Source organism: Haliotis asinina, chromosome 2, assembly GCF_037392515.1.
Source record: "Haliotis asinina isolate JCU_RB_2024 chromosome 2, JCU_Hal_asi_v2, whole genome shotgun sequence".
Lineage (NCBI taxonomy): Eukaryota > Metazoa > Mollusca > Gastropoda > Lepetellida > Haliotidae > Haliotis > Haliotis asinina.
The window spans coordinates 64,215,634-64,269,053 of record NC_090281.1 but is presented as its reverse complement, the minus strand read 5'-3'; the positions used below and the strand labels follow the sequence as shown (position 1 = coordinate 64,269,053).

The 53,420-nt window shown below is 39.4% G+C and overlaps 3 protein-coding genes across 3 annotated transcripts in view; 2 read left to right on the top strand and 1 right to left on the bottom strand.

The window, feature by feature from the left end:
• The first annotated feature begins 22,533 nt into the window (after nucleotides 1–22,533).
• LOC137272786 (acid-sensing ion channel 1A-like) lies at nucleotides 22,534–30,211 on the top strand. The gene is made up of 8 exons (XM_067805178.1): nucleotides 22,534–22,691; nucleotides 25,165–25,714; nucleotides 25,819–25,917; nucleotides 26,125–26,305; nucleotides 27,239–27,298; nucleotides 28,009–28,171; nucleotides 28,599–28,690; nucleotides 29,299–30,211. The coding sequence occupies exons 1-8, from the start codon at nucleotides 22,534–22,536 to the stop codon at nucleotides 29,448–29,450; spliced, it is 1,455 nt and encodes a 484-aa protein (XP_067661279.1). The 3' UTR covers nucleotides 29,451–30,211.
• A 4,849-nt stretch (nucleotides 30,212–35,060) lies between these two features.
• Nucleotides 35,061–39,227, top strand: LOC137271952 (amiloride-sensitive sodium channel subunit beta-like). The gene is made up of 8 exons (XM_067804334.1): nucleotides 35,061–35,197; nucleotides 35,961–36,510; nucleotides 36,667–36,765; nucleotides 37,321–37,501; nucleotides 37,755–37,814; nucleotides 38,022–38,184; nucleotides 38,466–38,557; nucleotides 39,076–39,227. Exons 1-8 carry the CDS (start codon nucleotides 35,061–35,063, stop codon nucleotides 39,225–39,227), a joined length of 1,434 nt encoding a protein of 477 aa, XP_067660435.1.
• A 5,137-nt stretch (nucleotides 39,228–44,364) lies between these two features.
• Nucleotides 44,365–53,420, bottom strand: part of LOC137271951 (serine-rich adhesin for platelets-like) — an 11,686-nt gene continuing 2,630 nt past the window's right edge. The window contains exons 2-5 of the mRNA XM_067804333.1: nucleotides 52,526–52,568; nucleotides 50,835–52,061; nucleotides 50,093–50,212; nucleotides 44,365–45,233 (exon numbers count right to left, since the gene is read on the bottom strand). Of these exons, the coding sequence (XP_067660434.1) occupies nucleotides 44,365–45,233; nucleotides 50,093–50,212; nucleotides 50,835–52,061; nucleotides 52,526–52,568 (2,259 nt within the window). The remainder of the gene's footprint in view (nucleotides 45,234–50,092; nucleotides 50,213–50,834; nucleotides 52,062–52,525; nucleotides 52,569–53,420) is intronic.

Genomic DNA, 53,420 nt, shown 5'->3' with positions numbered 1-53,420 from the left:
ACTGCTTGTCGTAGAAGGCGACTATGCTTGTCGTACGATGTGACTAACGGGATCGGGTGGTCAGGCTCGCTGACTTGGTTGACACACGTCATCGGTTCTCAATTGCGCAGATCAGTGCTCATGTTGTTGATCATTGGATCGTCTGGTCCAGACTCGATTATTTACAGACCGCCGTCCTATGGCTGGAATATCGCTGAGTGCGGCGTAAAACTACGCTCACTCACTCACTCCCTATTGGCACTGAGTAATTATTCGTCCCATTGATGAATTCAATACCAGGCAACATCAGTAGAGTATGCAGGAACTGCTCCCATATTTCTCATATTTTATGTCCGCATCAATACGTTTGGAACCAAACTGAAAGTATGTGACTGTTTCCACAATCGTGAAAGTATGTCCATGCGTTTGATTGCTGGGTTCTCTGGACCAGAGTCGAATATTTACAGACTGACGTCATATATAGGTGGAATATTGCTGACTTCGCCGTTAATCAAAAGAAAAAAACAACCAAATAATTACATTTGGTCGTAAGAAATATAGTTTGTGTGTTAGTGTCGGATGTAGCAAGGCAAAGTGTTTTAAAGCCCGCTCGCCACGGAAAAGGTTGTGTTCTATGTCTTTGATAACCATCTAAGACTCGTTTTGGAAGCTGTGCGACCTGCTGTTGTCAATCCACTGTCTTCTTTGTTGTTACCACTGCGAGTGAGTGAGTATGCTTTTACGCCGCTTTATCACTACTCCTGCAATATCATGGCGAGAGATACTAGAAACGGGCGTCACACATTGTTCCCATGTGGAATCGAACCCAAGACTTCGGCGTGTCGAATCATTAAATCACTGGGCTAACCCTCTGCCCCACTGCAAAAACAGTAGTACTGCCATTGAAAATGTATGACTGTGTTAATTATTGTACTTCCACACTCTGTTATGTACAGCAGTCGTAATAACTGGGCAGCAGTTTGTTTTGAACACCTAGTTAATTCTGTATCAGAGAGGGTCTTTGAGCAACATTTCTCCTTTGTTTAATGGCGACATAAAACATATAACAGCTAATGCGTTTATTGTGCGCTACACAAATATGACACACTTAGTCAATGTGCTAGGTTTATCGTCTCTTGCAGTTATATTACAGGGGTATTTAGGCATGTTAGTATAATTATCTTATCCCATTTTCATGGGTGCACAGTTTCGTTAAATGCATAAAAGGACACAGAGCATGCAAACACGACAAAGGTGTGTTTACACCATCCGTTTCCAATTGTCTTTCCAATGATGTGTAATATTTATACACACCGCAATACAGTTAAGAGTTAAAGAAAGAATGAAATATACATTTACCTAAAGTGACTTGTCGGTTCGTATGCAGCACAAGTGGATACCACAGCGCAGTTATGTAATGGTTCATTGAGGGCATGATTTTTATCATGTTCAAGAGTCCGGACTTCGGTGCAAATCAGTTCCACTAAAAGTTGTATGCTATGTACTATAAGTAGGTGCAAATGTTTTCTGGGATATTATTACGACAAGCAGATTTATATTGATGCGAATGAAATGTGTGAATGAAAGCATTCTTTCCCTCCGGAAATATTGGCCACTTCAAAACCTTGACCAGTCATGCCAACCCCTGTACGTGGTATAAACAAGGGGTTCTACTGACCAGTAATATGACCATTGTGGACCTCATGAACTTATTTGGTTAGCGGTTCTCTACTTTCCTCACTCGATTACTTAGAGATCTCCGTTATAAAAATGTGCACCCTAACAACACAAACATTAAAGAAACGTTTATATTACAACGTAGTTTCAAGCATGTTCATATTACTTATCGAACAATATATAACGTTTTTAGTTGCACTGAAACGTCACATTCGTGACAATAAATATGTTGTAGACATAGAATAATCTCCCTTGGTCTGAATACAAGCACCTATCTACCAATTACAAAGGTTGTTCGCACAGATGCGTTCCATTTTGTTGTTCCTTCTCAAGTCTGTCATACCACTTTTGTAAGCTTTTTCAGGCCTTGAAAGTTCCAGCCAGATGTTGTTCAGCCAGAACCTTCGCGTCCGTATGGAGATAACAGTTGTGAGTGGCTGAGGAGTAGTCAAGTGGTCCGATCGTCACGCCTAAGTTCCAGGTTCCATGAAGTTCAAGCGTGTGAAGCCCATTTCTGGTGTCCTAAGCCGTAATATTGCTAAACTCAATTGCGAACCTTGCAAATCATTGGCCTTACAGCATTAAGTAACAATCACCTTCACCCACACGACAACGTCAAATATCGTAATTACCCAATTCAAAATTTATTTGGGTCTAGCGTCAGATATGAGGAGATTGGTATCGCATCTTTCAGGAATGACGATAAGTAAGTCAGACTGAAGGACACTGGAATCCGGCACTGGAATGGTTGCACAATAAATGTATGCTGCACTATGATAATACAGTGCTTTATTGAAGAACAAATTACACAAAAGCAAATAAAGCTACGACAACCTGAGGAATATTCATGAAAATATTAATCACCGTCATGAAGAAAGTGATGAACAGCATGGGGATAGATAAGCGTATAAACATGTTTAAGGAGAGGTTTGCAGCACAATATGGGACTAGGAGGTCAGTAACAACAGCACATAACGTTTATACATGGTAAAATGACTGAGTACTGTGCACAGCGCTTATAGCACTATTCCAGCAATATCAAGGCTGGGAAAAACCAGAAATGGGCTTCAAACATTTTCCAGGGGTCAAGACAGAATCCGAGACATCGGCGTGAGCGAACGCTTTAACCATTTGGCTATAATGGGAGAGAGTCTGTTTGGGAGGAAGTTTTAATACTGGGTTCTGATGCACTTTGAATCGGATTCTGAATTATCTGACCGTTTCACCTACTTAGGCCTGTACACAATCGCATGAGAAGTGGAAGACTGTAACCACTGGTTGTTGTTTCTAGCTGCTTAATGGTTTGCCAGTCGCTTTGATGGTCTTAATGATGATAAAACACGCCTATATTAAACTGTCTGTTTAAAGGGTCTCTGGTTTTTGTAGCAGACAGTTCCGTAGTTAGAGAGGTTGATGATAGAGGATGCAGATTGTTGAAGGGTGGATTTCTATGTTTTGATGTTAAAGTGCTGCATAGTTTGTGCACAAGCAGTTCGGGGTGGTTGTCATACTATGTGAAGAATAATGTTTAAGGTGCTGGATTTCGCTGGTAATGTGTTGTTTGGTTGATATTGCGCAGATATTGTACAGATGATTCCCTTCTTCATTTGGAGATGGTAGTGAAGGTACTGATCTGTGTGCTCTGGTTTGCGGTATACTCTCGGACCATCCATGTGTGTGCATATTTGAAAACCGTAATTAAAGCATGCCAATTTGAAATGCTCGAGATACGTAAACTAGAAAAGTTACCTGATTTCTTCTGATACTCAAATCATCATGTGATTACCTAAACAGAGATTGAGAAAGCCTAATGGCATTTATATTTTTTCCATACACACACATGTAAGTTTTTAAACAAGAACTACATTGTGACAAGACCGTTACCTGTTTTAAGGTGTGTTGCGATATTTGCCTTTCCATTCACTATTTTTGCTAAACTGTTTGCCTACCTCAAATTGACCAACATGCACCAATTTAGCTCCTTCAGAAGGCGTTTGTCGTGTCCCCATGACGACGATTGATTTATACTTGTAGTTTCATCATCCTGCGTTATTTTGATGGACTTAGGCATATACATGTCTCGAGTGGATACATGCTGGCTGTCCGGTCTGCATCATGGCAGATGGCGAGGTTCGGATGGGTGTGGGAACGGGGAGCAACCCATTTAGAATGATTGTCACTAAAATCACATCAAGAAGTCGAATATTCCAGATTATAATAGAGCTGTAACGTTTATTTATGAAATAGGTTCACAACAGCGACAACTATTGTCATTGACAATGCAGGGTATACACCTGCTACACGCCTTAATTGAGTCGAAGAATATTTTTCATTTGAAACATTGTGCAAAGGAAATTGGAAATATACCGATTTCTATGGCCTATTACGTGCCAGTGTAAAACAGTTGTCTGGAAAGAGACATGGCTGCGAATACAAAATATGTTTAATAATTGAGATAAAATGAGCATCCAACCAAGCTCTCCCACCAACAATAAATACTTGTCTCATCAGTAAAAGGAGAATGAGTTCATCCTAAGCCCTATGGTTAATTAATAATATGAAGGATCTATTCTGAACACTCTGAGGCAAAATCCATCCCTTCATACGTGTTTCTATGTTCAGTCCCATGTAGATAGAGAGATGGATGGATGATGGATGGATGGGTAGATAGATATAAGTATATTTGATAATGATGTATACTTCTAAATAGGTAAGTAAATATATACGAAGGTATATCAAATTATCTGTTTCTAAATCAAGCTTTTCTTTTCTCCTTTTGTATGTGGAAACTTGCTTTGTCAGTGTTTCAAACACAAAACTATCACTTGATCTAAAATCTGATGACTATTTCGAACGACCAACGCACTATCCCACTGTTACAATGTCGACACAATACGTAGTCAGTCAACTATGAATAAGCTGATAATGTATTTGATGACACTTCCATCGAATATGTTGAAACCATAGCTTATAACCTTAAAAAGCATATTGATACGAACTAATCCGCTCCTTTGTGTACATATTTGGTCAATTATCCAGTTTGAAATTCTCTACCGATAAGGATTATCTGGTAACCAATAGTAATGTTCTTGCACATTGTGTACGGATGACTGTTGAGACTGTGTGTCGGAAATAGGAAATATATCCTCAGCAATATATTGAAATTATGGCATAAAATGAGGAATGCATTGATAAAGATCCGACTGAGTCAGTTAAAAGTTTATAGTCACACCTGTAATATTTCAGTCATACCGTGACGAGAACAATTAATGTCATACATATTAATACACTTAAATGAACACTTAAATGAAATATATGCGTATTGTAACAAATTGTCAACGAAGGACAGTAAAACAACTAGAATATCACAATTTGAACTAAAACTAGCGTGAAAAGCTAAAAATATCACCATTTAGACAATACAACATAAAAACAGGCTATGGATCGTCAACAACTGAAGGTAGATCACCATACTAGGGACCATGGGGACTTACAGTACCTTCGCTACCTGCATGGACCCTAGCTGGATTTACACCATCCCTTCAGCCGCTTGCGAGTGTACAGAATGCTAGACAAAATTAAAACAACACAAATACTACGATTAAAGACCTGGAAGACTTAAATTTACTATGAAGGTTTTGGGACTTACGTACCCTCTCAGGAGGACAATAATTTTACAGTACTTCAACCCCCTTTGCGGGTACAGCCACTAACAATTCAAGTCACTAATCTAAACTACCAATCGTTAAAATACATCTATTTACAGAACATATTATTCATAATTCAAACAAGAGATCAATTTCCTTTAAAAAAAATAAATAATTAAATGAGCACTGATAAAAAGATCCTTACTTGTTTTAACTGTAAAATACTTATCCCTTATGATGGAGAATTCAACGCAGTCAAGCAGAATATGCAGGGATACAAACAGGGGGATCCTCATCTTTTAACAGGTATGCATGGGTATATCTTGTATGGCCAATACGACATCGTCATAAAATAACCTTTTCAAATCTGGACCGACAGCCCAAGTAGGTGTAACCAATATTTATTTCATGTAATGTATTTATACCTACTTGGGTGTCCCATTTCTTCTGCATCAGATCACGGATATAAGATCTAATGGTAGCTTTATAATTAGTGTATGGAATAAGAAGTGGTGTCACAGATTTGTTGAGTGCTGCCTTAGCAGCAAGATCGGCCATTGCATTACCAGAAATGCCCACGTGGCTGGGTAACCAACAGAAGACGATGTCGTATTGGCCAGTAGCAAGATCATTACATAATTCATTAATTTCAATTACAAGTAGATGTTTACAACACAAATATTTAATAGCCTGAAGGCAAGAAAGAGAGTCGAAAGATATTGTATACTGTTTATGTTTTGGGTGTCTTTGAATATATTTAAGACCTGGTAATATGGCGTTAGCCTCTGCTGTAAAGATAGAACTCTCGTCTGGTAATCTAGAAGATATTGTTCTGGATCCAATGACAGTGGCACAAGCCACTGCGCCACCGTCCTTGGACCCATCTGTAAATAAGGATTTATAATTGCTATATTTATGTTTCAGTTGATTGTATTCTTGCTTATATTGTCTTCATTCGTTCCTGATTTTTTAAATGTAGTTAATGTTAGGTCAACTTGTGGCCTAACCAAAGGCCAAGGAGGAGAAGAAAGAAGTCGGGAAGGAGCTATATTTTCCAAGTCAATTCCGGAAGCAGCAAGACATAGCTTAATTCTGAGCCCAAGGGGCGATACAAGAGAAGAGTTTTTGTTATACATATCCTCATACAGATGACAAAAGACACAATTAAATACTGAATTAGACTCACTACAAGCTAATTTTGTAATGTATTGTAAAGATAGTTTTATACGGCGTTGGTTGAGAGAAGGCTCATCAGGTTTGAAAGACTGTCGATAGGAGAGGTTCTAAAAGAACCAAGACAAAGTCTTAGGCCTTGGTGATGGACAGAATCAAATAGATTTAGGTTGCTTGACAGGCTCCACCATATACGATGGAACCATAATCAAGTTGGGATCGCACGAGTGATCTATATAAGTGAAGGAGGGTAGTTTGATCCCCTCCCCATTTTGAATTAGAAACAACCTTTAATAAATCAAGTGCCTTCAAGATTTTGTCTTTTAGGGATTTAATAAAAAGGTCAAATGTGAATCGAAAATAAGTCCCATGAAGTTGATCTCCCTGACCACTTCGATTGGGGTACCACTTAGAAATAGTTCTGGTTCTTTATGGGGTTTGTATTTACGGCAGAAGTGTATACAACTGGCTTTTGATTTAGAAAATTTGAAGCCGTTTTCAAGACACTATTTATCTATTTTGTTTAAACACAACTGTACTTGCCGTTTAATAGTGTGCATATTTTTCCCACGACAAGAAATATTAAAACCATTCACAAATAACGATCCATCTATTACATCGTTTAAAACTTTAGATAGCTGTTGATCTTTATGCTAAAAAGAGTGACAGAGAAATTACTGTCTTGTGGAACACCCTGATCCTGATTGTAATGAGACAGGGTAGAACCCACACGAACCTGGAACTGTCTGTCATTTAAAAAGTTGGCTACAAATTCAGGCAAACGACCTCGCAAGCCGAAGTGATGTAAATCTCTTAAAATGCCATATTTCCAGGTTGTGTCATTTGCTTTTTCGAGATAAAAAAAGATAGACATAGCGAGTTGTTTATTAATTAGTGCGTTTTAACAAATGATTCCAGTCGCACTAGGTGATCGACAGTACTTCTATTTTTACGGAAACCATATCGTATGTCTGTTATGAGGTTATTGTTACTTCCACAGAGGTCAACGTGGACTGACCATTCAAATTCATTTAGTAGTTCTGAATTTGTCAATGACAAGTCGAGAGCAGAATAAGTCCCTGTACCAGGATGTAAATATGTGCTGGAAACATCATTATAAATACATAAATCATTGTCAGAACAAAAATCCTCCAACAATTTACCTTTTATTTAGCATTTGTAGTTGCATTACCCCACAGTGGGTTATGACCATTTAAATCTCCCATTATAATACAGGGCTGCGGGAGTTGGTTATATAGATCTAGAGCTTGAAGATCGGTTTTGTGAAAGGTCGAAGACGGAGAGATGTAGAGAGAGCATAGTGTGAACGCTACATGTAAAGTAATTCTCACTGCAACAGCCTGCACCTTAGTAATAAGTGACACGGGGTTATTGATCACATTTTGTTTGACTAGAATGGATGATCCGCCAGTGGCCCTATCACCCGGAGGTGAAAAACAATGGTATGCATTAAAATGACGAAGGTCAAATGTATCTGTCTTTTTCAAAGACATATCTTGGAGACATATCGCTGAAGGTGTAAAATTTTGGACTAATAGCTGTAATTCATGTAAATTAGTCATCAAACCTCTGCAGTTCCACTGTAGAATATTATTGGAATTAACTATCTTTTGGGGGGATTTATTGGGGGTCTAGCACTTTTTTGGAGGGCGACAAGCTATATGTCCTAGAATGGACGTTTTCAGATACGTCCATGTCTTCAAGAGATCCATACAACTGAATTCTATTTTGTATGGAATCCGAGAAGGGACATTGTCGCGTTGTCGCATTGTCGCGTTGTCGCCCACTCAAAAACAAGCAAAATGAAGCAAAAATTAACCAAAACGCGACAATGCGACAATGCGACAACGCGACATTTCGCCTGTTTGTCGCATTGTCGCGATGTCGCGTGTCGCGTGTCGCGTTTCGAATAACATTTTCTCTGTTCCTCCAAAGTGCGACACGCGACATAGCGACACTTTTCAAGGTCAAAATATGTCGCGTTGTCGCATTGTCGCCCTATCTACGATGTGTAAAAAGACCTAAACATTTACTAAAACGCGTCACGCGACAATGCGACATATTGAAATGTCGCATTGTCGCGTTGTCGCCCTTTTCGATTACCGATGCGCATGCGTAGAAAGTCATTTATAGTACGCTTGCGCAGGAAAAGTTAAACTCTATTTCACACTTCAATGGTCCTTTTGATACTTCCAATGGTTTTTAAAGTGAAGTAGTGCTTGAACTGGTAGTTGGGCTGCTATTCTTGAACTTAATGCAAATCTTCATTGTTGGTTAGAAAATTATTTCATATATAAATGTATTTAGTGAATGAAGTGGGTTTTAGCAGCAAGACAAATATTTGCGCAACTTTTCATTGTAATCAGGGCACACGTTTGCCTTGTCATTCAAGGCGGGGCAATTTGCTGTGCAGATTAATGTCTCTTTGTCACACCAGATAGCTATTATCATAAGTTCGAATCCCAGCACCATACACATTAATCACTCTGGAGATTTCGCCGATATCCAGATGACAGGTTATGAGAAACTAAAATATTGTTAAAATTCAAGCCACATCGGCAGAAACATCAGGTCATGTCCTCGAATGGGTCACTATGTTCCATAATGTGGCTCCTGACACAGTTTCATGGTACAGTCCTGTCCGACGCTGATGAACTTGTTCGAGATCTGCCTCTGTTCAGCCATCAGTGGATGGATACCAAGTAGAATGAGATATCACGTAACCACCCGACACGTCAAACACAGTTTAGGTCGGCTTTGAACGTGATAATGGGAAAACGCCATACAAATGGACTGTTTGTGGTAGTATTGTGGTACGTATACTACCCCAAGAAATAAACGCATGGACGAGAAATCTGTTGAGAAAAGTTTCAAACATGTATAACTCGTCCATAAATAGACTTTAGTGCATGCATTTTACATCAGTAATTAATGCATGTGCTTTGGACGAAGGTAATGTCTATGAAACAAATAATAATTATACTTCTAGACAGCGAAGACGTTGATGTTCTCAAACGAATCTCTTTCAGCCTGTTCCGTACAGTTTGACCGGACATCCTCTGAAACCCAGGTGACCTGGCTGTTGTGTGGGAGTGGGAGTACCATCACGCAACTGTTGTACCCGCATGTACCTATTTGAGCTGCAGTGGTAACTCTAGATCTGCCTGAAAAGGGGCGGTGATTTCTTATATCTGTTTGGCTGCAACGAGCTGCAAGTCATTATATCTTGCTCAGACTAACATTCAGACGCCTGGCAACAGAAGAGTAAAAATACAAATCGCCTATGCGTTTCTTTTGGAGGGATGGTTTATTAGAAACGATGAGATAGCTTGGTAGTGTTGCGTACCCTTGAAGTGCCACAAACCAAGTCTCCCTCCCTCCCTCCTCCTACTCTGCGAAGCTCCACTCCATTCCACACCACACCTCTCCTCTCCCCTCCTCCTCCTTCACTCCTCCGGCGCTCCGTTCTACTCCACTCCACCCCAGCCCACTCCTCTCCGCTTCGCTCCACACCACTCCTCACTCCTCCACCGCTGCACTCTCTCAAGGTTTGGGAAGCTTCGCAAATTAGCAAGGTATTTCAATACAATAATGTGTTGTCATGTCTGTTTTTAGTTCTATTTGAATCCTGTCTTATTAACCCTGCATATGAGATAATTCACAATATATCTCATACTTTTCTCATATGGATACTTGATCAAGCGATACTTATGTACTTGTATCGTTTCAAACATGCACCTACTGAATCATAATATTCTTCAGCAAAATGGACAGTTTGAATACGGCATTCCATTAACCACGCACCCTTAACCCACACACTAACACGGCAACATGGATGTTCATTTATCATTGTTCTGAGTTCGAATCACGGGTATCTCAGCTCTTAAAAAGCATATAAAAGTATTCATGCTTGTGATAGTTTTTGGATTCCGCCGTAACTAATAAAACGCGACACGCGACAATGCGACAACGCGACATTTTGATGAAATGTCGCGTTGTCGCATTGTCGCGCGTCGCGTTTTGTTAAAAGATTGATCACAGTATGGATTATAACATACTGACTAAAACGCGACACGCGACAATGCAACAACGCGACATTTCATCAAAATGTCGCGTTGTCGCATTGTCGCGTGTCGCGTTTTATTAGTTACGGCGGAATCCAAAAACTATCACAAGCATGAATACTTTTATATGCTTTTTAAGCTTCACGAAATGTCACATTGTCGCATTGTCGCGCGTCGCGTTTTGTTAAAAGATTGATCACAGTATGGATTATAACATACTGACTAAAACGCGACACGCGACAATGCAACAACGCGACATTTCATCAAAATGTCGCGTTGTCGCATTGTCGCGTGTCGCGTTTTATTAGTTACGGCGGAATCCAAAAACTATCACAAGCATGAATACTTTTATATGCTTTTTAAGCTTCACGAAATGTCACATTGTCGCATTGTCGTGCGTCGCGTTTTGTTAAAATTTTGACCAATGTATGTATTGTAGCGTAATGACTAAAACGCGACACGCGACAATGCGACTGAAAGTCTGGAAGACCTACTGTTATTATCCGAATATTTTTCTTTTACCTCTTCTTCTTATTATTTGTACGAATTTTGTACCAGCTCTCCTGACCTAACCACAGGATGGATTTCGATCAAACTTTCGGGTATGATAGCCTGTATGCTGAAATTGATACAATGGAAAAAAATTATTCCGTCTTCCGGTAAGGGCAGACAACCCAAAATGTAAAATTCTATCACCCTGAATATCTCGGAATCTATAAGAGATAAATTAACCAAGTTTTCACACAATGTAGACAACATCATTCTCCATCGACTCAAAGCATAGTGGAAGTTAGCCGCCATGATAGATTTTCCGCTATTTTGAAATAAAAATGAAATTTTCGCCGATTTTCGCGTTTTGCCAGTACCTGTCTTTGAAAAGCTTAATTTGTTCTAGGTTCCACTACACTATATCAATATCACATGCTGCCCGAGCGAGGACCGTATGGAAACAACAAATTTAAAGGTAATGGGAGTAAAGATTGGGCTGTTTTGAGTGGAATAGATTGTTCTAGTGTTGTGAATATGAACGTTGCTTCGTTTTGAGGCCCAACAGTGGTAATAGACCCCTATGGTGAGTTCAACCCTTGATTAATGGTTACCTGCTTCTAAATTTGTTGGAACTGATGAATTTGACAACAAAGTAAGCCAAACTCAACACTATTATAACAATGTGAGTGTCTGAGGCAATCCCCTGAGGGTCAAATTAAAGCTAAATGATAAGAAAATCATGAAATATGTTCACTGCACAGCAGAACATGTCACAAACCCTTGTTCTAAATGTAAACATTGAAGCATATGGTCAATTCGTTCTGTCTGACCCCTTTTGCATGTGAATCAACTTAATTTTCTTTCCTTTTTTTTTAAAAAATCCCCCTTTTTAACACATATGACTTTCAAAATTATTATTTTGTTTTATCTACAACTGTCTCATTGCTGTTTTGGATTTTATGATTTGACATTTAATATAATAGCAACATTATTTTCAGCTTGCAGAATGCCTGTTGATGAATGGGGAGGTGTGTATGCACACATACAGCAGAAACAGAAGCCTTCACATCCAATGTGGTATTTCGACAAGCCGGTCTGAAGTCTGTTGTTGACTGCGTCTAATCAAGCACACACCCTTTTCTTCGATATGTCTTACCACTTTGTAGCAGTTGCAGTACTTGGATTTGTAGGTACATACAGTACATTTAAGTACCCCAGTCCAGTTAAAACACCACAATGTCTGACTGGTAACTTCCACCACTCGGTCATCGTCATCCATTAGAAGTTTCTGACCATGCTCTCTTAATGCCTCACTGTGCAGTATTTCTTTTTGCCAGACATGACTTAAGGGCTGTACATGAACCCAAGAAGTTGATTAGATGTAAATAATAACAACTGACCCTTGTAGAGTGGGTCTGACCACAAATTTTATTGACTTGAGAGTGTGTGATGTCTTTAAATTATCTCCCTTGTTTACCCATATACAATATGTCTTCTTGTCACCCAGTAACCCATAAATTATTGCAGAGAAACACTGTTTTTAGCTGATACTGTCAAATACTGTTAACTGTGAATAGAAATATTCAGTTTTGGGCAGGTTAACCAATACAGTTTTAAAATTATGAGGATATTTTCACTTTCACTTTGTACCCTCTAAACTGGCTTATACATGAAACTGTCAAGTCTAACAACCTGAAAACAATACACAGTAAATAGTTTTGATTTCCTGGAAGTTTTTTGAAGTCTTAGCTTGATGAATCAATAGATTCAAGCATAAGTTCCTATCATACTGTGGTCTAAAAGTGATTTCATCTGTTTAAGGGGTCATTTGCCTTGATCGACGAACAGGCGGCAGGGTACTCTGATCAGTGTTCCAGACAGTTAGGCATTATGCATCTCCTCACTTAATACTTTCTGACAAACTTCATCAACCAGCCTTACATATGTCAAGATGCTAAAGCTGCTTAATGTGAAATCTCTCCAATTTCTGGCCTGTATTCCATGATTTTGGTCGTTCAAAATATATTCTGGGTTGATATGATCTAGGCAGCCCCAGTCATGTATGGAATCAACCCATGACCCCCTTCTTTTGTGAAATAGGAGTAAACTCCCATGGTATATACATGATTTGAAAACTTTCTCTATGAAAGCAGAAATGCATTTTTGCAAAGCTTTGATGAAGTAGACATGATGTAACTCTTACACCTCTATCAGTGCAGCAAATCTCTTTATTCTTTTGCCATAACAGATATGTTAAAAAAAAATATTGAGGTTTCATGCAGTTTTATTTTTTTTTCTGAGAAGTTACATGTATATACAGTACATAAATCACAGATTGGCCTAGTGCAGATGCAGATACTTTTTTCTACAGGTTCCACTACACTATATCAATATCACATGCTGCCCGAGCGAGGACCGTATGGAAACAACTCAAACGGACAGAGGCCTGTGACAGCTGTGATTGGATGAAATAGTGTAAGATGTGTATGTGTTTTAAAAGCACATCCACCCTGTTATTAAAACTGACCACAATTTTAAGTATTTAGTGCTGTCATTTTTATCACCATGGGTTATGCTTATGTGTGTACATATATTTTGAAGTAGGTGACATTCGGTGCGGAGCTGGGGGTTGATGTGTTCCGCTTCCTGTGCTTGGCAAATGTGCCGGACAAGTTGGCCACAACTTGTGTTTTATTGTAGCTTAGAGGCCAGACTGTGCCCATGTGTACATGGAATGGCTGTTGATAGCCTGGCTATTTTTTTAAAAAAATATAAGGTTACTATAGAAGTCTATATATGGGAAAACATTTGGTGTTGTGTAACCTCAAGGCATTGTGATATCTTAAATAGTTTCGGAGTTATCGCCCTTGAAAATTGGTCAAATTTTCAAAGGGTTCATTAAAATGTCATAACTCTGCGACAACACACTGGTGTATGGTACCAAACTGTAGCTAATTGAACGGCGAACATCTTTGCTTCACATTATGAATATCAAAAATCAATACTTACGTCACAATTACGACGGAAAGAAAATTTGTATATTTCCAGCCTGAATCAACTCAAGTTTTAACAAAATGTTCCCGTCCGGCTGTGACAGGCAGATATCTATTTTTAACGCCGCTTAGGCACACTCAAATTAGAACTCGAGTTTCCCATCACCTGCATTACACTGGGTTAACAATGAATGGTCACAGAAATACATGGGCGTTAAGGAAACAGTCGATTGTGTAAAAGTCAGTGAGTTGAGTTTCACGCCGCACTCAGCATTATTCCAGCTAGTGATCAACAGCATGAGCATCGATCTGCGCAATGTGGAACCTATTAGTTTGCATATTGCTTTATGCCGCACTCAGCAGTATTAGTGGTATGGTCAGGTTCTAATCTTTCTAGTAGTTTGTATATTGCTTTACGCCACATTCAGCCCCATTCCTGGCATACACTGGCATAGCAGTGAGTGTTCACAGAAATACATGAGGATTAAGGAAATAGTCGAGTTTATTACAGTGAGTGAGTTGAATTTTACGCCGCAATCAGTACCGTTCCACCTATATGGCTGTGGTCTCTAAATGATCGAATCTGGAGCAGGCAATCCAGGGATCAACAGCATGAGCATCGACCTGCGTAATTTGGAACCTATGACCTACAAACAAAACAGTTAGTGTATGGGAAATGTCAGGTTGTAATCTTTCCAGTACTTTGTATAACTGACTTTGCCATCCAGTTTCTTTTTCTGCAGTTCATGAATTTTGTGGTCGTGTCAGCAGTGTTGACTCAGTGCCAAATGAATGTAAAAATTACCGCAATGGACGGTCCAGCTGGCGTCCAAAGAAACTGTTCAAGTGAAGATAGCCTCGGAGGGCGTATGGAGGAAGTCTGAAGACCGTCAGTATTGCCCTTGAGGCAATCCTAGTTATGTTATTCTTATTTTTTTACTATGACCTTTTCCAAGTAAAATATGTTCATTTGAGAGAGTAGTTCTTAGTCTACCGATGACATTGTGAGTTGATGGACTCGCTCAGAATATTAGTATTCCAGGAAGGAAGATCAGGAATCTTGAATAAAACCCGACACATGTTGCCTCGCGGTGAGAGGACAGGGCACGAGGTCTTAGCCAAGTGTGGGGCGATGGGGGAGCTGTAGGGGAGCCTCCCCATGAATTTATACTAAACACCAGTGACAGCTAGAGATCAACTGATAATTACTAGCCATATACTGGCTATGAATTCAGCAGATTGGTACAGACCCTGAAGCTATGAAAATCTAGACTTGCCACATTTTCTAGACTTGCTTGGGCTCTCTTGGATATATATACTTCAGGGTCTGTACAACAGTCTACGTTTTAGTTAATATCTTATAATACATACTGTAGTCAATATTTTAACAAAACGCGACAATGCGACATTTCATCGAAATGTCGCGTTGTTGCATTGTCGCGTGTCGCGTTTTAGTTAATATCTTATAATTCACACTGTAGTCAATATTTTAACAAAGCGCGACGCGCGGTAATGCGTGAATACGACATTTCATCAAAATTTTATTAGTGACGGCGGAATGTAAAAAAAATATATGGCAAGCATGATTATTTTTCGATATTTTTAAAGGGTTCAGATAGCCAGGGATTGACATCAGAACAATGATAAATGATCGTACATCTAGTCGTGAAGTCCAGAGGGGTTGAGTGTCGTTGCTTAACGGAATGGTTCTATTCAGACTGACCCTTTTGCTGATTTTTTTTGTTGATATAACAGCCGTAGGTTTAAAACGATACAAGTACATGTGTATCGCTGGATCTAGTATTCGTATGAAAAAATTATGAGGCATATTGTGAATCAGGCTATGTGCAGGATTAATAATATAGGATTAAAAGGGAAATGAAAACGGGCATCACAATACATCAATGTGATGAAATACCGTGCTATTTATACCAATAAACCTTGGGTGAGTGGAGTGGAGCGGAGAGAAGAGTGAGAGGAGTGAGGGAGGGAAAGCTGGTTTCTGGCACTACAAGTGTACGCAACTCTACCAAGTGATGTCATTGTTTCTAATATCCTACTGCTAACAGTCCATTTGTAAGGCGTTTTCCCATTATCACGTTCAAAGTCGACCACAACTGTCATTAAGGTGACGGATGGTTAAGTGATATATAATTCTACTTGGTATCCATCCACTTCTGGCTGAACAGAGGCAGATCTCAGACAAATTCATCAGCGTCGGACAGGACTGTACCACGAAACTGTCAGGAGCCACATTATGGAACATAGGGACCCATTCGAGGACATCACCTGATGAATTTGCCGATGTGGCTTGAATTTTAACAATATTTTAGTTTTTCACAACCTCTAATCACATAATGTCATCGAAATCTCCAGAGTGATTAATGTGTACGGTGCTGGTATTCGAACGTATGGTAATAACTATCTGGTGTGACTAAGAGACTAACTCTGCTCAGCAAATTGCCCCGCCTTGAATGACAGGGGTACAGTGCGCCGTGATTACAATGAATAGTTGCGCTACTAATTCGTTTTGCTGCTAGAACACACTTGACTGGCTAAATACATTTGCAATATGTAAAACAATAAAGAAAGATTTGCATTAAGTTCAAGAAGAGAAGGCCCATTGCCATTTCGAGCACCACTTCATTTTAAAAACCATTGGATGTAACGAAAGACCAGTGAAGTCTGGAATAGAGCATAACATTTTCTGCGCATGCGTAGATTAATTGACTTTCTACACATGCGCACCGGTAACAAAAAGGGCGACAACGCGACAATGCGACATACATTTTGTCGCATTGTCGCGTGTCGCGTTTCAGTTAATTTGTTAAATGTATACTATGGTCAAAATTTTAATATAGCGCGACACGCGACACGCGACAGTGCGACATCGCGACATTTTGATGAAATGTCACGTTGTCGCATTGTCGCGTGTCGCGTTTCAGTGAATTCTTACATATCTTAGATAGGGCGACAATGCGACAACGCGACATATTTTGAACTTGAAAAGTGTCGCTATGTCGCGTGTCGCACTTTGGAGGAACAGAGAAAATGTTATTCGAAACGCGACACGCGACATCGCGACAATGCGACAAACAGGCGAAATGTCGCGTTGTCGCGCTTTGGTTATTTTTTGCTTCATTTTGCTTGCTTTTGAGAGGGCGACAACGCGACAATGCGACAACGCGACAATGTCCCTTCTCGGATTCCATAATTTTGGGACCCTTTGGGTTTAGTTTTAACAATTTGTTGTCTATCATCTGTTGAATGAGACTCGGAACGTGACTGTGACTGTGAAGATGACTTACGATCAGAAGACTTTGATGAACAAGGAAGTGATTCCTCATTCTGGGATGATATAGCAGGGTATAAAAAAATGTGGGAGTCGGAACTGACCCAAGTCAAGGTAGTTTGGCATCCTGTGGATGATTTTGTTAAGTTAGAACTGGATTTAAATGATGATTTTGCAACTGTAGCATAACTTTCTGGAAGGTCAGATCTCTTCACCAGTTTCTTTGCCTCAGAAAAAGAGATATTTTGGGTAAACTTTATTTTGTTAATCGCCATTTGCTCTTTCCAGATTGGACACTGTTTTGACGAAGATGAATGTTCACCTAAGCAGTTGGTGCATTTTTTAAAATCGCTGTCACAATCTTCTGTTGTGTGTGTCTTCTCACCACAGTGAGCACAAACGACAGACAATGTGCAGGTAGTTACACCGTGTCCATATTTCTGGCATTTAAAACACCTGAGTGGGCTGGGGATGTAGGTTTCAACTTGGATATGGCAGTAACCTGCCTTCACTGATTTAGGAGCATTTGGCGATGAAAAAGTAAAAAAGATACGTATTCGTTTGGAATGTTTCATTGTTTTCTCGGGTTGAAAAGCGCTTTACATACAACACACCTTGATCTTTCATTTCTGATGCGTTGTCAAGTTCTGACATATCAGCAAACAATCGATCACGATCTCTGACGATACCTTTACTTGTGTTCAAGGTTTTGTGAGCGGAGACCGTGACCGGAATGCCCACAAAAGATTCAATACTCATCAGATTGGTTGCTTGTGTTTTCTTGCCTCACTCAACTAGCAGTGCACCCGAACGTAAGCGTCTAATGTTCTTAACATCTCCAGCAATACCTTGAATACCCTTAGATACTGCGAAAGGGTTCAGCTTTAACGGTGTCTTGTCAGGAGTCTCAATAACAAGGAAACGTGGCCAATACTCAATCGATAGAGACGGTCTGTGATCAGTACCAACAGGATCAGTTTCAAGTGGACGTTTTGTTTTCTTAGGTGGGATTTCAGAAGCCATGTTTGGTGCCATATGGTTGAGTCGGACCCATTCAACCAACCGTCTAGGTGAAGTTAGGGCCGAAGTGGTGTGTTGAGCAATACTAACACATGTCCTGCTCCCATGCCCTCAACCACCAGGATCCCCTCCTCCACCGACACGGGGCCGTAACCCACGGTAGACGGGTTAGTGGACCAAATATCCCCCCGGATAATCATGGTGATTTCATTAAAAGATTGTGCATATATCCGCACAAAATGGTATAAAATACAGAAATTTGACAAAAAGAATGAATGTAAATATCTATCAGAATAATCATCGACCCTCCAGCCAACACCACCACCCCTCACCCCCAGCAGAGTTCAATTCCTGATCAATACTTAAAACCTCCTGCTCATTGCTGATTTCAATCTGGACCTCTTGCATTTGACCCGCACAAACTATTTTATGAGTCCATACATTGTTCAATCTACAATAGATAAACAGATTTCAATAACTGTTTCATTTTTCATATTTTCAAGAGTAGACAATGGCAAATTCAATCAGATAATAGGAAACATCAGTTTTTCCCCTACAACACCTTATGCTTCTTGTACATTGACCTGCTTAGAAATGAATATCTTTAATATGGTTTCCCGAAATACCATTCAAACGGTTTTAAATGGTATGTCAAACGTCATCAGGATTCTCCCGAGGAACCTAGCTGTGATGCTCAATGGCAAAATGAAGAAGAAAGCACAGATGAATCACCAAATAATCATGTGACGAGAATGCGGATTACTCGCATAACCTGTTCTGATAAAGGTAGCACAGTTCCGGTGTACCACTGTCAAATTAATTAAGAGTAAAATTCACGAGCACTAAGGGATTTTTATCCTTTGTTCCGTTTTGTCGATCTCACATAACAATGGTAAGAATAGTATCCAATTTTCCTGTGTTTGAAGCGTTGTGCTTGTCAAGCCAGATATATATTTAGACAGAATTCTACGTGCTATCATTCTGCTTTTATAACCTTTATAACCGCTCCCTGCATAAATATTGTATTGCACTAGATTGTTTGCATCACACATCTAGTCTCCTATCTGAAGGCCGCCTTTAACATTTAAAGCAACACACTGTTGTATTATGTTTGATTGAATTATTAGCACAAGTCAAACAGTTCTTAACGATCCGGGGAGAGGCTTTGTTTGCTGCGGGTACTAGTTATTGATCACGTTACTGAATAACCAACGTTTAGAAAAGGCTGGTGCCATTAGTCCCGCTACGGCTATCTCCACTCACAGCTCTCTATATCTAAATAAAGACAGACAATAAACACTGGTAAGCATTGATGTTGCCTGTAATCGGGTCAATGAAAGTTGTATTTAAAACAAGTTAACCTGATCTATTCACGCATTGTTCTGATAGTATTGAATCTTCGACATAAGTGGAATTAATTGAACATGAAGCACAAAATGTCTGGTTCAGAAAGAGTGAGTGAGTGAGTTCTACGCTGCTTTTAGGAATATTATTATAATAGCAATCTGATGTGTTCGAATTTCTTTTGCAATTTGGTTCTCAGATGATGGTTTGTATGGTTTTATGTTTGCCATCACTGGTAGTGTTTTCGAGTCTGGTGAAAGCAGTGCACATTGTATTCGTTCGTCAACGGATATTTATGTTGTCTGTTGTTTCTTAAGAAGGTGAACTGACAGTTATCGATGAATATGTTGGTCCATTTCGAGAACATTTTGACGTTTTGCTACCACGTTTTACTACCATTTAGTTCTTTCAGGACAATGCCTGTCCTCCATTGCCTTGAGCAACCGGATAGTCATATAACGCTGCAACTCCAACAGTGTTAGTGAAAATCGTGTCGATTCCTGCTCCATTCGATCTAAACCGTGTTTTTTCACGTCATTGCGCGCCACGGCAAAACGAGTTAGTTTCAGATGGTGACAAACATCTGGGAAAATACATGGAACAACCAAGACACAGAAGCTTGAAGAGATCTTTCCTTCATAAATCTTTGTCAGGCGAGTAAGAACCTACGGTGTGCGCGACTATGTTTATTAATCATATGAATGATATTTTGAATGATCGACGACAAACAAGGGTATAAATAGCTACGTAATTGAAATGAGAATGTGGTTCGTACATGATTTTCTCTTTTGACAGACTGATCAGTATTCACATGTCCGCAACTCTGGATTAGCAGACTCTCGGAATTTTAGTTTTATACTGGGCGTGACCTTAGTTGTTTAAACGAAACACCTTTATGTGAATTTATTATTCAAGTTCACTGATGCATATATTATTTCACTGACAACCTTTTTTTTAATTCTTATATATTTCATATTTATTATTCTTTTATATTTCATAGACCGACTGTCTAAACTAGTGACTTGGTGCATCTCGTAACTAATGATGGCATTAAAAGGGTTTACTGGCATAAATTGCAAACATACGTTGAGGACATTTTCAAATTTAGGGCATCAAACACGCGATAACGTTACTATGACTTGTACCACATGATCCATTGGGTGCACAACTGATTTGTTCTGTGTTCGTAATAGATGCCTGAAATGGGCCTCGATACGACACTCATCACTATTAGATTTTATGAAACTATGCGTAGGCTATAACCGGAAACAACATGCTTTTGAATCTGTAGAGTTACATGGGATGATATCGCAATGAAACAATGCGTTTTTAACTTTGTGCGATTGTAGTACTTGTTGTTAGTTCACAACTGATATTGTTCAGATCAACATATATTGATCTTGTCTTCTCAAGAACACTATCTGACGGTATTTGATAATCTTTACTTAATTTAACATGATATTTAACATGACTTAGTCTTGGAGAACAATGTTCCTGGAAACGCCACGCTGCATCAGTTTGTCACGAAGGATAGATCGTAGCCAAGGTTGCATACATTTATCTCAATCCTTGCACACATGCATCACGATTACGATCTTCTAGATCTGTGAGTGAGTGAGTTAAGGTTTAAGCCGGTTTGACGAGAGCTAATTTTATCAATTTGACGGCGCCTTTCGAAGGATATTTGATGAAATCTTGTGTGCTGTAAGTCATGACAGCCGTTCAATTAACCTGGATAATGTCAGTTTCGATATATAATCCTGATAGATCATCATTCTCAGTTAGAACTGAATTAGAACACTATCGAATTTCGCAATGTTTGATTCTCAGTGTGTATGATATATATGGGACGGTTGCATGCTAACTCCCTTGTCTCCATTCATTAGTGGAATTGATTGTCCACGGGTCTGGTTCCATCTGCGTTGATTCCTGGAGGTAAACTGCAGTATCAGGTCGATAATACAGAGAAAACGACTTGAAAAAATATCTGAACGTGGGTATGCAAAACCCAGGTTCACAGGGACCCAGGGGTGAGACGGTGAATATCTATATTAATCCACGCCGATATGTTGCTGTGAACAGTCAACTTTATGGGAACCTTAAGGTATGACACTGATATATCACTCTGGTTGACAACGATGTAATGTTGTAGACAGTCAGCTGTACGGAAATCTTGAGGAGTGGCAGTGATATTCTATTTTGATCCACACCCATGTAATGCTGAAGACAGTCAACTGTTCGAAACCTTGAGGAGTGGCAGCGATATTCCACACCCATGTAATGATGTAGACAGTCAACTGTACAGAAACCTTGAGGAGCGGCAGTGATATTCTATTTTGATCGACACCCATGTAATGCTGTAGACAGTCAGCTGTACAGAAACCTTGAGGAGTGGCAGTGATATTCTATTTTGATCCACACCCTTGTAACGCTGTAAACAGTCAACTGTACGGAAACGTTGAGGAGTGGCAGTGATATTCTATTTGATCCTCAGCGATGCATTGCTATAGACAATCAACTGTACGGAAACCTTGAGGTATGGCAGTTACATTCTGCTCTGTTTCACATCGAAATAATGCTGGAGACAGTCAACTTTACTAGATCAATCAAGTGAACAGTATTATTCTTCTCTGGTTCCCACCGATGTAATGTTGAAGACAGTCGGATTTACAAGAACCCAGAGGTTTCGCTGTGATAATCGTCATTGCTTGAGGCCAGAATCATACTGAAGGCATTGTCACAGTGGCTGATAAACACGATAGTGTAATGTTTCTGTCTGTGGAAGGTATCTGGGGAACTGTTATCTGGTAAGAGCCAATACATACCTGAGCAAGATGGCAGCTAAAATAGTATCTAGTGATGAAATAAAACATGCTTGGACATCCGACAAGGATGATCAAGATATTGGAAGCCTATGGACTGACTTTACGCAGACAACAGGGTTCCATGGTGTAAATAAGCTTGTATCAAGGAGGAACGTCAGGCTTCGATGGTGAGTAACGGTTTCCTCATTACAAACGTGAATGCGAATGTGATGTGGGGCGGGGTCTCAGTACACGGAACAGAACGACATGAAACCTCATGTTTACCGTCATATTTTTCACAAAAGTATTCTTTGCATGACAAAGGTTCTTTCTTTCCCATTTGCAATTGTTCGAGGTTAAGTATTTTGCAGACATGTTGCAAACTGTATCAGTACATTCTAAAAGAATCCAATAAAAATCTGGTAAAGAATGAAGAGCCTTTAGAAGAAAGGATAGGTCTGTAGTGTTTCCAAACTTTGCGTTAAGACCAGTCCTTGTGATTGTATATATACTGGACAAAAACAGTTAGGGATATATGTAAATTTCCAAACTATAAATAACCATTTATTTATTCATGGCCACACTGATACAATATCAAACTTAAACATGAACATCCGTAACTTATTTTGTCCGGTATACATAACCAGCCGGGTGTGCAGATAGGGTGAGATTTGTGTAGCAAGGTTCAGAAAAATTGCACAAAAGCATTCAAATGTAGTCAGTCTAAGGATACACACAGTGCCCAATGTTTGAAAAGGTCTTATTTCATTTTGAAGGAGCTATGAGAAAAGTCATATCCAAACAATCTGATTAACGAGATATAATTCATCACAGCACATTATTAGAGTATTATATTTCATTTTACAATTACAAGAAAATGAAAAAGATTTGGATTGCTTGATTTAGGTGGGTGCTTTTTTTAAAGGAAACGCCCATTTTAATCTTTCAAAAACATTGTGTTCCGATATTTAAGCTGAAACTGTTTACCATGTCTTAAGAGCTGGCACTCGTGTGATCATTCAGTATTTAGCATAAACCCTTTTCATCATGTATGAATAAGTGAAAACAAGTGAAAATAAGTTATGTCCTTATGATTACGTCATCTGAAAAGGGGTGGGTAGTGTCTCCAAAACATGTTTGTTCAGTAAATATGAAGAGTTGAAATACTTTAACAATCACTTGTAATTTCAAATTGCTTTTTAATGCACTTTGATATGCAAGCTTAATTCTAAGTTTCAAATCATTAAAATTTATAAGTGTTTGGGCAAGTCTGTTGCATGAAATAGGTAACAGGGAGGAGTTTAGCAGTGTGCTGTACTGGACGGTTTATGGGCTGTAGGGATTTGGATACGTTACGCTGTCCGGCCGTCTTCAGTTACGCATTATTTCTACATATGTGCGCTCGTTAGTCAGCGAAGGTTTTACTTGTACATTTTATCCATTATTCTAGTTTTATGCTTTAATCGTATTGATTCGATGTATGTTGTCTCCTGCGCCTACCCGTTGAAAGTGTCTTACAGTTTGGCACATTGAACTCATTATAGATATAGGCATTGTGACATACTGACTGTGTTTCGTTTCGTATTGAACTCCAATGTATAATGTAAATTCCAACTTACAATGCCTGTCGCGCTTTCATAAAACCTATATAAAACCTCATGGCGTGTCTAGAACCAGAATGAAAAGTACCTAAGTCCATCCACGTGTTATCACTATCGTCCATCGTGACGATATATGCATATTCATGTACATTGTACCTTTGAGTGGGCGATTGTAACTATTTTGTTTGGACGCTGAAATATCGAACGGTTTAGCTATTGCTTTGCTATTCATGTACTGCCTATAGAAGGCACAATTCTGCCCTCCCGCGTTGTCTCACAGCATTTCCAGTGTTCGCCACTTCACACTTAAATAAGACATGACTTCGGTGTGTCGTTAACAGACATTGTCCGACCTTGGCTAATCTTTCTTCCAATGACTGCCATCCAAGTCTCCCGCGTTTCCCAATCGAAACTTAGTAAATAAGGGGCAGTTGTGTACTTTTTTGTGTTCTTCTTCTGGGACGTTATGGCACAGGTGTGTCAACCATTGTTTCTGCAGGTATCCAAGCTAAAATATATTTCGAGTCAATAAATACATTTCTACACCGATTATACATAAGGCTCCTTTTTTAGTGTCTTCTGCAGTCCGTGTGAGGCTTCTAACAGATACATCCAGCTGGAAAACGGTTATGCCTAAAACTAACACCCATTCTACGAACGAAACATGTAGCAAACAGTATATAATGCTGACAAGGTTACTGTACTGAGAGGACGTTTCTACAACATCTTCAACGAATGATCACGCTTATCTACACATATGGGACAACCTGGGTCAAAACAATGCATGTCTTTTGATGTATTATGATGCTACTTTTATATAAATCATAAATCCCTAATGAAGCATCCAAAGGCATTGATAACCCCAAATACGAATACCATTTGACAAGGATGAGGTTGGAAGGCAAGGTAGCATACTGTTGCACTAAATTGACGTTCTCTAGGCGACTAATTTAATATAGTCTCCTATTAATGTAGGACCTGCTCAATGACTGATATGTCGTGACTTTAATTGTTTGCAATTCAGTTCTAAGCCCCTCCAACTCCCTCGTTTATTTGACAGTATCTGGTGGACCTTCGCCGTGTTGCTGATGTCTGTCTACATGTCCTATAACATATCGCAAGAGCTGATGAACTACTACAGATACCCAGTCATCACCAACACGAAGGTTGAACTCCGGGAAGAGCTGCCTTTTCCTGCTGTTACCTTTTGCAACCAGAGTCCTTTCAACCTGACCGCTGCCAAAGAAACTGATCCATATTTGGAGAAATATTTCTATGGAGTCAGCTTGCTTGGGAGTTTTAATGGTCCAATCAACTGGAGTGACCCGGGATTTGGTTCCACTTTCTCAGAACGGCACAGCCTGGATTGGTGGAAAAAGATTTTCATGAAACCAAGAGAAGTTCTGAATTTATGTATCATGAAACGTGACTTTTGTATGGAAGCTTTGAAGCCGGTGGTGACTAACATGGGGAACTGTGCAACATTTAACTGGAATGCCTCTGATGTTGCTAAAGTGAAAGTCACAGGCTTCAATAATAACCTCATCATATTTGCCAATATCCACCATGATAAATATGTACTTGGTTCACAAATGGCAGCTGGTTTGAGGGTATGTACACTGTAATATGAAGAGGTTTTCTGTTATTACATATGATTTGCTTTAGGATAAGAAAGCTGTAAACGCTAACATATAAACTATTTGCCTTTTCCTAGGTGATTTTGCACGATCCACGTATCCACCCAGACATTGCAACATCGTCGTTTTTGGCAGCTCCGGGAGCATCCACTTACGCAACCGTGAAAAGATCTACGGTCGGGAATACACTGTGTACTATCTTTGCGTTAATTCGTTAAACTAAATCGTTACTTCACTGGGCTGAGGAATAGTTCGTGGTGACAAATAACGCTAATCCAGTCCGATATGTTATCTGATTTTCATACAGCGACAAGAAACTACAAAAAGTAAAACATTGACCGCATTGTTTCTGAAATTTTGTTCCGGTTTTTTTTTCTTAACAGTTCAAATACCTTCCTGCACCATACCAAGCATTCGAAAACGCAACATGTGTGGACACTTTGTCTCCTACGTTCAACAACACCCTAGAATATCATGACATCTACACGTATGAAACATGTCTCCAGGAATGCTTTACAAGGTTTGCGTTTAACAAGTGCGGCTGTGTGAGTCCTTCGGTTGATGGTGAGCACTGAATATCAATTCTAGTTCTAGTGTTTATATCATTACTCGATTACCATATGTAAGATGTAAAAATACTCTAGTTGATTTGTTTGCGACTTGCTTCTGTAAACGTTCGTCAATGGAAAGTCACAAATATGAGCCTTCATCGGACACTTGTCAGCATAATCACAGATGAAGTGAACAAATCAAGTTGACGTGATCATGTCAGTATTATTACTATTTCCGTGATCCCGAGGATTAGGGTTACTTATAATGGCGAGATAAAGAAGTAAAACAGCACCAGGTACCAACAACCGATGCTCATATGCACAAACATGACGTAACCTTTATATTTGTTGCAAGAACATCCATGTTCGGAATCGGTGGCCTAATTGATCGTGAATCAAAGTCGGTGATAAGATAATAGTAACGCCCGTTTATAAAGCGCTCATTTTCACGCACTTGTTCATGCTCAAGGCGCTTACCCATGATAGCCCAAGCTGCGATAAGGCCTTAGAAGGTTGAACTTCATATGACATATCCTAGTCACTTCCCTAGGCTAAGATCATAATTGTCAGGTTGCCTCGTGTAGGGCAGGAAGGAACTCCAAGAAACTCTCAGGACTCAAGGTGTCAACACGATCGCCCATGCTAAAGACTCTAAGTGACCAACGTTGCTTAACTTCAACTAAGTCGTGGTCCTGGAGATTCTTGCTGCCACCCTGTTGGCGCTAGGCAATATATTGATAAAAAAGGACGAAGGGACTAGAAGTGTGTGTCATTTCAACCATAGCACCACATAGGGAGGTGATTCTGGTTTAAATGGTTTCACTGACACCTTTTCTCACAGGTGAAGTCATGTGGATTCAACACTTACGTACGTTTGAAGAGAAATAGCGATATATTTATACACTATATACACAGATCAGGCAATTCATGTCAGTTGTTGTTTCAGGAAGCATCGGAGAGATATGTTCTTTCAAAGAAGACAACATTTGCTATCGTCCAACATATGGTATGAATTTCTTCCTTAAATGGTATTTAGAAGGTGATATGCTGAAGAGGAACATGTTTTAGGGATATACAGCTTATTTCTTGCGGTGGATGCCATTGTTCGATGTAAATGGTTATCAAGAAAACGGTGCACAACATATGCACATGGCGAAATATACACATGGCGGGTATTTGAGATTACATAATAGAGGATATTGGTGTACAGTGAGGCTTGTTGTGATAAGAAATGATTGAAACCAGTGGACAAGGGTGGGTTATTCTTGATTTGGAGAAACGTCCTAAACCTGCGAATCAAGGGATATCGGACATTTGTAAAAAAAAACAAAAAACATCCAAATCCGCCATTTCCAACCAAACACAAGCCAACCCGAACAACATCATCTTTTGGAACAACATCAACATGCTAGAAGCCAACCGGTCATGTTACAAGACAAGAAAACTGTGAGAGGCAATCAAGCTAATCAAGAGTAATCACGAATACGCCACGCTCGCCCAAAGGTTTCAATCACATCCACAAAACGTGTTCTTCTTCATTTGGCATGCACACTGTTCAGATCCAGATCTCTCATAATGTCAACATTAATTACGTGATTCATTTTCCATTGTCATCTAAGATATCTATATTTCATACAATGTTAAGATCTGATGTGCAGATCTCAGGGGTGTTTAGATGTGCGGATTTCAAAGGGTGTTTCTTCAACTACTTTGCAGATTACATCTCACAAAACCCAGAAGTACATAAAGAATGTGGTTGCAAAATCTCATGTGCTCTTGACACATACGAGGTAAAGGTGTCGTCTTCTAAATATCCATCCAACGTCTCAGTACAATACATAATTAATTTGGGTTTCGGAGGAAATGAAGCCCAACTAAGGTGGGTATAATCTTTTTATCATTATCGGTTGAAATATGTATGTAAGTTAGCACGTATAGTCAGCCTGAGACGAATTGTAAACGGATATTGAAAATAGACCGTAAAAATATGTCGATAAGTTTGTATGCGCGTCACCTATCCGTGAATATCTTGTATTATCACAGTCACAGTTCATGGTGATTTATAAATGTATACTCACGATATAGTCAGAACTGTAAATCGACTCAAGAGTTTCTTGTGCTTGTGCTTTTTGAATATGCTAATTCCGTGCGAACATTGTACTTAAGCTGTAATTGGTTGTATTATTATCTCGTGTTTTATTCTTTAGATGTGATCATTGTCCTAAACGTTGTGCTTCATTCAATAAGTACATAAGAACTGCTCAAACTATGACATAAATTTGCTTGTGCATATTTTCCATTTTCAGAGACACATATTTAGAACTCAGAATATACTATGAGAACCTCATGCTCCAAGTAACAGAACAAATCCCCCAGTACACTACAGAAACACTCATAGGTATGTACACCTGTCCATTCGAAAAATATGATTTGTTGCAGACTGCTGTATTTTTTGGAAGTGAAAACATTATTTACATTCCCATGCCATTTGCGTCATAAAATTACTTTCGAAAGAAAGCGTAGTGAATTCTATGGTCAGCGTACGCCTCCGCGATACATGTAAAATTGTACATGCTAGTGCTGACCTGGTCTTGATGCTTTTGTAGTACAGTTTGTATACTGTACAGGGTGTCAAAGTCAAACGTGATCACTGACCACAACCACTTTGTTGGCCAAGGATCGTAAATGGCTTGAGGCATCACACTAACTAATATGGCACCCTCCTACAAATAATCCAGTCTGGTCCAAACAATCAAGTGATTGACATTGTGAACATCTATCTAAGCCATTGGTACTTCATCCATGTCAGCTGGACTGACCACAAATCCCTCTACGACAAACCGCACAACACGGATCTTCAACGGATACGGATGCATAGGGTGGCTGTGGCTTGGTATCGTGTTGTGCAGCTACGAATGTATAGTTTGACTGATTAAATGTTAAACATTTAATTGATTAGGTCCACAATGTTATTATGTCTAAAAGAGGAGTTGGTTCTGTTGCCAGGTAACCTGGGAGGACAGATGGGCATCTGTCTTGGAGCCAGTATCCTGACCCTCACCGAACTGGGAGAGTTTTTCCTATCACTCTGCTTGTTCATCTTCAAAAGAATTCAGAGTGGTGGTGAACTACGACGTATCAAACCCACCAAGAAATGAAACACCTTGATATGTTTAGAACATGTTGTATTATTTCCAGACCCTAAAGAGAAACATGGCTAGTACATGCTTTACCTTGGCACACACATGACTTGATCTGAGATTGCACATACCCCTATGGCCTCAGGAAAGTGATCTGGATTTTATTTTTTACATAAACAGAGTGTGTGATGTAGTCAGCATTGTACAGTGACGCACGATATTGATATGGCAAAATTTTCTGCCAGCAGACTTTGATATACGTTTTGGTTATCCCAAACATCGTTTCGCATCGAGCAAAATTATGAACAATACAATTAGAGTCACCAGTAGAATATGGATGATATTTTAGTTAAAGGTATGCACTAATTCTTAAAACTTTTCCAACTAGTTAATTATGAACGTATGAATGTCCGTTATGATTGCCTCCTCACATGCTCAACTTGCCATGGCCCCTTTACTGTCATCACCACCATTGCACAACCAACCCTGTTGTTGGCCACACAAATGCGCTGAGTATGTTATTCTTAGTGGAATGTTTGTATGTTTCTGTGTGAATCAATGAATCCAAGTGGTTATACTTCTCTTGGAACATTACTAAGGTGGTAGATTTTTCTATTGATTGATGAACTGTAACGTATGCATTGTTATGTATGATTTGTAGTTGAAAGGCTTAATCTTTGCACTGTGTAACGAATATCATGGTCCCAGGAAGCACAATAAACGTTAACGTGTGGCCGTATAGTCGTGAAAGAACCTGAATGGCCTGCCATGGCATGTCCTGTTCCCAACCAACATTGCAACCTTGTATATACAAGTGAATGAACAGTTTTGGACGAATATTTTTTATCGAAAAGCTTCATCCAATACCCGCTGGGCGCCTCAGTGCCACACTGTGGTTTAAGATCATGTCCAGCAATGTACAGGTATTTTCGTAATCAGCACATTCCCTGTTATTCACAAATACTTTTATTCTTAATAATAACGACGATGCTAGATGGTGTAAGGATGATAGTGACATTCACAAAGAGCTGATGATCAGAATGAGATAACCGTCCCATTGTTTGGGGTTGAGCTACTGTACACGTCGAAATTCAGCTGCAGTACGAGTCGATGGGAATCATGTGAAGTTAATACACTGTCAATATACCGTTGCGAGGTATAAACTTTAAACAGAAGCCTGGTTTGCACATCTCATGAAGTTTGATTTAGTCTAACATAATATTCAGAACAAACCAACCCTTGCATTTCAATAAACTCCAAATTACGTGGGAGTTTTCAAACACGTGAAACCAAAGATACACACTTCAAAGAAGAGGGCAAGAAAACATTTAGAAATGACAAAATAACCACGTTTCGGTGTTTATGCTCAACTTAAAATCTCGACATTTTTTCTTTCTACTAATGCCTTGCAAATACACTAATGGAAAACACTGATGTAAAAGAAATATGTATCGTGACATATTCAAGGGTTTCTCGGCACGTTTTCATAACTGATATTGTCACCGTACTCAAAACCTACTACAACCACGTTTCTAAGCACATAACCATCAAAAAGAATAAAGGTGGCATTTATGTATTTTGGGGAAATACTTTAGAGCACCACACAGTGATTTCAATGGCGAGGTCTGCAAGTTTAAAACTGAATGATCAGCGCGATTCCATCATTTATGATCGAAACGCTTAAACGCCTAGTCATTATTTGCATGATCACTGACATGCATTTAGTTAGAATAATTAAACCATGAATCACACATTTTTGGAGTTGATAGTTTATTTTAGTGTGTTCAAGTATGAAGCAATCACATCTTCGGAACACTTGGAAATGTGAACAGTACTCAGTACTAATACCTCTGTATGTCGGCTTAATACATGATTGAAGCCCGAACAGGGCCCACTTGTACAAACCGATTTTAGAGCTACAATGATTGTAACTCCCATTCTCCATCAAAGGCTTATGATTGCTTTGTGCAAGTGGGACCAGATAAGCACGGGAAAGGTAATAAAAGCAGACAAAAGGGGATGCACAGGATGTACCCATGTGAGGGATCGAACCTGGTTCTTCGGCATGAGGAGCGAGTGCTGTAACCACTGGGATGCCCAGCCACCCCACCCAAAAAAGATGAATGCGACACAAAAGCACACTATATTGTACAATGACGAATAGTCCAACTCGTACAGACTCATACACAAATTCAACGGCTGCTACAGCTTACTATCCTATTCATAGGTGTGATTTATTTTATACGCTTTGGATAACCACACCGCACTGTAAATTGAATGGATCCGTTACCAAAAAAATGTTGCTTTGATTTTACCATCATAGACAGGTTACTTGAGTAACACCTAAAACACAATCTTATGGATGGGTCGAATCGATAAACGGCCGTAGGACATATTTACACATGGTGTTTATGCTGTAAATATTCAGTTAGGTATCGAACACATATCAATCATAATGTGCATAAAACGTGCTTAGGACTCTATCGATGTCCTTTACAAAAAGCTGCTTTCATCGATCGTCCCATGGCTCCCATGATAGCATCAAAACATCAGTAAACACACTGATTTTAAAGTCGAATGTTTAACACATTTCAAGTCATGTTGATTGTGGAACCGGGAACCAGTTTACTTTCATTTACAGGATCCGAACATTCATTGCCTTTTAATGAAAATATAACTCTCTTTGACTGAACGGACGGACGGATGCACAACAGATGTATTGACATGTTTCCCTGCTTGTGGCTAATTGGCATCTATTTGTGATCGTGACTAACTGCAAACGAATACCATCATAAAGTAGTTTTGCTATCGAGAATTAATGCATTTTAGTTACCATAACAGGTTTCATCAATGTGGTCGCGCGAGTCTACATGGATACATACTGAACTTTAATGTGTGTGGACAAAAATAAATTGACTCAATGACACAAAATAGCACGATTCTGATAACGACATTCAGTTTTGCGCCTCTTTTACACAGTGCGATATCGTTCCGTGCTGTTCCACATTAAATTTGTCTAACAGTGGGAAAGAAACAGTGATGAAGGTGATATTTTTAATCTTGAAATTCAAATGATCCATATCATAAATAAATAAAGATTTGTCTCCTAATCTCTAATATTAACATTTATGCATTTGGCATATTTGTCAGTAAAAGGAGCATAGTAAAGTCAAAGACAAACACATCTTGGAATCAATAATTACCAAACATTGAAGTCTTAATTGTCCTGAAATAGACTGAGTCCAATAGACCGAGCACTATATGTATGTGGGTTGGGTCATCTGTCTACCGATTCGGAGAATAAACAACGTAATTATTCTTACAGTGGAAGTTGTTTTGGTCATTGCAGGAACGTACTGAATTTCAATTCCGTTTAAATAACAAACTAAAATAAAAACGCATTACTTCGATTACATAGGTATCGAGCAAGTGAATCAATATGACAAGGCTGTGCTCACCTATTAAATTAATGTCGCCCTCATTTATCCTCGGCACGCATTGTATTTAATGAAAAGAATAAAGTACATACTTCTAACACAGCCTTTACATTACGCTAAATGTGTGAGGCCGTAGCTTATATATACAGTCTACTTCAGAAGGGTATAGCGTCGCACAACCTTCGCTCTTTGAGAAATCATGACATTGAACATACTGACTTATCAAGAATGTTTTAATGATGATTAATGCTGGAGGTGTGCCTGTATCTAATTCCAACCAAAGGCCATACGCATAAGAATAACAGCCTGATTCATACACATTAATACCTTGTAGATAGCTTTATGGGAGGCTAAATCACTCGTAGAAATGGAGAGTACCCCTCGGGATTTATCTCATTATATGAGTTATTTGACATCATAGCGCTAGTATTCTAGCCTGTGAAGACGGAAAGTACGCATTTAGTCATTTAGCAAACGTCTATCATATCTGTGTAATAAATATACATTTTACTGTATGCAAGACTACTGTATTCAGGTATTCCGTCAGATGACCCAATTCGAAGCCCTCTTCTAACGTATTCCGCTCTGAAAGAGAACTCAAAGAAGAGTACCTGAAAGAACTTGTAAACCATCTTACCTTTGCTCTGCGATCTCCTCGCGATCAACAACTAGTTTTACCAGTCTAAAAAAACTTACCATCTCTAAAAATCTGCAATATTAATTCTAACCAAACCAAATCTGAAAACCTACCTCTTTACAAATTTTAAATGATCAGAATAAGATGAAACATGCAGTAGAGACGGCTCCTGTGATTCTGGCACAGACAGGCTGACAGGGCTGGAAGCGCTGCCTAGTCGAAACCACGAAAAACTTTCGGCAGAATATGCAGACTCCCAACACTGCAACATTATGCATTACCCAGAGCGTCGGAAGGGCTGTGTTCCCGGTGGCGAACTTGGCTACTCTCCTGATCTGCGCCAAGCGATCGAGGAGATAGGAAATCAAGGGCACCGTGAACAATGGGGGGTCTGACGAGAGTGTACTTGGGATACAAGCGAGACATTTCAAAGGCGAAGTTAGCATATTTAGAATGCTTTTCCTGAATCTTGCCAATCACGCTGCTGTCACAAGGGGCAGACAATTCAGTGATGTAAATAAATGCAGTGGCTTTATAAAATCTTTATCAAGATCAGGTTTATTGACTGGAATTCTTATGAGGCGTATACGGGCCTATTGCAAAAGTGTTTACAAACATCTTTTTCCATGACGCCCTGGACATGTTCAGGATCATTTCATGGGTGGACCACAGAGTCAAAGCCACATGCATGTCAGCGAGACATACCATTGTGTCTTTTAAGATATGCTGTTCGTGCCAAGGAATGGCATCCACTGACAAGGTATTGGACAGTCTCAGAAAAATCATTGCGTAAACACACCATGCCAACAAAAGCACAATGTAATAATTGTTATGCTCCCTATATCCTTGTAACTTGTTTTCATGTAACCCCTACCTCCTCTTTCTCCCCCAAACCCCCCACCCCTCACATAACTACACACAGTAGGAAACCTTGATAACAAATATATTCTGGCCAACACATGTATCATTAATTTACGTTAGGCCTCATTGAAAAACATTATTCCAAAAAGAGCACGTTCAAAACACTTTCGCTTTTAGTGCGTCGCTAACTCAAGGGCTGTGACAACGTTATTTCCAAATACAAGAGGATAATCACCAGGAAAAAATGGGTAGTGTATGAGGTCAAACTACATAGGTACGTCCCTCTGTACTTTGACGCTACGAGTATAATCGTTTAACTGAACAGAAAACACAGCAAATAAATGTCAGAATTATTTGATGGCGGATGTGTGTGCTTTGGGTTATCCCGTCTAATCAATCGACTATGTTTGACAATGACGTTGTCAGAAGACAGGTGACTTTGCCATTATAACAAGCCTCCCGTGGCTAGTCTGTTAATGAACACTGACAGTTTTGTCAATATTCGTTTCGATGTATGATATGTCTGAAAAGCAAAGTAAACTGACAAACCAAGTGTTTACTGCATTGCAATTAGTTGTGATGAACTGGTGTTTAACTATGGAGATACTGTATGTACAGGCATTGCCAAAGAACCTTAAACTGCAGTTTTAGTTGAATATCCTGAGATTCAATCAGAAACACAGGCTTTAAGGAATGTCGGCCAAGGTAACATCTGGTAATGAGTTACAAAATGATGAAAACATTCACAGTCTGTGGACTGAATTTGCACAAACTACAGGATTCCATGGAGTAAATAAGCTTGTGTCAAGACGGAATGTGAGGCTGCGATGGTGAGTCAACTGATCTTCATTCACAATCAAACCAAAATCGTTTACCAGTTGACATGATATGACATGATGGGACGTGTGACATGTGACGCAAGGTTGTTAACCAGAGCACGAAAAACATGTTTAACACTTACTATTATTTCCTTTGACTTTGCTATGATAGTATTTCGCTGAAATATATACAAGTTATATAATGCGCGTACAAACGTTGATGACAGTGTTGAGTCATTGATCTCTTTAGCTCCAGCTATGTACAAACTGACAGTAACTTAAATATGAGTTTGAATTCAGGTAGTGTTTCCGGTTTTCGATATTACAGAATGAATTCTGAAAAGTCATTGTTTGTGCAGATGCTACATCTTTTGTATCTAACAGGTTCTAATGTTAGTCATGTTTTCCTGCATTTTCAGTTTGTTAGTAATCTACGGCCCCTGGCTTACTAAAAGGTGATACATTACACACATGGAGAAATCTTTTCGCTACAATCAGATTCAATTGTCACATTGCAGGTGGGACATAAACGTATTAACAGATAAACGCAAGTTCATTTTCAGCACACCTTGTCTCTACCTTGGAATACGACGATAGATAGATAGATAGATAGATAGATAGATAGACAGTCAATGAAGGCTTGAATTCAATGCAAAATGCATGCAAAAAATCTGGCATTTCCTCTGTGTGTGTGTGTGTGTGTGTGTGTGTGTGTGTGTGTGTGTATATATATATATATCCACTCCTAAATCACTCCCCAAAATTTCCTTGCCAGCATCTGGTGGACCTTTGCCGTGTTGCTGATGTCCGCCTATATGTCCTATAACTTATCACGAGAGCTGATGAACTACTACAGATATCCAGTCATCACGAACACGAAGGTTGAACTCCGCGAAGAGCTGCCTTTTCCTGCTCTTACCTTCTGCAACCAGAGTCCTTTCAACTTGACCGCTGTTAAAGAAGCAGATCCATATTTGGAGCATTATTTCAACAGCGCCAGCTTGCTGGGAAGTTTTAATGGTCCGATCAACTGGAGTGACCCGGGATACGGTTCCACTTTCTCAAAACGGCACAGCTTGGATTGGTGGAAAAAGATTTTCATGAATCCAAGCCAAGCACTTGTGTTTTGCATCATGAAAAATAATTGGTGTGTGGAAGCTTTCAAGCCGGTGGTAACCAACTTGGGGAACTGTGCAACATTCAACTGGAATGCCTCTGATGTTGCTAAAGTAAAGGTCACAGGGTTCAACAATAACCTCATCATATTTGCCAATATCCACCACGATAAATATGTTCTTGGCTCACAGATGGCAGCTGGTTTGAGGGTACGTTCACTTTAACCTTTTTTCTCAAATGTTACGGAAATGTAAATTAATATCAGTGTTGTGAAATTCCTAATAATACCATTCACCAATAATACTCTCATGCCTTTTGTTTGAGATTCCTGCTCTTCTGTCAAAGATAATGTATTGTATGTCTAGGTGATTCTGCACGATTCCCGTATTCACCCTGACGTTGCGACATCGTCGTTCTTGGCAGCTCCAGGTACATCAACGTATGCAGTCATTAAAAGATCTACGGTTTGTAATTCACTGCTATTGATATTCAAAAAACTGTTGTAACACTCATATGCGTTGAGTGTAGTATGAATGTTCGTTTGTTTTGAATATTTCTGTTGTAAGTACACGTGCTGACATTTTTGTGCACAATGAAAAATGTGTTCTGGTATGACGGTTTATGTCGGTACCTTGGTTTATCCAAATACCTTTCATGAATGAATAATGAAGCTCTTCCGTTTCCTGTAGCTTCCAATGACAGGTCTTGAGTTCTGAAGATGTCTCTATTACAATGGAAACTACATGAATTGTTTAACATTAGTACAATATACGACATAACGACAAAATAAATTTCTTCGAACTCTTAAGCATTTGGCCTTAACAAAATTATACTTTGTCAATACCAATGATTACTACAGAAAAGTACTAAAATGGTTAGAGAAGACGGATAGCACATTTCACACAAAACGACCCATCGTGGATAAATATAGCATACAGTATGAATGACATTGTTTTCTCTTTGAATTATTTTTAATTCATTGTCAATGGAATTTATTTATTTATTTTGCTTTGATGCAGTTCCAATACCTACCTGCACCCTACCCTTCCTTTGGGAATAGAACATGTGTAGACACCTCATCTCCTACGTTCAATAACACATTAGAATATCACGAGTTGTATACGTATGAAACCTGTCTCCAAGAATGCTTCACAAGAATTATCTTCGACAAGTGCGGGTGTGTCAGGCCTTCGGACCACGGTGAGCACTCAAGGGCTGAGGTCAATATTCAACCATTAATATCGTCCCGCAACATTCTATTGCGGTTAAATGAAACAAACGTTTCCCGTAATCACTCGTACACGTACCTCTTTGGTTATTCTCGAATTGTGTGCATCAGCAAAAATGATTACTTAATGACACTGAATGTGCATATGTCTGTGCAAAATAGCAGAATATGTATGGAATATCATGAAAACCATTTACAATTCACACTAAATCCTGTTGTTTCCAGGAACCATGGAGAAGATATGCTCCATCATTGAAGCTTACACCTGCTACTGGCCAACGTATGGTTAGACCACTTTCCATGTAACCTAATCACAACATGAATTCCATCATTTTAATCACCGTTTGATTATAGCTCTACACTACCATGACATTTTGCGTAAAGATTTCTCTTTGATATATTATTTAACATTTACGGTTTTCAAGTTTTGGATATTTTAATAATGGTCTCTCTTTAACTGTAAAGGTATAGTTCTAATTCGTGCTTTTGCAGGTAACGTTTCGCAAAATCCAGATGTACATTCAGAATGTGGCTGTGAAATCCCATGTAATTTTGATACATACGAGACACAGGTCTCGTCTTCAAAATTCCCATCCAAAGTCTCAATACAGTACACAATTGACCTCGGTTACGGTGGCAACGAAAAATCCCTGAGGTTTGTATATCAAGTGACGACTGTCATCAAGTAGGTGTCTCGTTTCAGACTTTAGCAGGTCTTCGTAAATACGCCCAGAAGGAAATTTATGTGTGGATTTTAACATTGTGAGCAGCGGTTTATTAATTCTATAATTAGAAAACACTGATCAGTTCACGCATTTTAAATTCATGTTAATGAATCCATTGTGCTACTACAACAGACGACTGGACAATGTTCATAGCTATGTACATTGTGTTCATTGAATCATTTAGTCACATGTCCTTCGTGTACATTTTCAGAGACAACTATCTGGAAATCAGAGTTTACTTTGAAAACCTAATGCTCCAGGTAACTGAACAAATCCCAAAGTATACCACCGAGACCATCATAGGTATGTAAAGCCCAAAGCTTAAAAGGTTGGTACTGACAGTTATTCATATTCAAACAGTGAAAACTATGAATGTTGCAAAAATAGCATCTCCTTTATACACTTATGTTATAATTATGTTTTTCCTTTGACATTTTGGTACATCAGTACAATGCTGTGATATTCTGTTTACCTCATCTTATGTTTAATAACCATTACTAGTACAACGTACTAACATCGTCTGATGGGCCTGTATCTTTTGTGAGAAACCAAAGCATGAAAAAAAAATAAAATGAAAACTAGATATATTGACAAAGATCGTTACCTCCTTTAACACACGGACAAAGGCGTGGATATGTCCTTAGTTGCATTAAGAACACTGGGCTATTCAAATACTGCTGTACAGTCAATGCAACGTGTATTGAGCCTAATAGTGATTTTGATATTGATTTGCTGATTTCAACCTATTTGGTATTAAACATTTAACTCCACCAATTTGGAAATTTATTCATGTGAAAAGGGTGGTTTGGTTTTCTTTCTAGGTAACCTTGGAGGTCAGATGGGTATCTGTCTGGGAGCTAGTGTCCTGACTCTCACGGAACTCGGAGAATTCTTCCTCATATTATGTTTGTCCATCTTCAAAAGACTTCAGAATGGTGGTGAGATAAAGCGCATCAAACCCATAACGAAATGAAACAAACCTTTGTCCGAAAACATCATTCTTGCACAATAATTTCTGTTTCATTTTTGCGTCATGGTATAGCTGAAATACGATATATGTGTCCAATGTTTCCTTTTTATTTTGTTTGTTTAAATTCACTAGGATACAGTCATCCTTGTTTGATATCCTGTAGACATATTGTTATAATAGCCAAAAGTAAGAAATGGTATACCCCTTGTTAGAAATTACTGTGGGAATAATGATATAAAAGTGCTGAGTAGAAATAATTCATCGTCACAAACATTCGCATGACAACATCAAATATGTTCCATGTTCTCTCATGTGATTTGTCCAACATGTTTTGTTTTTCAATTACCGCCCATGTACGCACCGCACTTTATGTTTACATTTCAGTTTAAACATCCGTAAAGACTGATAAGCCTTTTTTCCAAATTTGTCATGCATGACAGCTGCAATTAATACAGATGCCATGTTAGACGTCATGTCAAGTCGATGGGTGGTCCAATACTGAGTCGTTGTAGATTGCACGTCATTAATATCATTGTATTTTAGTTGTAAGCTAATGATGTAAATCCATGGTTTAGAGTTTTTATATACCGACACCATAGAACCACATTATGGCAGTGTGCAGCTTTAGTCAACAAACCGTAAATCAATGCGAAAAACACCTTGATGTCTGTGTAAACCATAAAGCTTTACTTGTTTCATAGTCAACATGGCATTAGCATCCCGTTAATCCTAAAATCACTTTTGGTTGTAGATCAATAATATTGTGAACAGTTATATATTTCCATCCGATTGTCATCTCAGTACTTTGACTAGACCGAAGTGCTATTCATGCCGCATAAACTATTTTGTGTGATACAATGCAAATTAATGCATACCAGTCGGATGGATTCCAAATCGATGAGCAACTGCTGGCGATAGGGCATATTCCCTGCTGAGCTATGGTGCCATGCACGATACCCATTTTGATGAGACTATAGAAAAGTCTACAACAAATTTAAGCTCTGATATTCGTCTCACTTTATATAGCTGAAATGCTGTTCAAAGCGATGCTATACCTAGGTACATTCACCTGTACCAATAGAACGTTGAGGGTTTGTATGAAAGGGTCTTTGTGACGGAAGTGATTACCTAAATAGTCATGATAGAAAAAACATGTTACAATTAAATTCTCACTTTTCTACGGAGACGTCCTAGTGCCACAGACTGAATTTTTTAACTCCTAATTAGGACTTGATATTTCCTAATTAGTACTTAATTTCTCCTCATTAGTACATACTATCTTCTAATTAGGACTTAATATCTCCTAATTAGGACTTTGTATTTCCTAAAGGAGAGGAGGAAAATATTAAGGAAATATTAAGACCTAATTAGGAGATAAAAACAATCAGGCTATGGCACTCGGACGTTTCCGTACTTTTCCTATGTTTTTGGAGGTTGTAAATGAATGGACGTATGTCTCTCAGTATCATGGTACAAATTTCTTCTCGTTTTGTCTCAGTTCTGCTGATTAAAATAAACATGATATAAAAAACTCATCCACGGGGTTAAAACATTTTTGCCCAAGAACAAGAATGTTTACGTTCACTCAAAATATGTCCATAGGCGAGCAAGTTTAAATTTTGAATTTTCGAAAAAAGAATTGGCATTATTTTTCATTCTTAGCACTCATTCATTACAACTGCATGCTTAATTTTGATAAAGACCTTATCAGAGAAAGGCCAGGGTTGGGAGAGTTTCTGGACTTTTGTGTGTCCAGAGTGAAGTTGTGACGGTGTTCATATCAATGTTTACTTGCACAAAAAGCCAGATTGATGAACAGCCGAGATGGAAACATTAAATCAATATACCATTAGCACAAGATGAACATTCTCCCCATATGTGGCTGGTTTCAGTGTCTTCTGGTGGCATTTTGTCTACTCACACCATGTAACTGATAATCTCCCAAATCCTGCGAATAACGTTTTTTTGACATTATAGGCATTCATATTTTTTCAGTTACTGTAGCTCGTTAATCCTAAATTAATTTAGTCTCTATTAAATAACAATGCAAGACAGTCGAGACGATTACGTTACAACATCTGCCACTAACAACTCCTAAAACTGAACCCTATAGCTAATATTATCGAAATATACATATTTCACCTACACATTTGGAAGTCTTAAAACCCCCAGAAATCCCCTTTAGTCAAATGGCACTTGAAATATTTAATTTCATGCGTAGTTTCAGAAAACAAACTGAAACTGAAAAACGGGGGAAATCACGACGACGAATTAAATCTTGATGTTGCTCCGGGTGATGATAATTTAAATACTGCTCACAAAAAGTAAAGCACTGTTTGTTTATATGAATTCAAATAAATTTACAGTTAACAAAAAATACCAGGTTAAGTCTTGATAAGAAATAAATTTCTGATAGCTTATTCGCCTAGATTCTTAACTGTATACACTTACTAAATACTGTTTACCACAAGTATGGCATACTTGTTTTTCAAACGAATTACAAGAAAATAGCAAGGGCAGTGCTTACTGCCTTAAAAAATCATGAAGTCATTGATGCGTCTCACAAATCATTAGAAATGAGCTCAACAAGAATATCAACAACAGATGAAAATCCTCGCATTCCACTATCGACAGTCGTGAATTTACCGTAACCAAGGTGAACCAAAGCTGATGTTTTTCACCAATGTCTGCCCCTACGTCTTAATTCCGACAAGCTAAAAGTTCTGTTTAATTTGGTCGTCCGTTTTCGCCTGGAAAGGAGAATATCATGAGGCACGACTGAGTGACTGAGGAACGAAATACGCCATGGGCCGCTTGAAGATGGTGAGTGGCAGGCTGCAGTTGCCCGACATTTCAGCGTTCATCAGAGCAACATATCTTGCATGTAGGATCGTTTTCAGCAGACCAGTTCCACCCAAACCAAGGATGGCTACATCCAGATTGCTCACCCACGTCATGGTCTAGCTACACCTTTGGAGACTGCACAACGCGTTCCCGCTTAAAAGAATTTTTAACATAAACTGTCAGGAATTTATTGCGCTAAGTGTGGATTCGAACCAGACGGTCTGTTGCCCCGTTTTGAGAGATTTACGTCGGCGCAATAGGTTGTGGTAGTGTCGATGAATCTGGAACTGGAACCTTAGTAACGAAAGGCGAGTCTGGTTCACTGATGAATCACGATTTCTTCTTCACCGGCGAAATGGGAGGCAGCGTGTTTGCCGTCTTGACCGTAATAGCATCTGACAGACCGACAGATTCGTTTGAGGCAGTGGCATGGTGTGGGGTGCACACAAAGATCTGATGTAGTTGTGGTTCAGGGTAATTTGACGTGACAGAGGTGTGCCAGCATGACAACACTATTTCAAATACAGCACGCGTAACGGTTTAGCTACCTTGCCAGTTTGCCAGTCTCTTACCAAGGACTTCGCGACCACCAGATCTGAACCCAGTAGAACACCTATGGGATGAAATCAACGTCCAAACACGCCTCAGACACTTACACAACTGACCATGGCATAGCAGGACGTGAGGAGACGAATTCCGCAATAGCGACTTCGTTGAATTATCCAGTCTGTGCCGAGACAGTGCCGAGCAGTATTTGCTGCCAATGGTGGCCATACAAAGAACTGACTTTGACCATCATATTGTGGGCTAAAATAAGCATAAACACACCAATAAAAGTAACATAATTTTGAGCATAAAGTCATTCCATTTTTCGTGATACTTTCTATTGGCTATGGAATTTGGAGTTGATTAGTCATCTTTAAGTATATGTTTGCACTATTTCAAGTGAATTTATTTCCTTGTGGTGTGTGTGATTTTATGTGCGCATCACAGCACACAGCCATACTCTGGTCGTCAAAGACGATCATATCCAAAACTGCGTGGGATATTCTACAGTCAGTCAAGCATCATCTGTTGACGCTTCAGTTTTCAAACCAATGTGTGTCACTGTCATTAATGGCAACATTTTAATTATAGATTCTGTTGTGTGCGAACATATTTATAGTATTTTGGATTGCATGGAATAAGGAGTTAGGGATGTTAGCTTCTTTATTATAAGGAACACACACACACACACACACACACACACACACACACAGACATTATGATTTATTGAAAATTAGCGGTGTTCCTCTGAACGAGCTGTCCCGGGACCTTGTGGATCTTTTCACCCCTTTCCCAGACATGTATGCCTCATCAGAATAAACAACGACGGCCACAGTTTTAAAGAGTTTCATTTTAAAATCAGTTCTGGTTATAATTTAGATAAACCAACTGTTAGTAACAGCAGATGATTACTTAGTCGAATGGCGGGTCTTAAAGCATCGTTTGACCCTAACAAATAACTGTCACATGAGGAACATGTAAACTTGTGGTCAAAAGAACGTGGAACTGTTAGTTTGAATTTTTGGCAAAGTTGTTCAAGTTAGGAAAATCCTTTTAGACCGAAACGATTCGACCAAGCACTGGCTAATCATGCGCCAAGACGCAGCATGTTGGTTATGTAGAATTTGCGAAAAATGGCAAAACGTGCATCTCGGAGACATTGCAAAATGCTTGTCGCTAACTGGTGTCAAAAGGTAGCGAATTCTTGGCCATACACCTCAGCTGTCAGAAAAACACCTAACTTATGCTACGGCTAACAGTGCAAGACAGAAAGGACCACGAGCTCGATGGGCACCAGCAAAGCCACTTTGCAAGGACCCTGAACTGTACACGTGATACCAGCACCCAAGATGAAGGACGATCAGGCAGACCACTTGTGACGACCCCGCAGAAGACCGCCTTCTGCATATTTTTCATCTGCTCAACCGGGTAATCACATCAACGAAAACAGCGGCAACGGCTCTATAACGTCATCAGTCGACCTACTGTGCTACGACATCTACGTGCAGCAGATATCAGAGCTCGACGCCCCGTGCGTTGAAACCAGGAACATCGTCGTCGTAGGTTACAGTGGGCGAAGGTTTTACAGTCAAAAGGAGATTCATTATGTTCCATAATGAGTGTATGTTTCCCTGTGATTTTGTCGATCATTAATAAGGGTGTTCACTTTCTTTTGCCCATTGCTTTAGATTCGTTTCTTGCTTATCACAGGAGTGTATCAAGGAAAACCAGTGCGGTATCTACGTTGTTTTCAACGTTTAAAGACACGGTGCAAGGCTTTGCAACAGCTAAGAACGTCTGGTATTATCATCAGTCCAAATGTAAAAGCCAGTAACACTATTCCAAGAGTGCCAACACTCTGGGCGCTTTGTCTCTCGTCAGGGGCACTGATATATTTTCGTACAGTTTTCGACAATGTTTTGGTGTCCAAGACGAGTTCTCCCTTGATCTCTTCTGTGACATCTTTTACTGACTGTTCATCCAGTATCTCAAGACGAGTACCCTTGCAAAGACAAACGCATACACTTGAAGTAGAGACTTTGACACTGTTGCCCTGTAAGGACAAGCTAGCCCTAATTTCCCCAGCTGTAAAATCAGTCCCTAATGCAGTGACTATTGCAGCTATACTATGCGAAACATCCTTCTGGATGGGAATTGTTGGTACAGATGAAGGGACCTGTGGCAGTACAGTCGAGATTTGGTCCAGCAGGATTGTTTCCTGTGATGCTTCATCCACGCTCAACGTCGTTGATATCATATCTAACCCTGAATCAGTTGCATGCTGGATCGGACTTGTTGATATAGCGATCTGTGGCATTACAGTGAAAAATGTGTCTTGCAGGATCGTTGATGTTGATGTTTTATCCAAGTTCAACGTCACTGGAATTGTATTTGCTGATGCAGAATAGATTCCCTCGTCTATCGAGCTTGTTGATAGAAGTGGTGAGAAATGGGACATTTCAGAGGTTGTTAACGTTTGACTTTCTGTTTCCGATATTGACGTTGTTGCATACACATTCGTCGAAGACGTCTGTAGCCCGGTCGCTGCATTTCTTGCTTCTGTGGATTCGGAGGAAAAGAAACTTGAGTCCGGACTACCTGACGTCAGTGTGGAAGTACCTGGAATGAAAAAACATTTTAAGTGTCCCTTATTCTTATTGCAGTATCTGGAATAAGACGATATGTGCTGCAGAATGTTCAATGATGAAACAGTAAAATATTGTCCCATGAAACATATTGTGACATAGTTCCGACTTAGTGGCGTTAGGGTAGCCTAGTGATGAAATTGTTCGCTCGCCACGAAAAACGCCCGGCGTTTGATTCCACACATGGCGTAATGTCTGATGACCATTAGTGATTGCCCCCGTAGTGATATTTTTTTTTAATTTACCTAAACCGGCATAAACCTAAACTCACTCACTCATTCATAGTGTCGACTAAAGGTAATGATGAAGGTTGATATTTTCTATACGGTTCAATCCGGTGGCTGACTATGAATTGTCTGGACACACGACATAGAAGGTCATCTTGAACAGTAATGACAACTGAAATGGGTATATCACCTTTTACAGACGAACATATTTCAATGGCTATAGACATATAAATCATTCTGGAATCAAAAGCATTGCAATTACCCAAACGGGGAAAATCAGATTTATTTACACCAAGTTATTTAACCGATAATTGTTCAGTGACCTTTATTGAACGTGAGCGTCTAAATGGTTAGAGACATGCAACACGTTTTTAGCTATTTCAGGTTCGAGGCCTTTATTGAAAGAATGAAGAGACAAAAAGAGAGTCTGTGACGAAAAATAAGGCATTATATTGTCCCTTAATATTGCGATGGCCAGTGCCAAGATAACACGTGGCATTCTTGTCTTTAAAACTGTTACTAATTATGGGTAGTATTCATATTGAGCGTGATGGCAACTACTACGGCGAGAAAACTGTAGATCGCCTTCACCATCAGTATTTAACATTATTGCCTGTTGTGCTATGTTAAATGTCAAACCACTGCTTTCTAAGCGGGATGATGTTACTACACATGGTTTTGTTCATCATCTCACATGTTAGAGCACCGAACATGGTAAGGTTTTTAACATCGTTGTGCGCCTGCTGCTCATTTCATTACTTCCACAGGGAGTTTCACTCTTGAGTTAATTTGGAAAGGTGTGAACGTGATATCATGCTTATATAATCTTGATACCAAATCTCCGAACTGAAAATGGTAACAAAATCGCTGACAGATCTTTATAGATCTCAGTTATAGTGATAATGCATTGAAGTGAATAGCTGTGAGCGAAATAACCACTGCTCCGCTAGCCCGTGGCTACTAAAATTCCCATGGAACTAGTCGGAGGAGACTGTCGGAGGAGACTGTGAAGATTTACTGGCCCGAATGGGTAATGACTTTCCATGGGAAATGTTTTCGCAATTCTACTTAAGGAACGGGACGGTGTGGTAGCCTAGTGGTTAACGCGTTCGCTCGTCACGGCAAAGCCCCGGGTTAGCTTCTCAACATGGGTACAAAAGGTCAAGCCGATTCCCGGTGATCCCCGTCGTGATAATGCTGGATTTGCTACAATCGACATAGAACCCAGCTTACTCACTCGCTTTCGAAATAATTGCAGTAGCAGTTATACATGGACATCGTCGAGTTGTTGTTTTCTGACAGATTCTAGTATAAGCAGCTGTTTCATCCACACCCATTATCATCGGCTGTACATGCATTTTCCTTCATCATCCAATAATGGTTTCCGGAGGATATATAGTTTGTAGTTACATCGAATCAAGAGATGTCTCCATGGACAATTCGCTTTGATAATGATACGTTTAGAACTAATGGCTGGTCAATATTAACGGACAACTTTCATCTCCGTCAGCTGCTACGGTAGTTATTTAAATAAACTGAAAAGTCTTCACAGAAATTATTTAAATAACTACCTCGTAAGGGTGATTAATCCACGTAACTATTAATCTGCCATGATTACACCTAAACACTCGAAATATTGGCATCATACTTAAAGAGGATGTTAGCCTTGGTCGTCATTTGACCGTCTTTGTAACGTCGACAATATGACGATTTCAGCGTAGACATCAAAAGTTGACAGACAAAGGATCAAAACCTTAGCTTCGGACAGGTTCATCTGGGGACGTCGTCTCCAGCAAGCCTGGTCCATGTACTGGTTTTCTCTTTGATTTACCGTCTTCGCATGTACAACGGCTGCTTACTCTGTTCCACTGTGTAAGCGCCGACGATTACATGTTTAAAGTGTGTGTGAATGTTCATGAATGGAGTTGTAGACACTGGCATACAGACTGATACATTGTCTGGTTAATCTGAAAATTTACCACAACACCGAGAACCAACGTTTAGAGTGAGAGAGTGAGTTAATATTTATCGTCAAATCGGCAATATTGCAGCCATATCGTGAACAGAACAAGTAATAATGACATTGAAGATCAAGAATATAAGAAACTAAAACCCTGTTGACGAAGAACAGTAAAACCACTACTATATATCACAGATATCCATTTAAGACTAGTAATTAAATTTAAAATAGTTTAACTATTGAGGACAATACAATATAAGATAGGCTATAGATTGCCAACAACTGAAGTTAGATTACCACACTAGAGACCATGGGGACATACATCACTTTTGCTACGTGCATGGACCCTAGCTGGATTTATACCTCCCCCTCAGTGGTTAGCAATTTAGGCACATCGAACCATACATTTAAAAGGACACATATACTACGATTAAAATAGTAGAGAGTTTTAATTTACTTTGAATGTTTTTGGACTTACGTACCCTCTCAGGAGGACAATAATATTACGGTAATTTAACCCACAAACGTTTAGAGACGTATTCTCAATGGGCTGTCAGTGTCAACGGCAACTTCATGATGTGAGCAGACATACTCAAGTACCCGCTGCATTTGAATTCAAGTTAACAGCATTAGGTTACAAGAGGAAATTCTTCAACATCCCCTTATGGACGGTGGAGTTTTTCTGCATGGCGTTGTTCAATTTCTTGTGGCACTCCGAACATCCCGCACAATCAGGACATCACTGCCCGTCCATGATCATCAAAATCAATGAACACCATTGGAGGGACATCAAGCGCCATGTTCGACGTTAACGTTTCGCAACGTCGCATGACATTGCAGGATGAATGGGAACGAATACCGCAGGATCGAATTCAGCTAATGGCTACGCGGAGCAGAACGGTGGCACAGGTTCACGTGAGGTCAACATCAAATCAAAACAGGAAGTGACCATGTCACGCCTTGTGAAGATGTGTGTACCATATATGAGTCAGATATGACAAGAACAACGTTAGTAGATATTTTCACTTCACTATGGCTTTATTTCCTGTTTATGGACTTGGAGGTGAGAAGTGGTAGATAGAGATTATCAAACGAGTGTTTTGCCGAATGATTATTATCATAAATTAGGACCAAAACTGTATTATGGGAACCTATGGCGAATTTCATAGCTACCCAGTTGACTTTCCTGATAGCAATGATGCGGAAACATACTAGGTTAATAATCTATTTATCGTAAAATGTCATTCTTAAAACGACTCAAAGCAATAAAATCGTACGTGATATTATGCGACGGGAATCGACCATTCGCGTAAGAATACATAGCGATACACCAAGGTGAAGATCGCACAATGAAAGCCTTCTGCAACCTAGCGACGACGTCGACAGTGAAATTTTAACGTTTTAAGAATCGCATGGCGTGTATGGGGTTTCGTGAAAATAGTTCGTGTACTGACTTAATCTGCATATATATGTATATATTTATCAGATTTGAATACCGAGTTTCTGAAATTGCTTTTCTGCACCGGTAATACCTTCCAGTACATGATTAAGTCTATTATTTTTATAGCCTCTTTCATCACAGCCGTGTATGTTTCTCTGATACGTCTGTTTTACGAACGTACACAAATAACAAATTGGTTTGCCTATTGCCTTCATATATATATTGTGTAAACTATTAATGCCATATAATGATGGGCACAAAGAGGGGAATAAAGTAACAAACTCATTCCTGTGCGAAGCAAATTCACCATTGTTTACCGACACCCTCACTGGTTTGGGTGGGTTGGCATTATAGTTTCTGTTCAATAACGCCGGGCTTGTGATTCCTTAATGGACTTCTTGTTTGAAAATCGATTCAATTTCATTTCAGTAATGGCATAACATGTGTTCCTGAAGCACAAACATGTATAGAACATATTAAACAAAATCACCAAATTATTCTTTACATTATTACACAGAGTGCGTTTCCATTTCATTTAACCCAATATTACCCATAGTTGGCGTTGCTTTCATCACCAAAGGCATGCCATTCGGCGATTATGAATCTGTTAGCTGTTTCCAGGCAATTCATACATTAAGATCCCTTTCATCTAACTGAAGTGATGCGGGATGGATTACTTTGTCTACATGCAGCACAACCGCTGCGATATCGGTTTCTATATTGATCCCCATTTCGCCCACATATCGAGACAAAGATTAGATTAGTATATTGTCAAACCCTATTGTCAATAGATCAATAGCGTTTTCGTGAAAGAAAATATATCGTTTGCAGCATGTTATGAACGAATTAAGATTAGGATAAAAATGTAATGGCTTTAAACGATCTCAGTAATATATTCCAGTTGTGAACAAACGTGCACCAGAAGATGTGTCAGTGAATACTTGAACTTAAAGTGGGTGAGTGAGTGAGTGAGTTTATTTACACGCTGCTTTTAGCAATATATCACCGGGGAACACCAGAACCCCCATTATACGTAAATACAGGCATGTGCCAGTAGTGGAGCCAATTATTCTTTGCACATACACATTCATCTCATTAGTATATGAAACACACGGGTATTATGTGCACACAGATATTATGAAGTATTGCCGGATATATTGCACACAGAAACATGTTTTTTCGGTTACGGCTACACTAAAACATACCTGACTGAAGTTGGCAGGTGTCGCCACTGAAGCCAAATGCACATTCGCAGACAAACGAGTCATTTATTTCATGACAGATGCCATTGTTTAAACACGAGCTGCTCCAGCACATCTGCGGCTCTGAAAATACAAGGACAGACCTGTAGATATTTGACGTAACTCGGGCATCATCTAAGTGGCTCAGTGTCAGGCGTTCTATAAATGAGCAGCCGAAGAATGTTGTCAAAGTGCCACTGGAGAAAAGGAGCCCAACTTCATGTTTTCATTTCCACTTAGCAACTTGATCAACAGAGGCGAAATTATATACCAAGCACATCGTATCTACCAACTGTCTGTGCATACGACAGTCATGCTATCACTGATTCTGGCATAAACACCATGCCAGATGTCATGTCAAACCTATCCTTCAGGGAGTGTTCGTACATTAAACACTGGAGGCGGTTTGCTCTTATCATTTCTCAGGAAATATGGCGCCTAGTTTAGGGCATCTTGCCGGTAACATGGATGGATGGATGGATGGATGGATGAAATGTATTCCATGAATCAACACTATTAAAGAAACAAAAGAGAGTCAAGTCTCGGGAGAAATACTTCATTATCAGGCAGGAAATGTTGCCTGTAGACATCACGTATACTGCATTTTTAGTAATATTGTTTACAGGTGATTGCAATCAGCACAGAATGTTGTAATACTTGTAATAGCTGCGATCGCTTCTAGGTCATATTATTCTGGTATTCTTACCTAAGACCATGCCTAAAGGGAATGCCACGCCCCGATACCTTGACGAGACCGAATACAGCGTTGCGCCGAAGATGGTAGTGTTGTCAGTCAGCAGTTGGAGAGGCCATGTTGTTATTTGGGTGTGTATAACACCGTAAGTACTGTTACTCACGGGAACATGGCTTGCTGAGAGCATCGTCTCCAAAGTTCCAATATTGTCTAATGATGCAACCACAGTTAGGAATTCAGAACCTATGTATGAACTGATACCTTGACCCAGACCGGAAGCAATGAAGTAATCATTGGAAAACCTCCTTGTTGAAGGAATTACTGCCATAGACGGGTCCCCTTGTCTGTCACTGGTCTCAGAGATCCCTTTCCCAAAGGCTACAACCATTACAGGAGCACATGAATTGATACACTGCTCACCGTGTGTGGCTGTGTCAATGTCAATAAAGTTGGACGCATTTAAATGATACACGTCACCTGTACTTGAACAAACCGTTGTGTTGTCTGCGAGCGCTACTATTCTGTTAATGGAGCTTTCTGGTCTTCCAGCGTTAGTCAGAACATACTCAAACCCGAAATCTTTAACCGGGATTAACATTTCCTCCATCGCATCCTTTCCGTTGGCGCTGACGGGGACCTTTCCTCCAACGTTACCTGAGACAACGGTGATTGGTCTGTTACTCGTGACTGACGTTCCTGTAAGGTCTTCAGTGCAATGGACACCAATTACATCAAGTCGGTCCAGTGTATGTACTGATGTGTCCCCCGTTGTGTAATCATCAGGACCACACACGCCACCATGTGTGTTGTACTGGATGACAACCTCTGTAGCATCTTCAACGGCGGCTACAATTACGGAAGTATTAAAGTTAGCCTTTGTGTAAGATACTGCAATATAATGGTCGCCCAGGACATTGACAGGGAGGGCCAGAAATCCCGATCCAGAATTTCCCACGTAGCTATGCGAGTAAACTGTAATTGGTTCTGTGGCATTGATAAAAATAGCTTTCTTGACAACGGCTAGATTTTCCTCGTATCTGTTGTTCCACTGAAGCTGAACAATGTGTTCTGAATACGATAAGACCGTAAAGGAGTCTGTTCTTGATTCCCAAGGAATGTCAACATATACTGATGTAGTAACCTTTGCCATTATTTTGATGAAAATTGACCCTTTCTTCTCAAAGTTTGACAGGAATGGAATCACAAACTGCTGTCCCCAGTTGCTCTGGCCCCCTGTTACTGAAACAATAAATATAACAGATTACAGTTTCATTATTGCCGAAGTGTCCGATGAGAGATACTGTTCATTAAACGAACAAAACCCAGGCTTATTTTGTGGTTCTAGTATTTTGTTCCTTAAAATCAAATTCATGTGTACAAAATGTACATTTATATGTGTGTTCATCTGTCCTAATGACCTGGACATTTAGTATATAGGGGGAGTATACCTCCAACTGACTTGAGGTATACTAGGATATGCTTTAATAAAATGATAATTTGTCCCCAGATCTTATGTGTGCGTTATTATTAATCTGAAAAACTAAGGAATCACTATTTGATTGAATCTCCGATTCCAGCCTGCGGTCAGATAATTCGGGTACATGGTCCTACATGAAACTCCAGCGGTGCTCCTTGTACAGACATTTGAGATTAAGTACGGCTTTCAAGGAGAACTGAGTGTTAAACAGAAGTAACCTACTTACCGACATGATGACAGAATCCATGCATAAAATACACAGAGAGTATCTGAAAGAAGAAGTCAAACTGAAAATGTCTTTAAACCATGAATCATGTATTTATTCTTATAATTGATTGAATAATGGTACAAAAATCTGAAAGAGGTACAACAATGGTGGCCAGCATTGTCTAAAGAATTAATGGTTCTGTGTGATTCTAAACATTTTAGACGACAATGAGCCTCAGTTAATTTGTCAAACAAGCACAAAACAAAAACTATATTTTTATCATAATGAGCCTTCAAGTTAGTAACGTCATGACATTAACTCTGGATTTACTATACTGATATTTGTAGTAATATGCAGTCAGTAAGGTAAAGGGAATATCTGGTCAACAAACTGTATGCGAGTTTAGTTTTACGGCGCACTCGGCAATATTCAAGCCATGTGGCTTCACTCTGAAAATAATCAGGTCTGGACCAGACAGTCCAGTGATTAACAGTATGAACATCGACCTACGCAGCTAGGATACGATTAAAACTCGTCAATGAAGTTAGCGAGCCTGAACACTCGATCGAGTTAGTTGCCTGTCACTTGGAGATCGTTCTATCCAGAATTTTCGCGACTTACGTCAACGAACAAGCTAATTGTTTCCAAGGAAGCAGACAGAGTAAGGGTTTTTTTAATTAATAATATAACGTACACAGCATAGGCACATTGATGAGTTGTCATATTGACAATGTATTGACAGAGTGAATATCTGGTAATAAAATTATTACCTTCAATGTTTTCATTAGTTCAGAAATTACATGCAGCGGAGATGGACGTTTTGATACACAATGACAAATGAGGAAAAAAGTAACTCTTCGCTGACAGGGAACTGACGCCTCAGGGCAATAAATGCCAGCATCCACACTTCTGA

Coding starts and splice junctions, on each gene's coding strand:
- LOC137272786 (XM_067805178.1), top strand. CDS start 22,534: ATGGCAGCTAAAATAGTATCTAGTGATGAAATAAAACATGCTTGGACA. Junction 26,306..27,238: donor TGTGAGTCCTTCGGTTGATG/GTGAGCACTGAA, acceptor TTGTTGTTTCAG/GAAGCATCGGAGAGATATGT. Junction 28,691..29,298: donor CACTACAGAAACACTCATAG/GTATGTACACCT, acceptor TTCTGTTGCCAG/GTAACCTGGGAGGACAGATG.
- LOC137271952 (XM_067804334.1), top strand. CDS start 35,061: ATGTCGGCCAAGGTAACATCTGGTAATGAGTTACAAAATGATGAAAAC. Junction 35,198..35,960: donor CGGAATGTGAGGCTGCGATG/GTGAGTCAACTG, acceptor TTTCCTTGCCAG/CATCTGGTGGACCTTTGCCG. Junction 38,185..38,465: donor GGCAACGAAAAATCCCTGAG/GTTTGTATATCA, acceptor GTACATTTTCAG/AGACAACTATCTGGAAATCA.